Raw genomic sequence first — 72,089 nt, 5'->3', positions numbered from 1 at the left:
TTACTATTAAAAAAACCTAATTTAAAATGTTATCACGCAATATTTGTTCCGAGCATACAGATAATTCATTAGACAAAGATAATATGTGCAACACAAAGAATAAGTATATACATTCAAAGGATAAAAAAATTGGAGATGTGTCGGAAAAAAATACAAAAATAAAATTAGTATCATCACCTATTCCTTTGTCGTTATCATTTCCAATGACATTTAAATATCTACAGCTTCAACACGCAGCAACAAAAATGCAAACACCCTTGAAACTTGAGAGCAAGAACAATAGCAGGGACAAATCCACTGAAATTACAAAGAAAGAAAAAAGATACTTTACCTGTCGAAAATTCAATTACATTCATACCTTTAACGTATGGAAGGCCATAACAGCCAATATGATGAACCAATTTCCTCGCTGCAACACAAGAAGGAAAGAAACAATCAAGTACTCCATATAAAATGACTCAGACATAACACCAAATACTATATGTCCACAATTCACTTAGAAATCTTAAGCTATAATCTATATTAAAAAGTTTAGGAATCTAAGGTCCACATACCGAATTGTGATCACTTTTAATTATTATAGAACTCAAAAGAATTGAAGAGAACAGAGCAAACAAAAATGATACTTGAAAATAAGAAGAAAAAAGGTAGACACATGTCCAAGAAGAAACAAATCATGGGACTTCAAGTAAAGTGCAATACATGAGTTGCGTTGTTTACTCATTATTGCTGTCTTTTTCTTTTATTTTCAATCAAAATATGCTAGTATCTTTTAAGTATTGCATATTTTTTTTCAAATAAATTTTAATATTTTGAGACTTAAATCAATAGGAAGTGGAAAATACCCAAACATAAATTCTAGTAAGGGATAATGTTGAGCTTATTCACAATCAAATGACATGTTAAAGACTCAACATGGAATTTTCATCACTAAATATCTAACTATGATTAAGCATTTTATTTTAACTTTAAAATGTGTCACTTGAGGTACTGGTCTTTCCGAAGTAGCCTCCCTATTTCAATGAGGTAGGATTAAAGTCTATGTCCACTCAATCCTCCCCAGACCATACAAAATCAAATTAATATAATACAACCAAATCAGCTTCTAGTGAAACTTTCTGGCAATCCTTTTTTTTTTTGACAATGAGGCATATTATCAAACAATTTAGATGCACAATCCGCTTAAAAATTTAAGACACGGGCATTGTTGATATCTTAAATTTTGCGAGACGGTCTAATTTTTGCAGTAAATTAGTTGACTATAAAAAATAAATTTATCAAAACAAAAACAAAAAAAGAAACTCAATTCATGTGCAAATCAAGTTCTTAATTAGTAACATGTATGTAGAAATCTCAGGTAAAAATTATATCCAAAAGAGAGAGAAACTTACACATACTAAATTTTAGTTACTGAATCTCAAAGAATTGAAAGTCGAAAGAACTATCAGAGCAAACATCATAGAGAAAGAATCAGGGAGAAATGAAAAATCTACCCAAATGAATCTGAAAAGTTATACCTCTGTATAATATTGTAGGTAAATGAGACTGACACGTGGTTTGGCCCAAAAAAAGTGTTAGTACACGTGTCTCACCTCAATAAAAATAAATGCCAAATATGCAGTACAATTTACCCAACATCTTGTACAATTAAATAATGCATTGTTCGTCCACTCAAACTCCCTTTTCTAAATAAGGGAGATTATGGGTAACAGAGATATACGTTTCATTATCAACGGTAGGATTTTTTTTTTCGGTATTCACTCACCAAAGATTTAGATAGTGAAAGCTTTCGATTCAAAATTTGATCTCAAATAAGCTTGTTAATATTCTATTTATATTCGTATATGTCAAAGAAAACATATAATTTTTGGATGACACTAAATAGCCAGAAATTTGTCCAGAAAATTAAAAAAAATTATAATATCTGTTATAAGCAATTTGTATTATAGTGAATGTCTAATTATGTGGAGTCCTTTTAGGATATGGTTAAGAATCCTACTTGGGGACCAAGTAAGGTTTTCCCTATAAATAAAGGGTTTTCCTTAATTGTAAATAAGATTTGTAAAAGATCTATGAATCCTAAATATACTTCAAGAGAAATAAGAAGTCTTTTCTCTTCTCCCTACTTTCTTCTTCTTCTCAATTTATATAATTTCATAACACGTTATCAGCACGATTGTTCTATTCTTAAAGAATTGTGATAGAAGACGAGAAAAGTGCAAAAGAGATCTTGCATTATGCAAAAAGGTTGAAATAAGGTTCTTATATATTCAAGGTATGATTTATCTTTATGTTATAATTATTTATATAACAAATCTGGAGGTACCATCTAAAGTAAGTATTTAAAGAGACTTGTCGACTTTCTATACGTTTAATTTAAACCGGTTGGGAAGAGAATTCCTTAATTTATTTTAATAATTAAATAAGCACAATTTAGTGAAAGATATGTTTCAATCTCTACATGAGGTACGTGATGTATTAAACTATATCTATTAACTGCTAGTGTTGATTATAATAAATCTTTAGTCTCAATTTTATGTGTAATTATAATATATAATCATATTAATGATCATCAAAAGTGATAAAATTGTAATTATCTTCAAAAACTTGCGGTTGAGCCTCATTGTGGGTAAGACAATGAATTTAAGTTATATCGCACCAAAAGAATAAGACGATGGATTTACGTCCAATCGCACCAAGAGGGTAAGACATCAGAAGTCTTGATGCTTTGTGATGAAAGATGTTGGATTCAAGCCCCTCATTGATTTATGGCATAAGACGTTGGGTTTTGAGTCTCAATGCACCATATTGATGATATTATGATGACTAAGGGAAATAATGAGTTTTTGATAAAATTAGTCATGAAATATATCTCGTTGAAGCAGATCTATTCCCTAAAGTGAATGTGGTTGTAGTGCATAATATGTCTGAAAGAAGACAAGTGATTGAATAATGCACATAAATATGGAATGAGGTACTAAAATTTATCATAAAAATTTGATAAGCTCACATGTTTGTGTTCCATTCATGAAGAATGAGAACTTCTGATAAATGCTAAAATATGGATCCATTCTCTAAAGGGAATGAAGTGTAAGCCACCATGCTAGTCATGAGAAAGATTGCGACCTTGGTCAATGATGTGGTATCACCAAGAATGTCTCTAAGAAGACATGTATTATAGAAAAGTCTTACGTTTTATCTTCGGGCTTGTATTGGACAAGAATAAATGCAATTGAGGCACTTCTATGGTAAATAAGAAGTTTACTAATTTCAATACTTTCTTAGTTTGACACGATTGTCTGGGACATCGTTAGTCTATAATGTTTAGACGAATTATGAAAAATTAAAATGGACTTTCATGGAAGAACCTAAAAATTCTTTTAAATGGTGAGTTTTCTTGTAATGATTGTTAGCAAGGCAAGCTAATTGTGAGACCATCATAAACGAAAGTTGAGATTGAATTCTCTGCGTTCTAGGAACATATACAAATATTTGTGGACCTAGTCATCCACCTAGTGGATTGTTTAGACATTTAATGGTCCTAATAAATGTTTCTTTTCTATGGTTTCATGTGTGCCTATTATTATCTTGCAACTTGATGTTTGCAAAAATGTTGGCACAAATAATATGTCAGATGCACAATTTTCTTCAGATTAGTTCATTCAATGATGGGATCATGACTCACCTAAAGGGTGAAGTAATTGAAAAGAAATAAATCTGAAAATCACTCTTGGATTAATAAAATTGAAATTTACTCATATAATAGTAAATCAGAAATTTACTAAAGCAAAAGGCACATGACGTAGTAAACTTGGAGTTTACGAGTACTAATAATTTTATTAGTTGGCATGAATAATTTGGTCATCCCAAAGATATCCATACTGAGTAATGGACATACATTGAAAAACTACAAGATTCTTCAAAAATTATTTTGTTGTTTGTTCTCATGACAAGTTGATTGGATCAACTAATGTTGAGATTAAATCTCTAAATTCTGAAAAGTATAAAAGGTGAATATGGGTCCGTTTACCTATCATGTGATATGATAAAAGGATACATCTATAAGACAATCACATGTATTTTGTTGTCAACATGTAGTTTGACATTCACAAAATTGTTTGTGCAAAAAGAATTGAGTTAAGAGCACAATTTCAGAATGTGTAATCAAGACAATTTATCTTGATAATATTGATAAATACTCAAGATGATGTGACACTAAATGTCTCAAATAGTAAAATCATTGTTTATGAAAATAAAGCTTCATATGTTGGTATGAAATACGATATCGCATACAAAAGTAATTGTATGCATCAAACCAACAAATTATGATAAGATTTTCTTTCTGTTGATTTATGGTCATGGACCAAATATTTTTCATCTGATTATTTTGGTATGTAGTATATAATCAACGAATATACAATGATGCACAAAAATAGATTCTCCAAAAGATTGAGATATATGTTAGTTTGTCTAACATAAGGGAGACTAGAAGCAACACAAGAGTTGTAAATATATCTATTGAATGTCCCTTAAGGATAAAGTCTATGACATGCATGAAGCGTGATGGACTAATCAATTCTAAATAAAATAATCCTTGAAAAAGGGGGAGGATCAAAGAATCAAAATGATCATAATAAGGAGACAATGCACTCTTGGAGAGCCTACGACATAACACTTTATGAAAACCTCATGAGAGGTGTAGCTACCTAACAATAATGAAGTGATGAGATCTCAATAAGTTTAGTCGTATTGTGAATCGATACAAAATGGTATATCGTTGACGATATCTTTGATACAATAACGCGCAATATTGTAAAAGATTATGAGAATATGAATTCTACATCTATTAAAGCATGCTTGTGTAGAAATAATTATCAAGTGAAAAGTGGAATGATGCATCTTGGTAAGCGTAAAGCTTATTTGACTTGCAATCTAGGCACTAAAAGATGTCATACATCTAATATTAAATGTTGTTACTTGACAAAATTGATATGAAAATATCGAATGAGTTCGAAATCTAAAGCATATACAAGTTTTTGAAAAACTTGTTTATCATCCTCATAAGAATTAAATAGATTCAAAATGGATAGAGCATATACAAGTATTATTATGCAAGTTGATGACTAGAATTGAAACTCTTGGCAATAGATTATTTGCTTAAAGAAGTTGAAGTAAGGAACTTACAGAAATCTTTGACCCTAAAGGGGAGATTTATAAAAGCAGATAGAAGAAAACATATTTCTTCAAGGTTTTTCTACACTCATAAGCTCCCAAGAATAGTGATATCAACATGTAAGAGGTCTGTTCAAGTAATACTAGAGTTGATTTATTCACCATGTCTCTACGAACTACAACTTTCAAAAAGATGGTACACAAGCTTGGAAAACGAAGATTCTAGTCTCTGAATTGATGTTGCCATAAGGAGGAGTTAATACGCGATGTACTCTTTTTTCCTCACAAGGTTTTGTCCCACTGGGTTTTCCTTGTAAGGTTTTTAATGAGGCATCCATAATGCGTATTATTATATATGTGTACTTTTTTTCCTTCACTAGATTTTTTCCCACTGGATTTTATCTAGTAAGGTTTTAACGAGGCACATAATCTACTGACATTTAAGGGGGAGTGTTATAAACAATTTGTATTATAGTGAATGTCTAATTATGTGGAGTCCTTTTAGGATATGGTTAGGAATCCTACTTAGGGACCAAGTAAGGTTTTCCCTATAAATAAAGGGTTTTCCTTAATTGTAAATAAGATTTGTGAAAGATCTATGAATCCTAAATATACTTCAAGTGAAATAAGAAGTCTTTTCTCTTCTCCATACTTTCTTCTTCTTCTAAATTTATATAATTTCATAACAATCTTTTTTATTTGAAGTAATGATCTTTTTTCCTTTTTTTAATGAAAATATATTAAAATTAAAAGGATAAAAATATTTAAAAGATAAAATAACATAGATAAAATACCATAGAGGCAAAAAAAAAATTCATAACTTTATCTCAAATTATTGGCAATTTTGAAAAGAAAAAAAAAGTTTTGAAGACTAACCAAAATTCTTAATGAGAAAAGATGTAAACTTTTAAGGAGTATAATCCGTAGGAACACACACAATTTTCTTTATTTTTCGGTTAAAGATGATTTTGAAAAAAATAAAACAAAGACACAAATCAAACCCATTATCCAAAAAATATGAAGTGAATTTCTTACTCCTAGATAAAACAAAGGGATTAATTAGATTGAGGATATTTTAGACTTTTAATAGTGGATTCTTATGCTACGTGTAGCCTTTGATTAGTCACCACTCACCGCCTTCTCATTCTTTTTTTTTATTCTTCAATAAAATTCTTGTCTATCAGTTGTTCCACGATGTTTACCTTCACCGATGTGTGGCTTAGAGTATTTTTTTTTTTTTGGATTTGTCAATGTATCTTCTCTTTTTCAATTATCCTTTTCTCTCTGATTTCTTTCCTTCAACAATGGACAGTTGCTATCAAATTTCTAAATCAAGGGTTGTTTTTCCTTATTTATACTTGCCAGATAGTACTCTGTTTTAGAATTCGATAGATTTTCTAGCAAGTTCATATTATGACTCTCGTTCATAATTGTGTCGACTTCTAGAACAAGAATTGTTTATTTCTTCTCTTGCGTGTTGAGATCTTCTTTTCATATTTTTCATTCTCTTTGCAGGTTTTCAAATTTTGCAGATAGTTGACAAAGTTTTGTATGTTTGTGAGATGATGAAGATATGGATTTAAGCAGCAGTCCATCCATCCATCTACAGCGTTGTTAGGTATAAAATTCGGCTTTAAATTTCAACTTTCGTCAAGTTTTTCCCTTCCAACTATCTTTTCTTATTGCGCTCTATATATTTTTTTATCCAGTTCTGGCCCTTTATTTTTCTTAATTATTTGATTATGACTAACAATCATTGAAGTGAAATATTCATCCAACATGTTTGATGATACGTCCGACTCATTTTATTTGGAGTTAATGTTCAAAAATTTTATTTTGTAACAATGAAATTATACCGTAGATGATTCAAGTGTGACAATATTTGACAGAGGTTTCGACCTTCATGGAATTTGTTGGCACCATGAAAAGAGGTCAGTCAACTCACACTATAAATTGTACTAAATCTCTTACATTCAATCTCTTACCTTCCTTCTCCCGGCAATGTTGGCATGTTTAATATGTTATACAAGTATCTGTTAAGTATTTTTTATATTTTTGTCCAACAATATTTTATTGTCTTGAGAAATAATACAATGTGTCTCTAAGGAGAATGTTTTCCATGAAAATGTTTTTCTGAAACACAAGTGAATTTTGGACTTATTTTATCATGTTTGATGGGTGAGCATTTTGTTGTAAAGAATGAAGCTTTTCAACATGTTTTCTCGACAAATTTTTCTAGCTGCGCCTATGTGCACATTATTATGACATAAACCCGATGCAAACATTCTGAATGCAATAGCTTTTGTTGGCATATGATGTATTAACATTTTCTCACGATTGATGAGCGGACAAGGAAGATGAAGGTGATGTCATGACAGGTTCCCTCCAGCATCTTCGGTTTCTACTCTAGAAAAATGAATCCGCAGAAACTGGTCTTATGATCTGCTCGTGTGAGGCAGCCCTTGTTGGATTTTAAAAAAAGTGTGAATGAGAAATGAAGAGTTGCGACTTTTATGAAATGTTGCAACTTTTATGAAAAGTTGTGACTTTTATGGAAAGTTGTGACTTTTATGGAAAGTTGTGACTTTTATGAAAGGTGACGACCTTTCTGAAAGATTGTGACTTTTCCAAAGATTTGTGACTTTTCCGGTAAGGCACAATAAGAACCTTTTCACACTATCCTTTGTTTTCTATAAATTGAGGGATTTCCTCTCATTTTAAATAGAATTTATGGACTTCTTCTTTAACTACTAAATCTAGTATTCTAAGTGTACTTTACTGCCGTTGAGTGGTTCGCTGACACCGGAGTTTTTGGTATCTATACTCTGGTGATTGAGATCATTTTACCTTGGGAGGTCATATTCCAAATCAAACCTCGGATACTAGAGGGGAATAATTTCCTTAAGGGGACACTGTGAATTCAGTGGACTTGATCTTTTTCCTATTAAAATTTTTCCAGATTCTGGTACGTGTTTTACAAACTTTAGATTTGTGAATTAATTTCAGTTCTTCTATTCTTTTGTTCTTCACTGGTTCATTAAACTTGGTAACTTCGTGTTTCTACAAAATTTGTTGGAATCAGTAAGATTCTTTAGACACATATTAAAAACAATTCTTCTTTAAGAAAAATATTTCGTATATTTTTTTTTTAATTTGTTTCTGATTCTAGTTTCGCTACTAGTTTAATTTTCTAGTTGTGAAAATGTTCTTAAACTTTGTTTTCTCACAAAGTTGTTCAAAGTTTTGTTCTAAGTATGTTTGGAATACAAGACCCTTCTCTAGACTACTCAAGTCTAATTTTACAGTCCACAGTCATAGATCCTATTTTTATTCTTTTAGGAATAGGATCTTGGACTTTGACTAAATACCCCACACTTTGAACAAAACTTTGAACATCTTGTGAATATATNTAATTTTATTATTAATTAAATAATATAATGTCAAAAAATTAAGTTAAGTCATACTAAAGTCAATAAAACGACCTTCCCCTCGGTCAACAAAATTCCTTACCCGAATTTCTAGTTCGCAGACCAATAAAATAGAGTCAAATTTCCTTTTGATTAGGGATTTAAATAAGGTGACTTGGAACACCAAAACTCAATTCCAAGTGGCGACTTTGAATAATAAAGTAATCCCTTTTCAAAACGTCACTTTAATTGGAAACACACTAATCTTTCAAAACAATAAATAAAAATAAATGTTTGAAAAAAAAGGGGCGTGACAGATGGCGACTCCGCTGGGGATCACTAACTAGAATTCGAGCTTTAAATATTGATTTATGTATGACTATGATTTATATATTTACGCTTTTGGATATTGTATTTATTTAACTGAATATGCTAATTGTTTATTTATTTAATGTTTTGATAATATTTGAATTGGATTATAAATGTCTTCTCTCACGAACGATTCTGAGTCTTCTATAATAATAATATGGGAATTGCGACTGCGCACCCCGCTTCTATCAAGATAGCCATTGGATCTTCGGTCCATGGTGAAGGATTTTTAGTCACACATATTTAGAATAGGGAGTACCCATGAACAAAGTCGGATAGCGTTGCTACCGGTACGTTGCTACTCCCTAACTCGAGTTGTCTGCTCGTGTTAAAGCCAGCTAGATACTTAAAACCACGAGTTTAAGCTTGATAATTGAAACCAAATATGATTGTTCCTAGTAGACTTCATTATTTGAATCATTTACATATGATTTAATGAAATACTCTACATATGATCGGATCTATCTAGGATAGCTAACTCAGTTTACCATTTTAAATTAAAATCACAACAATAGAAAAAAAGTTTTTCTTTTTCAATGTGAAGTTCACAAAAAGAAATTGTAAAAGTTTTCTCATATCACTTTAGACGACGAAAAGAGTTGAATTTGTCAACAAATTTCTAACAAAAATTATTGAAGTGTTCAATCTGAACGAACTACGCACACCTGATTCTCACCTTGATGAGATATGTAGGCAACCTTCCTTGGGTTCGGTGATCCTTATTTCAAAATTACAAAATTCAAAAAATACCTTAATTATTATTTAAAAATTAAAAAATGAAATAATATGTGTATATATTAAAAAGGGAATTTGTCCTTAAGAAAACATATTTTTACTTATATTTTGGAACTACGTTAGACCTGATTCTTGTTTTAACAAGATACGTAGGCAACCTTATTGTAAGATTCGGTCCAATCAAGAAAATATCTAAAAATCCTAATCACATAAACTGGGGCAAAAAAATATAGATTTTTTTTTACTTGGTTGGTAACAACATGCTTAGGATTATGCATAAGAAAAAAATAAAGTGTTAAACTATTTGGTAAGACAGATCAACTTTGTTGTGACCTATAGACTTCTATTGACATTTCTCAATATATTTATGTCATACTTGAGAAATTATCTTATTTAAAGTTATGGATAAAATAAAATTGACCTCGTTGTTTCAAATGCATTGTGCGGTGAGCTTTAGACGTAAAATTCAAAGACATGATTTTGCTGATCTATAACTTGGCCCGAATGTTGGTTGAGACGAAATTTTGAGCAATATTTAATTTGAGAAAGGATTATAGGTTTTCTTTGAATTGATTGTGCCTTTCAAGCCTACCGAATGACATGTTATCCACAGAACTTCCATTTCGACCCTGAAAGCTTTTTATTTGAATAATCACATCTTAGCATATACCTTAGTGTATAAATGCACTAATCCCTTTATCTCACCTCCTTGACCGCACTATGAAATATCTACATAACATCAAAGACATAAGTTGGGTAAGAAAGTGAAAAAGATCAAATATGTCCAAAAAAAAGATAGGATGAAAAATGAAAAAAATCTCCAACAAAAAGGAGAGAAAATCAAAAAAATGAAAAAGATTTTACAAGAAAATAAAGGTCAAATGCAAAAATGAAAAAAAAAATATTGAAAGCATTATGCAAATTTTAAGGAGAAAATAGTTATTTTATCTCGAATTAATATATTACCTTTTCCTAAGACTACATTACAAGCCATTGACAAGTCCTATTTGATCTTCATTTTTATGTTCTCACCTTAGTGGATGCTTACATGAGGGTCAAGCATATGGTATCTCAATCTCGTGCATTGATATCTTTCTGAGTGTGAGTGACTTTCAAAAATGTCCTACGATCTAAATTATTATGTTGTGTGAAGTAGGACTTTCATATATTGAGAGTGCATTTGAAACATGAGGATACGAATAATTCTATCCCTTAATTTTGGCAAGATAAATTGATCTTGTAATTACTTAAGCATATTTGAGATACAATTTGAAACTATATAAATTACTCAAAGTTGACCTCAAATTTATTTGAAAGTAGTTGAATGTAGTTCATATGCATAATACTAATTGTTGGTACCAACTAAAGTCAAGGCATTATCAAACATGGACTAATTTTTTTTCCAGTTTTTTATTATATTTCTAAAAATAAATCAAAAAAAAAAGAAAAATATTTTTTTATTGAACTACGTTTGACCTGATTCCTAAAAGGATACGTAGGCAGCCCTTCATTGGGGTTCGGTCTAATCACTCAATAAAAAGATAATCATGTTCTTCAATTCTCTAAAGGTTGAGACATTATGTAGGCGAACTACGAGAGAAAATAAAGAAGAGAGTTTTGTGAGTGAAAATCCTTAAGGGAACTATAAGACGATGGTTAGTTGAGTGACAAAGATTAGAATGTCTTATTGGTGAAAAATCATGAAAGGCGCTACTGATCAAATGATGACATTTTGTCTTGACATGAGCGCAATCATGATAAAAGTCAAGGTTAGGCTGAAAGGTGCAACATTGTTTCCTGAGATTCAGACAACTCGAAAAAGATTAAACGTTCAGTCCAAATGCATGTCATGTTTTAAAGTTGTCACGTACTTTCAGATAAAATTCTTTTCACTCATTTAAACATTTTCTTATTTATCTACTATTTCTAAAGACATAATTTTTCCTTCATAACCCTTTCATTAGTGTCATTTGTGCTTGTGTTTCTTTGAGTTTTTGTTTTTTTTTTTCTTTCTCAGCATCAACTCGTGTCAAATGAGAAAATAAAATTAAATCCGCAAAATTCACTACGGTATTTCAGGTTGAATGTTGGGGACATGCATCATATTGTCTAGGGTTGTGAACCTATCGAGAAAATAAATATCATAAATCGATACCGTGTGAAAATAGATAAAGCAAAAGAGTTGCTTGGGAACGAATGAACCACACAACATGCACAAAATGGTAATGAGTTAAAATGTCCATGAAAAGTGTTTCAAGGAAAGATAAGGACTGTTTTTAAAACATCTTCAAGATATTCGCACAATCATCAATGGGATGAATCTCCCAAGCGGGGTGGATCCAGAAGTCAAGCTTTACAAGATACTCGAAGTCACGAATCAACCATAATTTAGAAAAATGAACAATACATTTCTTTGACTTAAAACAGGTATAAGGCAGAATCATGTAAATAGTTTGCGAGAGACAAACGCCACGATGGTAAATTCTTGAATCTTTATTTTTCATATAATATGCATGATAAAATAATAATAACAATAAAAATAATTTTTAATTGAATCTGGGGCATTTTATTTTATTTTTAGTTTGTTCAATGTAAAAATAAAAATAAAATAAAATAACGATGAATACTAATATTAATAATGATAATAATATAAGTGAAAAGAAGAAATGTATATATATATATATATNATTTTTTATGTCTTCACAGGGCATAATAACCCCTAGTTGCATATAGAGCACAATAACCCCTATCCTATTTTTCATGTCTTCACAGGGCACAACAACCCCTGGTTGCATATATGTCACAATAACCCTTATTTTATGCTTCATGTCCTCACAGGGAACAATAACCTCTGGTTGCATACAGGGTACAATAACTCCTATTTTATTTGATGTCTTTAGAGGGCACAATAACTCCTGGTTGCATATAGGGCACAATAACCCCTATTCTATGTTTTCGTGTCTTCACAGGGCACAATAACCCCTGGTTGCATATAGGGCACAATAACCCCTATTTTATTTTTCATGTCTTGAGAGGGCACAATATCCCCTGGATTACATATAGGGCACAATAACCCCTATCATTTTTTATGTCTTCACAGGGCACAGTAACCCCTGGTTGCATATAGGGCACAATAACCCCTATTTTATTTTTCATGTCTTCAGAGGGCACAATAACCCCTTGATTGCATATAGGGTACAATAACACGTATCATTTTTTTTCTTCACAGGGCACGATAACCCCTGGTTGCATATAGGGCACAATAACCCCTATTTTATTTTTCATATCTTCAGAGGGCACAATAACCCCTGGATTGCATATAGGGCACAATAACCCCTATTTTATTTTTCATGTCTTCACAGGACACAATAACCCCTGGTTGCATATAATATAGAAAATATTATGAAAAAGTATAGAAAAAGAAAAGAGGAGTCCTAAAAATTTCAAATTTGTTTTACCTTATCCTAATTATTCCCAACTTCCTAACTTATTTTCCTAAAAAATCTCATCTCATCTATTTATTTTTTATTTTTTGACTTCTTTTGGACGATTTTTTTTAAACTTTACACAATTTTTTTTCATTTATTTTTGTTTTGTTAATTTGATATTATTATTATTTATTTATTTTATATCCTTATCTCAACCCCAATTTTCTCAACTAATTTTTAAATTAAATCCTAATCCCACTCTATTACGTTCCTTTTAATTAGCACCAGACTCTCAGTCAAAATTCTTAATAAAGACACGTTCAGTTGAATAGAAAAAAAAGAAGAACAGAGATTGAAAGAGGAGAGAAAAAAAAAGCAAGTGCAAAAATCAAGGAGAAGAAAAGTGAGTTATTCTTTTGAAATTTAGGTTAGAGTTAGAATTTTGTTCGTGGTTCCAATTCGTGTCTCATTAAAGTTAATACTTGTTTATTAACTTTGGAAATCAGTAGATCGTAGCAGTTATTTTTGTGGTGAATCAATAATACGAGGTAACTCTAAATTCTTGAATTCTTATATGATTTTAATGAAATGCTTGTAAGAAAGTTTAATTCTAATTATATGAAATTCTTTTAATAGTGTGTTATTATTATTATTATGAAATATCATTTTTGTGATTGATGTTATGAGTTATTTTTAGAATTCGCAAAAGCTTAAGAAAACGTTGTCAGAGATTCTTATTGTCAAAAATAAATAAATAAATAAATAAATAATTTAAATATGCATCATGTATTATTATTATTATTTTTTTATTATTATTATTATTATTATTATTATTATTATTATTATTATTATTATTATTATGCTTGTTAGATACACTTTGTAACTTATATCTCTTCATGATATTGAATTGATAAATTTGAATAGATTTGTATATCTTTCTGTTTAGTTTTCACTTTAGAAGATTTTCTTGAATTTATTGTTGACTTGTTAGATTAGGATATAAATATAATTGGAAAAATTACATAAATTAATACATTTTAAAAAATAATTACTGATTTTAGCAATACTTTTTGTTTATTACCATTTATAGCAATGCTTTGTTAAATCTGTAATATGTATTAAAAGTGAATTATGTATGCAATATATATGAATTATAATTATTTTTTGAAATATATCATCTTTGTTTGGTAAAAAATTGTCACATTGTATTATAAGTGTATTAAAATGTGTGATAAATGTATTATTCATCATTAAAATTTGTATTATATGTAAATAATAAATTGTTCTTTGTAATATGTATTAAACTTATATTATAAATGAATTAAAAGTGATCAAGTGAGATAAAAATATTATTGCTATAAATGGTAAATATTTTTTTATTATAGTATATTTATGTAAGTTTCCCTTTATTATAAGTGATATTTTGTGTTATTCTCCCTAGGCTAACTCAATTAGCATTTATATTGATTATATTAAAGGATTTAATAAAGTGAATAAATTAATTTATTTAGGAGGTGAGAGGTGTTTTTTGTGATTAAAAATTGTGTTATGTGTGGTCCACTAAGTAGGAGTTTCATTATTTTCTGGCATTAGCTATTGTAATTTTATATTTGCGTATTCATTAATAATAAAATGTGTATCCGTACGTGCTTTTTTAATTTTTAGGTATAGCTTGCTTCTGTTTTCCTTTGCTTGAATTTTTTAGCCAGGAGAAGTTACATTCCGCCTTTTACATATTAATTTTCTACACTGCAATCAGTATAATATAATAAAAAAATATATTATTTTTCTTTAATTAACCTAACTTCTTATTTATAACAAGTAATAATAATAATTCTATAATAAGTAGAAATAGAATAGTGTACACAAATCCATCTTACAAGCTTTGAGTTAAAACTTGTCCATGCATGGGATGGAGAACATTGGTGATATATATATAGTCTAAGAGTATCTTGTTTGTTTTCACTCTTATTTATGTTTTGGATATACATACGTACATCGGTTCACGTCAAACTATTAACTCGATCGTTCGCACTTATAATATTCATCAGGTAAGTACCAGTAGAGTTTGTTCATTTCTCCGATCCAATTTGCCAGTCTAAAAGTTTCAACAATGTCCAACGGTACTATATATAGCTGCCATTGCCAATAAATATTATTCCATCCGTTTCAAAAAGATTGACATAGTTTGACTAGGAACGGATTTCAAAAAAAGAAAGAAGACTTTTTAATTTTGTGGTTCTAAATTAAAGTTATGTCAAACATAGCAAAATGCCCTTTAATTTTGTGATGCTAAATATGCCACGTGGAAAGTTAAAGTTAAAGTGTTATAAAAAAAGGAAATGAGTGATTCTTTTTTAAACAAACTAAAAAAGAAATACGAATATTCTTTTTGAAACGGAGAAAGTACTACTTCTTTGGCTCGGAAAAAACGTGCAAATCCAAAAAAGCACTTAGCAAGTTTGCACTGCCTTTAATTTGAAAAGTTGGAACATATTTGAACATAGAATAAATATGGACGATGTTCAATGCCTCAAAAAGGTTTTTAAACTACATTGCAATATCGATATTTTATGACTCGTACCTTATTAGAGTAATAACAATTTCCACATTTGATGACTTCACATTGAATAATTTATAGCAAACAACCACGTTTTTCATCTTGCATTCTCAACAACTATACACACATGACAACTTTTAATACACCATAACATTTTACATTTGTCATTCTCAACGACTTTTAACTTGTACCATTTACTCTATCAGAAGTTAGGTGCCTCAGTTAAATTGAATTTGCAAAATACATCTTTTTGTGCTTTATTAGAAGGAAAATAAAAAGACACGTCTAATTACATATATTTTAACATATTGAAAATTTAAGCTCAAACATGCATATGAGTAAATTAGAGGAATTACTGATATGCACGTACAAAATCTAATAAGAAACAATCCAAAAATATTACTCCCTCTATTTCAAAAAAAATGACCCTATTTTTGGTCTGTTTCAAAATAATGACCCATTTTGTTTTTTGTCAATATTTTAACTTTAACTTTCCACGTGACATGTTTAAGACCATAAGATTAAAGGGTATTTTAATACATTTGGTATAATTTTAATTTAGAACCACAAGATTAAAAAATATTCTTTCTTTTCTTAAACTCCGTTCTAAATCAAACTAGGTCATTCTTTTTTCTTTTCTTAAACTTCGTTCTAAATCAAACTAGATCATTATTTTTTTGAAATGAAGGGAATATTAATAATTACAATCAAAGAAAGTGCACAAATTACGAAAAAAATGCACCCACACAAAAAACACACCTACGCAAACACAATTAGAGAAGGATGAATAACGGAAATGAAAAAAGAGAGGAGGAAATTAATGAGAAAACGATTGATACCTAATAAACAATGACATCAAACAGAAAAACCCAAATGAGTGAAGAAGATTGTTTACTAAAAAAAAGTGGAAAGTAATAATTTGTTTCCAAATATGTGAAGATAAAAGGGGAAAGTTAACAACCTAGGTAGTGAAAAGTTCTCTTTTTCCCTTTCATAATATTAGGTAAAGTATTTCTTTTAAAAAAATAGATCAAATTTACGAAGATAAAAATTTTCATAGAAGTTATCAATGTTTATGTTTAAATTCGAAAAAAGTCACTTAATTTTATTTGTCATGTTTGTGCATTTTAATTTATTTTTTTTGGATAATTTCAGATCTCCTTTCAGATTTCACTCTATAACATTCATCTTCCCTGTAATTTTACAATATTACATATCTTCTTTATTTTTATTTTCTTATAACCATTCTTTAACCTATTTAAAATAAATAAATATAAATTAATTTATATTTGACATTTTTACCTACATGAGAGGTGAGTGTTATAGATTTTCAAAATTATCATTTTCTTTTATTATATATATGTTTATTTTGCGCATTTCCCATATATGTTATTTCAAAAAGAATATCTAAATCGAACCGAATTAATTTAATTCGGTCAACTTGCTGGCATGTATGGTCACTCCTACCTCTATATAATGAACAACACCTTCTGTCTTCTATTACAAAAAAAAAAAAAAAACTTTTCATATTCACCTTCTATCTTCTATTTCAAGCTCTCAACTTTATCAGTTAAGTATCTCTTAATTAGGTTGTAAAGAGACAATAATATGGGTGATCAAATACGCATCATGCAATTTATTTTTGAAATTTTTGGTTAGTTAATTTCACTTTAATTTTATTAAATAATTTTTTGATTAATTAATTTTTGATTGAGTTTCTTCTCAATTTTTTTTTGTGGCTAATTAACAGGAAATATTGCTCCTCTTTTTCTATAAATGATACCAATGTAAGCATAATTTCGACAATACTTCTTAGAATGTAAAAAGAAGACTTCTTGTCAAGAGATTCATGTTCCCCTTTTAATTAATGTGATATTTTTCAAATTTTGGTGTCAAATAATACTTCCTAATAAATTGACATAATAGATTTAACAAAGTGTGTTGAAATTAAAAAAAAACAATTTAATATTTTTTTGGAATTGACACTCTAAATTCAAGCAAATCATAAATTGTAAACTTCAATCTTTTTTGAAATAATTTTTTTTTGACCAATCTTAATCTAAATAAAGAAAACAAACTACTTCATTTACTTTGATCGGTCACATTTTTCTTAATATCATCGTGACATTTTTTTTATAATTATTGTTTTTAAATAATTATGGATTTTTTTTGTATTATTTATCATTTCAATGAAAACCAATTTTTTTGAATATAATTTATAAACCATAAATGATATAATAATTTTAATTCTTTTGTTTGATCGAATATACAAGCATACATTCAAGAAAATTGTGAAAAATAAATCAACAGAATAACATTCAGGAATGTCATATGTATGACATTTCTCAATTACTTTCTTTCTGCATGATGACTAGCTATATCCAAGCAAACTTTACTATTTGACTATCTTAGGGTGAAAGTAAGCATTCACATGTATTAATTTGCCACATTTATTTGTCATCGAACTGGAATATGCTGTTAAAAGAAAATAATGTGTCACTAAGTTATTGACCTTTAATGAATAAACAAGTATGGTTTACCATTTATAACACCAAACAATATGCTCATAACAACAATTAACGGTGTTGGAAATGCAATTGAGTTAATATATGTGCTTATAGTTCTCTTGCATGCACCTATTTTGATTATTGGGCGCATACAAAAGAAATATAAGCATATATATTAACTCAATTGTATTTCCGACACCGTTGATTGTTGTTATGAGAATATTATTTGGTGTTATAAATGACAGACCATACTTGTTCATTCATTAAAAATCGATAACTTAATTGTTAAATATATTGTAAATATCTTGTATTATGATAAATATCTTGTATTATGGTAAATTAGTTAGGAGTATATTTTGTAGCCTTATTTGTTGCTATCTTTGTGTATATAAGGATCAGTAAAATAGAGAGATGTGATGGAGGAAAATATTCTTTCATGGTATCAATTGCTTAGGATGCTTCTTCCCTTTCTTCGTTTTTTTTTCGCCGGCAATCTCACAATGTCGGACAAATTTTTTCATCCAGCTTTGGCCATCTCTAATATCAAGAACCATATTCCCATCACTTCAATACTCTACGTGGTCGGAATTATTCAAAATTCATGCTCGTTCTCACAGAGTACTAGCCCATATTATCCCTCCGAAAGAAGGTACGTCCAAACCACCTTAAACTGATCAAGAGAAGGAACTGTGGACTACTCTGGATGCCACAGTTCTTTCATGGATATATGCCACTATCTTTAATGATCTCCTGCAGACCATCATTGAGCCTATTTCGATTGCTATGGAAGCCTGGGATAGGTTGAGAGACATATTCCAGGACAACCAACATTCCCGTGCCGTTGCTCTTGAACAAGAATTCTCCACCACTTCTATGGAGAATTTTCCCAATGCATCCTCTTACTGTCAGCATCTCAAGTCTCTCGCTGATCAGTTGAAGAATGTCGGAGCACCGGTTTCTGATAGCCGGATTGTATTACAGTTGGTTGGTGGCCTTACCCGAGCCTACCGTGGTGTGGGCACGCTTATTCGTCAAAGAAATCCGATTCCTCCCTTTTACAAGGGTCGCTCCATGCTTGTTCTTGAGGAAATCGGAATGGAAAAGGAGGCGGCAACCGAATCTGCCATGGTTGCAGCCTCGTCAGATGACTCCTCCGGCCATTTGACAAACACGAGTCAATTGAAGAGAAAATATTCCAGTTCGTCAAACAACAAGCGCAGCTCTGGTAGCCGGAAAAATGCTGGTTGTGGCTCCAGTGGTGGCTCCGGCGGTGCCAGAAATAATGGTAATCGGAATTCACCGGCTTCTAGGCGAGGCTCCGGTGAGGTTCAAGCTACGAACATGTCCCCTGCTTTTTGGCAACAAGTGTATCCTTGGGGATATGGCTGGCCCATTCCTCCTTGCCCTTACCCAACTCAAGGATGGACCAGGCCTGGTACTCCAAACCAGCAGGCTGTACTATTGTGCCCAAGGCCACGAAATCAGCAGGCTTACATGGTGTCTGGACAGCAACAACAGTCCGGTTCGATGACTCCTACCGATATTCAGGCTGCAATGCATACTATGTCCGACACCGGGGCTACTTCTCATATGACTTCCTCTTCAGGTAACTTTTCGTATTATTTTAATTTGAGCACTCATCCAAATAATAATATAGTTGTTGGTAATGGTCATAAAATTCATATTCTTGGCTACGGTCACACTTGTTTGCCTTCATCTAGCCCAACCCTTTCTTTAAATAATGTCTTTCATGCTCCTAAAATCATAAAAAATCTCATCTCTGTTAGAAAATTCACTACTGATAATTCCGTAACTGTTGCATTAGATCCTTTTGGTTTTTCTATAAAGGATTTTTAGACGGGGAAGCAAATAATGAGGTGTGATAGTTGGGGCGACCTTTACCCAATTACTACTCCAATCAACAATCAAGCTACCTCTACTTTTGCCGCACTTTCTCCTAAACTTTGACATGATCGGTTGGGTCATCCGGGTGCTCCTATTTTAGATGTTCTTAGGAACAGTAAAAATATTGATTGTAATAGACTTTCACGTTCTAGTATTTGTGGATCATGTGTTTTGGGGAAACATGTGAAGTTGCCATTTTTTTCTTCGATTCTAGTACGACTTTTCCATTTGATATAATACATAGTGATCTTTGGTCATCTCCCATTTTGAGTTCTACAGGACATTGTTACTATGTTTTATTACTTGATGATTTTTCTAATTTTTTGTGGACTTTTCCTTTAGTCCGAAAATCTGATGTATATGACACATTCTTGGTTTTTAGAAATCACATTCTCACCCAATTTGAACGTAATGTTAAAAACATACAATGTGATAATGGGAGGGAGTTTGATAATGGTCCATTTTGGGAATTCTGTAAAAAACATGGCATGTCTTTCCGTCTCTCTTGTCCTCATACTTCTTCACAAAATGGAAAAGCCGAAAGAAAAATTCGTACTATCAATAACATTAGCCGTACTCTTCTTGCCCATGCCTCACTTTCACCTTCTTTTTGGCATCATTCCGTACAAATGGCAACCTACCTTCTAAATATTCTTCCGAGCAAATTGTTGGGTAATAAATCTCCTTTTGAAATTCTTTATAAAAGGGAGCCTTCTTATTCTCATTTACGGGTTTTCGGGTGTTTGTGTTATCCACTATTTCCATCTACAACTATTAATAAATTGCAACCCCGATCTACTCCGTGTGTATTTTTGGATTTCCCCCACCATGGCTACAAATGCTATGATTTATCCTCTCGTAAAATTATCATTTGTAGACATGTTATTTTTGATGAGAATTCCTTCCCCTTGCAAAGTTACATCTTCTTCTCCACAATATAATTTTTTGGACTCTGGACTAAATTCTTATGTTATTTAACATTTTAGAAATTCTAATGTTGTGTCCAACGACCCTCCACATCCTGCGGCCCATTCCCCGGCCAAATCTACTCCACATGGCAGCACCTCTTCCCAGCAAGCCCAACCCGCTTCTCCCCCTACTGACTTTCCCCAACCGCCCTCTGGGCCATCCTCCCTTGACATCCCATCACCTCATTCCTCATACTTCCCCTTTGGACCAAACACATTCTACACCATCAAAAAATTTAGCACCACAACCCACTCAAATTCCTCTCCAGCGGCAAAGAGTTGTGACCCATAGCCAAAATGAGATATTTCAACCAAATAAGAAATATTCTTTTGTTTCTGAGATTACAATGTCACCTTTGCCTCGTAATTCGATTGCAGCTCTCCGTGATCCAAATTAGAAAATGGCCATGGATGATGAATATGATGCTCTTATTAAAAATAAGACGTGGGAATTAGTGGCCAGTCCACCTAATATGAATGTGATTCGGTCTATGTGGATTTTTACTCATAAAGTCAAATCTAATGGTGTTTTTTGAGAGGCATAAATCACGACTTGTAGGTGATGGCAAAACACAGCAGGTTGGAATTGATTGTGGTGAGACATTTAGTCCGGTTGTCAAACCGGCTACAATCCGGACTGTTCTTAGTCTATCTCTGTCCAAAGCATGGCCAATTCATCAATTGGATGTCAAAAATGCTTTTCTTCACGGTGAGCTTCAGGAAACTGTTTATATGCATCAACCCTTGGGGTACAGGGATCGTACTCATCCTGATTATGTTTGTCTGTTAAGTAAGTCTTTGTATGGACTTCAGCAAGCTACCCGGGCTTGGTATAAGCGTTTTGCTGATTATGTTTTGTCCATTGGTTTCACTAATAGCCGGAGTGACAATTCTCTATTCATCTATAACAAGGGTTTGGACATGGCTTACATTTTATTATATGTTGATGATATTATTCTTACTGCTTCTTCTGATGCTCGTCGGTGTTCTATCATAGCTCTTCTCAGTTCTGAATTTGCTATGAAAGATTTGGGTCGTTTAACTTATTTTCTTGGTATTGCTGTCACTAGACATAAGGGTGGTATGTTTCTTTCACAGCGAAAATATGCTGAAGAAATAATTGAACGAGCTGGCAAGTCCTCATGTAAATCGACTCTTATTCCGGTTGACTCCAAAAATGAAAGTTAGTGCTAATTCTAGTGCTCCTTATGCTGATCCCACTCTTTACAGAAGTCTTGCAGGGGCCCTTCAATATCTCACTTTTACCCGTCCGGATATATCTTATGTTGTTCAACAAATTTGTCTCCATATGCATAATCCGCGTATTGATCATTTTAATGCTCTCAAACAGATAATCTGGTATGTTAAGGGTACTTTGGATCATGGACTTCACCTTTATCCCTGTTCTTTCTCCACTCTTGTCTCTTACACTGATGCAGATTGGGGAGGGTGACCGGACACCCGACGGTCTACATCCGGGTATTGTGCGTTTTTGGGAGACAACTTGGTCTCATGGTCATCAAAACGACAACTCACATTGTCTCGTTCTAGTGCCGAGGCCGAATATAGTGGGGTGGCCAATGTCGTCTCCGAATCATGTTGGATTCGTAATCTTCTCTTAGAGTTGCATTGTCCGATTAAGAAATCCACACTTGTATACCGTGACAATGTAAGTGCTATTTATTTATCGGGTAATCGAGTACAACATCAACGTACAAAACATATTGAAATGGATATCCACTTTGTTTGAGAAAAGGTTGCTCGTGGACAGGTTCGTGTTTTACATGTTCCATCCCGTTATCAAATAGCGGACATTTTCACAAAAGGTCTTCCACGTGTCTTGTTTGAAGAATTTTGGGACAATCTTAGCGTCCGCAAACCTCCCGCTTCGATTGTGGGTGTGTGTTAAATATATTATATATATCTTGTATTATGGTAAATATCTTGTATTATGGTAAATTAGTTAAGAGTATATTTTGTAGCCTTATTTGTTGCTATCTTTGTGTATATAAGGATCAGTAAAATAGAGAGATGTGATTGAGGAAAATATTCTTTCATTAATGACACATTATTTTCTTTCAACATCGTATTTCAGTTGGATGACAAATAGAATGTATGACAAACTAGCACATGTGAATGCTCACTTCAACCTAAAATAGTCAAATATTTAAGTTTGTTTTGATATAGATAGTTACCATACAGAAAGCAAGTAATTGAGAAATGTCCAAACATATGGCATTCCTGAACATTGCTCAGTTGATTTGTTTTTCACAATTCTGTTGAATGTATCTATACATTCAATCAAACAAAAAAATTAAAAAGTTAAAATTATTATATTATTTTTGGTTTATAAATTATAATCAAAATATTGATTTTCATTGAAATATACCAAAAAAGTTTCACTAATTATTAAAAGAAAAAGAATAATTAAAAAAAAATATCATGATGATATTAAGAAAAATGTGACCGACAAAAGTAAATGAAGTAGTTAGTTTTCTTTATTTGATTAAGATTGGTCATAAAAGGATTTCTTTTTTTTTTTAAAAAAAATGAATTTACAATGGTTTGTATGAATTTAAAGTGTCAATTCCAATAAAAATATTAATTTTTTTACGGAAAAGAGTCTAAAATACCCTTGAAGTATTGAAAATGATACAAAATTACCCTTCATCCACTTATTGGCTCCAAAATGCCCTTTTTATCCACCTATTGGCTCCAAAATACCCTTGTCATCCACCTTTGAGTCAAAATTGACCACCTATTTAATGATTTTAAATTTAAACTATTTAAATATTTTTAAAATACTTGATGTTCAACTATTGGTTATAATTTAATTTATTTGTATTATTTATAAACTAACCCACTGCCCACCCATTACTAACTAAACCCCACCCAATTAATAATCCAACTATAATATCAAAATCGTCATAAACACTACTTAAACACAATGAAATATAGATTAATGAAGGATGACATCCAAAATTATTCGAGTCCGAATCGAAGCCCCAATTAAATTTATGTTGAGCCGCTTATTTAGGAGTACACTTTCAATTTGATTCTCTTTCAAGATTGAATTAGAAATTTATGATTAAAGGTAAAGAAGTAATACATCCCGAATTAATTCATGCACTTTTTTAAAATATAATTTTATAAATATTTATGATTTGTTTTAAAACTTTTAATATATTATTTTGAAAAAAAGTTACCTATGAAGTAACATCACATAATTGAGACGTAAGAATAATTAAGATGAACATAGTCAGACTTTTAAGTTTATCGGTAATTTTTATTTAGACACTTGAATGTATGATAATTTACTTCTATAGATTTTTTCATCTCAAATTTTTTAAAACGCTCAATTGGCAGTAGCTTTTCTATTGTTGCACTAATAATGTGAGTGATTTATTAGTTTGGAGGGTTTAATTAGTAATGGATGGGTAGTGGATTGATTTATAAATTATACTAATAAGTTAAATTATAACAAATAGTTGAGCGCCACGTATTTTAAAAAATATTTAAATAGTTTAAATATAAAATCGTTAAATAAGTGGTCAATTTTGAACCAAAAGGTGGATGACAAGGGTATTTTGGACCCAATAGGTGGGTGGGAAGGGTATTTTGGAGCCAATAGGTGGGTGGATGATAATTTTGTACCATTTCCAATACTTTGAGGGTATTTTAGACCCTTTTCCATTTTTTTTATTACAACACAACTTGTTATTTGAGGTAAATCTATTATTTCAGTTTATTAAGTATCGTTTGACATCAAAATTTGAAAGATGTCACATTAATTAAAAGGGAAGAGAATGTACAAAATATTGCATTAAGTGAAGTGTCGGGGGAAATGGTGAGGAGAAAAAAAAAAGAAGGTTTTTCTTGGGATGGAAGAAGTTGTACAAGCACAAATTTCATTTTGTAGAACTATGGAGAAGGTCTTAACATATAGAATTGGATGGGACTGGGAGTTGCTCATGTTCATGGAGTTTTGGAGATCCCATCATATATTATATTTCTTTTGCATCTTGATGTACAAAAATAACAATAACATATCGTTTTTGATAGACCATGGATTCAAGAGAACAAAGTAAATGGAAAAACTTACATGAATTTGATGTGTTTTCAGATCAGGTTTTTACCTTGAAAAGTAAAATATAGCTATTTTCACTTGTTGGCAAATTAATCTTAGAATATAGGAGAAACAAATTCTTTCAAAGCTCACTTTAATGTAATTTGATCCAAAACTACACTTGTCAATTTTTATTTATTTATTTTATATATTAATAGAAAAAAATATTTTGTTCAAATTGAAGATGCAATATTATTTTATGTGAACATATATAGTTGAAAACAAAAGAGTGCATCATATTTTGTACTAAAATTAGTTGAAAACAAAAGAGTGTATCATATTTTGTACTAAAATTACAAGATGTTCTAAACATGACAAGTGTATACTAAACATGAGACTCACTATAATTAATTGCGATTTCCAAGTCCTCCATTTTTGGGGGCATTAATATACTCATAACCTTTTTAAATACCAATCATCTACATACATTAAGGTAATTTTACGGCCTCATTTGTTTGCATTTTATGAAGTTCCGAATCTTAATCATTCAGATTCAGCCTATTAAGTACGTTTGGTTTTAGGTCTGAATCTGAATCATTTGGATTCATCCCATTAAGTTCATTTGTTTTATTTTTTAAAATACCTATTCATGGGTCTGAAGAGGTCTGAATGAATCAGATCTGTTGGAGACTCTTAACAACATTCAGACTTATTTAATAAGTTATCAAATAATAAAACATCGTTTCTCTGCTTTAAGCGTGCCTTTTTATCTCATAACTAAAAACTTTCTTTCTCTCTTTTCTCAATCAAACATCATTTTTTCCCTCTTGGACTGGTACATTTTCATAAATCCTTTCAAGTCTTTTTTATATAATAATTTTCTTATATTAACGGTTCAAAAACACTGTTGGTGTATTGGTGTTTATCAAAGTTTTTGAATGAAACAAATTGTACTCCAAATCATGATTATTAATATTTTAATTTTTTTTAAAAATTCAAATTTATACTTGTCATGAATTTAAGGATTAAGGAAAAAGCAGAGAAAATTTAGTCACCAATATTATGGAGACACCTTTCAAGAATCCTATTGGAGGCCATGGCCGAGTGAAGTAAAAAGTTTGTTGGGGGTAGCTTTTCAATTATTGGGTGAATATCAAATGATCCACTTGAAAATACCTACATACCCACTACCCACTCTTTAAGAGAAAGAATTTTGTAGTAACAACTTTGTTGAATATGTTGCTCAACATAAGTTGTGGCTTGATTTGCCAGTGACAACATCACAAGACTTGTGTTGTTGAATTTGAGTTATGGCTCTAGACCCACAAGTCTTCAAAACAACACACACTTTCCCTCATATACAAACAATTGACATGCGAAGACAACAAACCCACATTGTCCGAACCCAAAAAATAAACACGAACAACAAATCAACAGGACATCGTTATTGTCCAAAGCTTTGCAGGAAAAAAGAATCCAAGGCGGCAAAAACAAATATGTACCTGATTCTTCAAACGTACGATACAACCAGTTTTTGACCCACCTTTAACTATATATTCAAGCTAGTTTGGGGTTGGTTCTAGTGTCACGACCCAAATCCTAGAACCCAGATCGCAACCGGCGTCGTTGACCTCTCAGAGGTCCTAGACAAGCCTCATCTTGCATTCATCACATTCATCTAGTTAAACTTGCGGAAAATTCGTTTTTATATGTATGAAGTATACATAGACTTCATATAATTCTTAACTAGATACATCATATACCAAGCTCGACATAAGATAACAACCATCAAACAAAAAGAATCAATTCGAAACTGAAGATGAATACATCATAAATAGTTTGCCAAACATGGCCTTATTACAAAGCTTCGAAATGAAGGTGCGAAAGAAAAGCTAGGGAAAACATCCACTATATATGTATAAAACTAAGGCTAGACTAATCTATAGGATCCTCGAAATCATGAGAACCTACCAAATGGATTGGAGAAACGTTGAAGTCCAAACCGCTGCAAGTGTCGTCAACCTGTCCTCTGACCTGCATCTATAAAAATAATAAATAGTAGGGGGTTAGTACACCACTTGTACTAAGTATGTTTGTATGCACACATACACATAAAGCTATGCATGATCTCTGAAAGCTCTTCCTAAACGACATGATATTTCTTGAAAGTCTAGTCACTAGACTTTCTTAATTCATTGGTTGTGAATTGTGGTATGAATATGATGTGTTTTAATGCATTCAAAGCACACAACTCATTTTCTATATGATTATATTAGTATCATCAACATAATTTTAGAACAACTCGGGCGAATATTTGAGATTTTGATCCTCTTAGGCCGAGAGATCCTCTTTGTACACTTAGATTATTTTTCAGTCTTTTTCTTCTTCTTGTTGTGTAGTTCAATAAATCCTTTGGTCCTATGTTTCACTTACAATTTCAATGATTCATTGTAGTCCTATACCCATAATGAATCGTGTAAGTAATTCAAGGACTAAGGAATGATTTCCCTACCTTATAGCGAGTCATTGTTTACACTATATATTCATCACCTTTCATAAGCAATTCTCTATTGATCATGCCATTTATTTCATTACTTTCATATTTTATATATTATACAGTTCATATGCATGAGACTTTGGAATCGTTAATGTAGCATAACACATCTCAAGTGAGGGCCTAACATATGGGACCTCAACCCGAGGGCCTTCTTTAGCAAACACAGAGTCTGCTTCATTCGTTCATTCGTACTTCACATTATTCATTTCATTCATTTGTAGGCTGATGTAAACAACAACTATACCTAGGATGAAGTTTAAGACTCCCATCGGGATCATGAAGTGGAATGACCAAGAATGACCTAATGTCATTACTTGAATTTGATTTCACCTCCTGATTGTCTTGCACAAACACCTTCAGTATCGTTCATTTCATTATATTTCATACATTGAGGAACTCCAACCTTAACCGACATAGATCATGTGAGCATCATGAAATCCAGATTCTACCCCACATCGAAAAGAGGTGGAATCACCGGCCAAAGTGTCCCAAAACATGCTAGCGTACATGGGAATTAAAACCCGCCGAATCCCTATATTGGCAGTATAGGTTCGAAGACTAGGAGATATAAGAAGACCCATACCCGGAATGCCTGACAGTATAATCTCATGAGAGTTACGTGAACCTTCGCCCTTTCCAAAAGAAGGCATCACCGCTCATAGTTAGCCTATCGCTTCTCAGTATAAAGTTCCATTTCATTCAACTCATACGTCATGAAAGCTGGCTTCTAGTATGAGGACATTATAGCTCAATAGATGATTTCTCATCTCATCATTAATATTAAGTATATATCAGTCTCAATACTTTCATTAGAGTGTACATAGAGACTGGTCTCTTCATCATCTTTACTCTCATATTTGAGTATGTTTTGGTAACACTTACTAAAGACAATTTGAGATTTCTCTCATCTTTCACATTGGCCTCTTATCATGTGTCACCACATTCACCAACATTATCACATTTGCTGTTCATAATTACTCACCCATTTACGTGAATGTTCATTTCTTCTTTATCTTCTAGTATTGACTCAAGCATTATGGAGGCTTGCTTCTAGGTTGAGATTTACTTACTCTATTGATGACTGGTCATCCTTACTTTACATTGATGAAACTGTGAATTTTTCTTACATATCATCCTTTGTTGTTAATGAGACTGGCTTACACCTTCTAACACCTTCATACGTGAGTATTCTTTTAACAAAGTAGTCTAGGTGTAAGTGAGACTTGTATCACTTCCTTTAACACCCCATTCTGGTCACTTACTTACTTTAGACCCCTTTAATTATGTTATAACTAACGTTACTTACTTACTTTAGTGTAGTAGATTCATATTATCGTTTATGGACGATGAGCACTTCATTCAATGAGTTTCATGAGTTCATATGTCATTCTTTAGAGCATGTTGGGAGTTGTCCCAATGAGTGGCATGCCCTTGATTATGGGTTCATTGAATTAGTTTAGAAGTGATTATATTATCATGTGATACTCTAACCACAATATTGGCGTATGATTAGTATTGGCCTCAACCTTTGAATATTAAACTACATAACCATTTTTGTTGGCATGTGCCAATTCTACATATGTTCATGTTTAAATTTAATATGTATGAACCATTAACCAATCTTTTAATTATTTAACATAATATTATAGCCATCTACATACATAACTTTTAGACAATGCCTTGTTAGCCATTTTATTGGCATACGATTAGTATTGGCATAAACAATCGGGCATAGATTTCATAACCATATTTGTTGGCATAAGCCAATTTCATGTGCAACATGCTTAAGTTTTTATACATTATACATTAGCCAATCTTTTACTTATTTAGAGATAAAATTATATGCAATTCACATTTAAATTTTGAACAATGTTTTTCTTAGCCGTTTTATTCACATAAGGCAAACATTCACTCAAATTATGATTTCACGGAGATCCTTTTTAGCTAACCTTATATCATAACTTTAGGCATAACATTTTTTAAACATCTTGGACAACATCATATTAGCATTTGATGAATATATCGTCTTTACAACGTCATATTAACAGCGAGTATGCACAACATACCGTAACATTTTCATACATAACATTTTCGGACATATCTTTAACATAATATAATTCTTTTAATTCACATTATAACAATTAGCATCAAACGAGTCCAATTAATAGATTCATTCAATTATTATTTAATCAAATACACATTAAGATCAGCCAGCACCACATACCAACAACATGATTTCTAACCTATTCAATATTGAAATCGTAACAAGGATACTAGGGAAAGGAGTTCGACAAGAATGACGGGACACAACCCTAGTTTTCAAAATCTCTGAATCATTCGAAAGAAGGTTCTCTTCGAGAAAGAAGTTCAAGAGAGAAAACCCATACCTTAAGTAGAACTTAATCTACGAAGACCACCTTGAACGAACCTTGAAGAAACCTTGAAAATCGTCTAAGAAATTTTCTGTTTTTTTTCTTGCGTTTTGTTCACTGTTATTCTCACGCTTGTTTTCTGGTTTTAGTCGTGTATTTGTTTGAGTTTGAACGTGGTTTTTAGGTTTAGGAACTATCCTTGAATTACTCAACTTAGGTTTTAATAAGTTAATCAAATAATTAATTAACTAATTAGTAAAAAACGCCTCCTAAGTTTACTAAACATAGGAGAATGTTGACTTGACCGAAAATCTGAATTTTTGGTGTTGACTATGGTTTTGGTCAACATTTTGACTTTATATTAATTAATTAAATCCTTAATTTAATTAATTTAGGAACCTAGGGTAAGTAATAAATTACCCCTAAGTCATTGGAACCATAATCAACCCTTTAGGACCATCCTAGGTTAAGTACTAGGATGTTGCTTGCATTATACTAAGTTAGCATAAGAATTTTGGTTTGAACCCATTAATTTAATTAATTAAATGTATAATTTAGTTACTTTAGTAACCTAGGGGAATTAATAAAGTACCCTTAAGTCATTATAACCATAAGTAATCCTTTGGACCATCCTAGGTTAAGTACTAGGATGTTGCTTGCATTATACTAAGTTAGCATAAGAATTTTGGTTTGAACCCATTAATTTAATTAATTAAATGTATAATTTAGTTACTTTAGTAACCTAGGGGAATTAATAAAGTACCCTTAAGTCATTATAACCATAAGTAATCCTTTGGACCATCCTAGGTTAAGTACTAGGATGTTGCTTGCATTATACTAAGTTAGCATAAGAATTTTGGTTTGAACCCATTAATTTAATTAATTAAATGTATAATTTAGTTACTTTAGTAACCTAGGGGAATTAATAAAGTACCCTTAAGTCATTATAACCATAAGTAATCCTTTGGACCATCCTAGGTTAAGTACTAGGATGTTGCTTGCATTATACTAAGTTAGCATAAGAATTTTGGTTTGAACCCATTAATTTAATTAATTAAATGTATAATTTAGTTACTTTAGTAACCTAGGGGAATTAATAAAGTACCCTTAAGTCATTATAACCATAAGTAATCCTTTGGACCATCCTAGGTTAAGTACTAGGATGTTGCTTGCATTATACTAAGTTAGCATAAGAATTTTGGTTTGAACCCATTAATTTAATTAATTAAATGTATAATTTAGTTACTTTAGTAACCTAGGGGAATTAATAAAGTACCCTTAAGTCATTATAACCATAAGTAATCCTTTGGACCATCCTAGGTTAAGTACTAGGATGTTGCTTGCATTATACTAAGTTAGCATAAGAATTTTGGTTTGAACCCATTAATTTAATTAATTAAATGTATAATTTAGTTACTTTAGTAACCTAGGGGAATTAATAAAGTACCCTTAAGTCATTATAACCATAAGTAATCCTTTGGACCATCCTAGGTTAAGTACTAGGATGTTGCTTGCATTATACTAAGTTAGCATAAGAATTTTGGTTTGAACCCATTAATTTAATTAATTAAATGTATAATTTAGTTACTTTAGTAACCTAGGGGAATTAATAAAGTACCCTTAAGTCATTATAACCATAAGTAATCCTTTGGACCATCCTAGGTTAAGTACTAGGATGTTGCTTGCATTATACTAAGTTAGCATAAGAATTTTGGTTTGAACCCATTAATTTAATTAATTAAATGTATAATTTAGTTACTTTAGTAACCTAGGGGAATTAATAAAGTACCCTTAAGTCATTATAACCATAAGTAATCCTTTGGACCATCCTAGGTTAAGTACTAGGATGTTGCTTGCATTATACTAAGTTAGCATAAGAATTTTGGTTTGAACCCATTAATTTAATTAATTAAATGTATAATTTAGTTACTTTAGTAACCTAGGGGAATTAATAAAGTACCCTTAAGTCATTATAACCATAAGTAATCCTTTGGACCATCCTAGGTTAAGTACTAGGATGTTGCTTGCATTATACTAAGTTAGCATAAGAATTTTGGTTTGAACCCATTAATTTAATTAATTAAATGTATAATTTAGTTACTTTAGTAACCTAGGGGAATTAATAAAGTACCCTTAAGTCATTATAACCATAAGTAATCCTTTGGACCATCCTAGGTTAAGTACTAGGATGTTGCTTGCATTATACTAAGTTAGCATAAGAATTTTGGTTTGAACCCATTAATTTAATTAATTTAGGAACCTAGGGTAAGTAATAAATTACCCCTAAGTCATTGGAACCATAATCAACCCTTTAGGACCATCCTAGGTTAAGTACTAGGATGTTGCTTGCATTATACTAAGTTAGCATAAGAATTTTGGTTTGAACCCATTAATTTAATTAATTAAATGTATAATTTAGTTACTTTAGTAACCTAGGGTAATTAATAAAGTACCCTTAAGTCATTATAACCATAAGTAATCCTTTGGACCATCCTAGGTTAAATACTAGGTTGTCTTTTTCTTGTCTCAACCGAAATCTTGAATTTTCTTTGTGATTTCGGTTTTGACCCTCTAAATTAATTAATTAAGATGCTAAATTTATTAATTAAGTATCCTAGGATACGTACTAAAGTATCCCTAAGTTATTAGGACCTTAACTAACTCTTTGGACCATCCTAGGTTAGGTACTAGGTTGTCCCTTTCTTGTCTTAACAAAAATCTGAAAATTTCCTTTGTAGTTTTGGTTTTAGCACTTTTAAATTTATTAATTAATTTGATAAATAAATTAATTAGGTAACCTAGAGGAATTACTAAAGTACCCCTTAGTTAATAGGACCATAACTAACCTTTTGGACCATCCTAGGTTAGGTACTATATTGTCTCTTTAACTAGTACTAGGTTAGTGTCAACCCGGTTTTGGTCCTAGGTTGTCGGGTGCACTAGTGGGTCCATTTCGGTTAGTCCTAGGTTTGTTAGCTATTTGGGACAGTAGGTTAGAGTCTAAAATTTGTTAGGAAGTTAGGCCCCAAACGGAGTGGTTCCTTATGCACTTTTTTGTCCTTTTAACTACCCTAACCGAATTCGGTTAAGGTGGTCCCCTCCTTTGGTGCTTCTTCACATGTCTTTCACATGTGCTTGCACATGGGTTGGTTGTTATTTCCTAACTAACTATTATTTATGGTTCCTTTGTGAATGTTTACTTATTGTCCCAATGATCCTTACCATGTCCTTGGGCACTGCTTACTCTACATGCCATTCTAATTGATCATGTGACATGGTATCTAGGCTTAATGCTTGGATGCCTCATACCTTTTTGTGAGTTAAAGGAAAAGCATTTTAGTTTAGGATCTTCATTGCAGGTACATTTATTGAACAACAATCTTGGATTGGGGTATGACAACCCAAAAAGTATATTTCTTATTCGTATATAGAAAATTGGCTAATATCCCTTAGCCAATTTTTCTATACTATGCCCAATATTTTTCAATATTGGGCATTGGAGTGCCTTTGTACCCCTAATAGGCTATCCTGAGGGCATAGCGACTCTTTATTAGACGTATGATTTTCCAGAATGTTACATTATCCCCCCTTAGGAACGTTCGTCCCCGAATGACGCTTATATATCATTTAAACAAAGAGGGTGACTTTCGAAAACACTTTAACATGCTTGAAACTTTACTCTTTGTGAATATCTGAATCACACTTATCTGGATGATGCATTACATTCAAGCTTATCTGAAACTTCGTATTTATTATCGAGGAACTCCCTTCTCATCACACTTAACTTAATGCACATCAAAAGTCATGCAACACAGAAAACATGTCTATGCTACAATAAAACAACAACATAAAATGCAACATAACTTCGTTATAACTCACATGGTTCAATTATAAGACATACGATTAGGGACTTACCACAACAAATCCACTAAAACACTTAAACTCAGAGTTTCTTACAGATAAAACAGAATGAGGAAGAGTATATATAACCTCTTAAATAACATTTGGTTGGCTTTAAGATTTGAACCTAATGACACCCAACTTAATTTCAAAGGGACTTGCCACTATGCCATCAACTTCCATACGTACCCCTTCGGCCATAACACTATCTTCTATGGGAGTACTAACTATAAACGGTTCATGTAAGATTTCAGGAATTAAGTCAAATTGATTAGCCAACAAAGGAGTAACCATAGACATAGTAGATCATGGATCTAATAATGCATAAACATGAAAGGATAAGACGAGCAAGTTACCGTTATCCACATACACAGAATTCTCTTGTTCCTCTCTTCCATTCAAGGCATAGAACTGGTTTCTTTTGGGGGGTTAGGCTATAGAATTTGGCCGAGGTTGAGCATCTGCCTTGTCCTGTTGGATTTGAACCACGCCCTTCTAGTTTTAGCCCAACTTATTTGGAAACTGAAGCCTTACTACCATGTATCTATAGTCTAATATAGCATAACACTTATGAAGCAAATCCATGTCTAAGCCATATTCTTGAGTTTATTTGCAGCCAACTTAGCCTTCTCCTCCTCAACAATACTTATAGCAGGCTTTTAGACATTACCAACATTCATCTCCATGCGAACAAGCACACTCACCACATATCTTTCATCCACGTTGGGCATTTCCATTACGGCCCCTTCCTGGGAAGGCCAAATCTTGAGCCTGACACCTTAGACCACTTAGCCATCCTAATTATTGTGTTTATTCTTTTACGCATTCACACAATAAGGAAGTTCGATAGTTATATTGACAAAAAGTGTCAAAGCTCTAGATAGCACGATAAAGAGTAGAAGAAGGGAGAAATTCCTATCATCGCATAGTCTCTAAGTCATGATTGTGGAGCGCTTCACAACCATAAGCTAGAAACTACGTAACGTGGTTGTGTTGAGCTTTAGATCCTAGGTAATTTAACCTCATGCTCTGATACGAAGTTTGTGAGGACCCAGATTCTGTAATCTGGATCGCAACCGGCATCGTTGACCTCTCAGAGGTCCCAGACAAGCCTCATCTTGCATTCATCACATTCATCTAGTTAAACTTGCGGAAAATTTAAAAGTTTTTATATGTATGAAGTATACATAGACTTCATATAATTATTAACTAGATACATCATATACCAAGATCGACATAAGATAACAACCATCAAACAAACGAAACTGAAGATGAATACATCATAAATAGTTTGCCAAACATGGCCTTATTACAAAGCTTCGAAATGAAGGTGCGAAATAAAAGATAGGGACAACATCCACTATATATGTATAAAACTAAGGCTAGACTAATCTGTAGCATCCTCGAAATCATGAGGACCTACCAAATGGTTTGGAGAAACGTTGAAGTCCAAACCGCTGCAAGTGTCGTCAACCTGTCCTCTGACCTGCATCTATAAAAATAATAAATAGTAGGGTGTTAGTACACCACTTGTACTAAGTATGTTTGTATGCACACATACACATAAAGCTATGCATGATCTATGAAAGCTCTTCCTAAACGACATGATATTTCTTGAAAGTCTAGTCACTAGACTTTCTTAATTCATTGGTTGTGAATTGTGGTATGAATATGATGTGTTTTAATGCATTCAAAGCACACAACTCATTTTATATATGATTATATTAGTATCATCAACATAATTTTAGAACAACTCGGGCGAATATTTGAGATTTTGATCCTCTTAAGCCGAGAGATCCTCTTTTTACACTTAGGTTATTTTTCAGTCTTTTTCTTCTTGTTGTTGTGTAGTTCAATAAATACTTTGGTCCTATGTTTTACATACAATTTCAATGATTTTCAAGGACTAAGGAATGATTTCCCTACCTTAGAGCGAGTCATTGTTTACACTATATATTCATCACCTTTCATAAGCAATTCTCTATTGATCATGCCACAAATTTCATTACTTTCATATTTTATATATTATATATTTCATATGCATGAGACTTTGGAATCGTTAATGTAGCATAACACATCTCAAGTGAGGGACTAACATATGGGACCTCAACCCGAGGGCCTTCTTTAGCGAACACAGAGTCTGCTTCATTCGTTCATTCGTACTTCACATTATTCATTTCATTCATTTGTAGGCTGATGTAAAAAACAACTATACCTAGAATGAAGTTTAAGACTCCCATCAGGATCATGAAGTGGAATGACCAAGAATGACCTAATGTCATTACTTGAATCTAATTTCACCTCCTGATTGTCTTGCACAAACACCTTCAGTATCGTTCATTTCATTATATTTCATAAATTGAGGAACTCCAACCTCAACCGACATAGATCATGTGAGCATCATGAAATCCAGATTCTACCCCACATCGAAAAGAGGTGGAATCACCGGCCAAAGTGACCCAAAACATGCTAGCGTACATGGGAATTAAACCCCGCCAAATCCCTATATTGGTAGTATAGTTTCAAAGACTAGGAGATATAAGAAGACCCATACCCGGCATGCCAGACAGTATAATCTCATGAGAGTTACGTGAACCTTCGCCCTTTCCAAAAGAAGGCATCACCGCTCATAGTTAGCCTATCGCTGCTCAGTATAAAGTTCCATTTCATTCAACTCATACGTCATGGAAGCTGGCTTCTAGTATGAGGACATTATAGCTCAATAGATGATTTCTCATATCATCATTAATATTAAGTATATATCAGTCTCAATACTTTCATTAGAGTGTACATAGAGACTGGTGTCTTCATTATCTTTACACTCTCATATGTGAGTATGTTTTGGTAACATTTACTTAAGACAATTTGAGATTTCTCTCATCTTTCACATTGGCCTCTTATCATGTTGTCACCACATTCACTAACATTATCACATTTGCTGTTCATAATTACTCACCCATTTACGTGAATGTTCATTTCTTCTTTATCTTCTAGTATTGACTCAAGCATTATGGAGGCTTGCTTCTAGGTTGAGATTTACTTACTCTATTGATGACTGGTCATCCTTACTTTACATTGATGAAACTGTGAATTTTCTTACATATCATCCTTTATTGTTAATGAGACTGGCTCACACCTTCTAACACCTTCATACGTGAGTATTCTTTTAACAAAGTAGTCTAGGTGTAAGTGAGACTTGTATCACTTCCTTTAACACCCCATTCTGGTCACTTACTTACTTTAGACCCTTTTAATTATGTTATATCTCACGTTACTTACTTACTTTAGTGTAGTAGATTCATATCATCGTTTGTGGACGATGAGCACTTCATTCAATGAGTTTCATGAGTTCATATGTCATTCTTTAGAGCATGTTGGGAGTTGTCCCAATGAGTGGCATGCCCTTGATTATGGGTTCATTGAATTAGTTTAGAAGTTATTATATTATCATTTGATACTCTAACCACAATATTGGCGTTTGATTAGTATTCGCCTCAACCTTTGAATATTAAACTACATAACCATTTTTGTTGGCATGTGCCAATTCTACATATGTTCATGTTTAAATTTAATATGTATGAACCATTAACCAATCTTTTAATTATTTAACATAATATTATAGCCATCTACATACATCACTTTTAGACAATGCCTTGTTAGCCATTTTATTGGCATACAATTAGTATTGGCATAAACAATTGGGCATAGATTTCATAACCATATTTGTTGGCATAAGCCAATTTCATGTGCAACATGCTTAAGTTTTTATACATTATACATTAGCCAATCTTTTGCTTATTTAGAGATAAAATTATAGGCAATTCACATTTAAATTTTGAACAAAGTTTTTCTTAGCCGTTTTATTCACATTAGGCAAACATTCACTCAAATTAGGATTTCACGGAGATCCTTTTTAGCTAACCTTATAATATAACTTCAGGCATAACGTTTTTTAAACATCTTGGACAACATCATATTATCATTTGATGAATATATCATCTTTATAACGTCATATTAACAGAAAGTATGCACAACAGACCGTAACATCTTCGTACATAACATTTTCGGACATATTTTTAACATAGTATCATTCTTTTAATTCACATAATAACACTTAGCATCAAACGATTCCAATTAATAGATTCATTCAATCATTATTTAATCAAATACACATTAACATCAGCCAGCACCACATACCAACAACATGATTTCTAACCTATTCAACATTGAAATCGTAACAAGGATACTAGGGAAAAGAGTTCGACAAGAATGATGGGTAACAACCCTAGTTTTCAAGATCTTTGAATCATTCGAAAGAAAGTTCTCTTCGAGAAAGAAGTCCATAAGAGAAAACCCATACCTTAATTAGAACTTAATGAATGAAGACCACCTTGAACGAACCTTGAAAATACCTTGAAAATAGTCTAAGAAATTTTCTGTTTTTTTCTTCTTGCGTTTTGTTCACTGTTTTTCTCAGGCTTGTTTTCTGGTTTTAGTCGTGTATTTATTTCAGTTTGAACGTAGTTTTTAGGTTTAGGAACTGACCTTGATGTATGCAACTTAGGGTTTAATAAGTTAATTAAATAAATCAATTAACTAATTACTAAAAAAACCCTCCTAAGTTGACTAAACATAGGAGAATGTTGACTTGACCGAAAATCTGAATTTTTGGTGTTGACTATGGTTTAGGTCAACATATTGACTTTATATTAATTGATTAAATCCTTAATTTAATTAATTTAGAAACCTAGGGTAAGTACTAAAGTACCCTTAGTCATTGGAACCATAATCAACGCTTTAGGACCATCCTAGGTTAAGTACTAGGATGTTTCTTGCGTTATACTAGGTTAACATAAGAATTTCGGTTTGACCCCTTTAATTAGTTAATTAAATGTATAATTTAGTTAATTTAGTAACCTAGGGTAATTAATAAAGTACCCTTAAGCCGTTATAACCATAAGTAATGCTTTGGACCATCCTAGGTTAAATACTAGATTGTCTTTTTCTTGTCTCAACCGAAATCTTGAAACTTCTTTGTGATTTCGGTTTTTAACCTTTTAATTAATTAATTCATCTGCTAAATTAATTAATTAAGTACTCTAGGGTACTTACTAAAGTATCCCTAAGTTTTTAGGACCTTAACCAACTCTTTGGATCATCCTAGGTTAGGTACTAGGTTGTCCCTTTCCTGTCTTAACAAAAATCTAAAAATTTCCTTTGTAGTTTTTGTTTTAGACCTTTAAAATTAATTAATTAATTTTATAAATAAATTAATTAGGTAACCTAGGGGAATTACTAAAGTACCCCTTAGTTGATAGGACCATAACTAACCTTTTGGACCATCCTAGGTTAGGTACTATGTTGTCTCTTTATCTAGTACTAGGTTAGTTCAACCCGGTTTTGGTCCTAGGTTGTCGGGTGCACTAGTGGGTCAATTTCGGTTAGTCCTAGGTTATTTAGCTATTTGGGACAGTATTTTAGAGTCTAAAATTGGTTAGGAAGTTAGGCCCCACATGGAGTGGTCCCTTATGCACATTTTTGTCGCTTTAACTACCCTAACCGAATTCGGTTAGGGTGGTACCCTTCTTTGGTGCTTCTTCACATGTCGTGCTCATATGCTTGAACATGGGTTGGTTGTAATTTCCTAACTAACTATTATTTATGGTTCCTTTGGGAATGTTTACTTATTGTCCCAAGGATCCTCACTATGTCCTTGGGCACTGCTTACTCTACATGATCATTTTAATTGATCATGTGACATGGAATCTAGGCTTGACACTTGGATGCCTCATACCTTTTTGTGAGTTAAAGGAAAAAGCATTTTAGTTTAGGGTCTTCATTGCAGGTACATTTATTGAACAACAATCTTGGATTGGGGTATGACAACCCAAAAAATATATTTCTTATTCGTATATAGAAAATTGGCTAATACCACTTGGCCAATTTTTCTATACTATGCCTAATATTTCTCAATTTCGGGCATTGGGGTTCCTATGTATCCCTAATAGGCTATCCTAAGGGCATACTGTCTCTTCATTAGACATATTATTTTCCGGAATGTTACATATATTATTTGCAGGTTAGACCTTTTGAGGAGATTTTAAACTTGAATGAAACTGTGTGAATCTCAGTTCACCATTGATGAACCTTTCTGGAAGAGGAAACAGAGCTTTAAGAGAAATTGAATAATTTGGAAAAATGAATGAATACATCTGATGAGTCTTTACAATATATATAGACTAAGAAGAATTTGATTCAACCAACTATTCTAACTAAAAAATCAGTAACTACTCTAAAACAATGTTAACTAACTACTAACAAGTAATGAACAATGTTAACTAACCACTAATTAATTTGTCGACTAATCAATAGTTAGTAAATCCTAACACCCCCCCTCAAGTTGGAGGTGAGTAGTTCACAGCCAACTTGTGTAAAATGATAGAATGTTTTGAGCTTGGTAAAGACTTGGTTAGAACATCAGCTAGTTGTTCCTCAGTAGGTTTGTGGTGAAGTTGGATGAGGCCTTTTTACAGCTACCCCTAACGAAATGGCAGTTAACTTCAATATGCTTTGTCCTCTCATGAATCACAGGGTTTCTTGCAATATGGACAACTGCCTTGATGTCACAAAATACAAAAATAGGTAGATTGCATGGTACATGTAATTCAGTCATCAATATTTCCAACCACACCAATTCTCCAACTACATTCCGGACTGCTCTATATTCAGCTTCTGCTGAAGATAAAGAGATGGTTGTTTGCTTCTTAGATTTCCAACAAATAATACTGTCTCCCATCAATACAATGTAACCACTGACTGACCTTCTAGAGTCCAGGCATGCAGCCCAATCTGAATCACTGTAGGCAGTTATAATGCAGCTCTTATTATTGGATAGGAAAATCCGTGGACGAGGATCACTCATGAGATATCTTAAAACATGATATGCAGGTTAAAGATATGGTTTCCTAGGAGATTGAAGAAACTGGCTAAGATGTTGGAAAGTGAATGTTATAGCTATCCTGGTATGTATCAAGAAATCCAGCTTTCCCACTAACTTTCTGTAGTATGTGGGATCCTTCAGTAGCACCACATCATTGGCCTTTAGTTTAACTGCGGACTCAAGATGAGACATGACTGGTCCACCTGAGGAACAATTAAACTCTTTCAACAAATCAATAATAAACTTCCTTTGTGAAATCAAAACTCCAGTTTCCTTGTAAAGTATCTCTAATCCCAAAAATTAGTGAAGCTTCCCTAGATCCTTTATCTTGAATTTATCATGAAGAAAACATCTCAGGGAATTTATCTCACCAACATCATTTCCTGTCAATACTATATCATTAATATAGACAACTTCAAATACAAGGGAAGTACCGGTCTTTTTGAAAAATAAGGAATAATCACTGTCTGAGTGAGTGTACCCTCTTGAAAAAAGGGCTTGAGCTAGTTTAACATACCCTTGTCTACTTTCTTGTTTTAGACCATATAAAGACTTTTTGAGCTTGCAACACATGCCTGAATAATTTACTAGACCTCTGGTATGGTCATATAAACTTCTTCAGATAAATCTCCATGAATAAAAGCATTGTTGACATCCAACTGATACATGTCCCAACCCTTCTTCACAACTGTGCTGATTAAGGCCCATACTATGGTCATTTTCACCACTAGGGAGAATGTTTCATTGTAATCAACACCTGCCTGTTGAGTGTAACCTTTCACCACAATTCTAGCCTTGTACCTTTCCACTGAACCATCAGCTTTGTGTTTGATTTTGTACACCCATTTTACATCCTATTGCTTTCTTTCCTACAGGTAACTTAACAAGATCCCAAGTATTGTTAGCATATAAAGTTTCAAACTGCTTGCCAAGCAGGATCTACCACTTCTTCTTCATATGAAGAAGGTTCAGTGTCATGCGAAATGTTATTAATCAGATGTTGACTGTCTGGATTAAAACTAGTGAGGAATGTGTGATGAGTAAAATAAGAGGGTGGTAATGATGATGATGTGGAAGCTTTAGATGTAGGTAGTGAATAATGGTATTTCTTAAGGTAGGCAGGAATGGTATGTGATCTTGTAGATATTCTAAGACTCTGGTGTTGATCTTGATGTGTATTGTTGTTTGGTAAGTCTGTTTCATTTTGAGGAAGTAGACTTGGTGATGGTATGAAAGGATCACAAACAGGTTGTGAGACATCATTGTGAAAAAATGAATTTGGTGATGGCATAGTAGTGTCAGTGACATTATTGATGGTATCATCATCCAACACATTAACTTTGTTAAAAGAACTGTTATCAAAATTCAGCATGTTTGAATTTGAGGTTAATTTTCTTAATATTGTGGCAAAACTAGAATTTGCCCCAAAATTAGAACAAGGAAAAAGATTTTCACAAAATGACACATCTCTGGAAATATGTATTCTTTTGGTGCTCAAGTCTAAAACCTTGTACCCCTTTGTGTTGAAAGGATATCCCACAAAGATGTGTGGTGTGGATCTTGGGTCAAACTTGCCTTTATGAACTGTAATTATAGGGAAACAAAGGCATCCAAAATATCTAAGGTGAGAATACAAGGGTTGTTTATTGTATAATATCTCAAAATGGGTTTATGGATTGTTGAGTTGAGAAGTCTGTTAATAAGGTAAGTTGCTGTGAGGATACACTCTTCCCAATATTTGTTAGGAAGTTTTGACTGATACAACAATGCCCGAGCAACTTCTAAAAGGTGTTTATATTTTCTTTCCACTACACCATTTTGTTGTGGTGTGTATGGACCAGTTTTCTGGTGCATTATGCCTGTATCTTGAAGATAAACAGTTGTTTCAGTATTGAGGGATTCTGATCCATTGTCAGTTCTAGTAGTCTTGACAGTGGTTTGGAATTGATTTTCCACAAGAGAAACAAAAGTTTTTATGGTTTGGAGTGTATTGCTTTTGCAGGTAAGGAGTTGAGTCTAGGTTGACCTGCTGAAATCATCTACAATGGGCATGGAATATTTATAACCATTATGTTTAGCTTCATGGTAAGGTCCCTATAGGTCTAGGTGAAGGAGGTCAAAAGGTTTATTACTAGATGAAGTGGTCTTTGTTGGGAAAGGAGATCTTGTTTGTCTAGCCATGGGACGGATTGAACATACAAAAGGTTGTTTATGTGAAAATAATATGGGAATAGAAGATATTCCTTTCATTTTCATAAAGGGTACATGGCCCAGCCTATTATGCCATAGAAGATCAACATTATTACCATGAGATGTGTATGATGTGGGAGGATAAACAGTAGTACTACAAGATGAGCCAGGAGTGCCATTCAAAGAGTTACATGATGTAGAACTTGAATCATTACATAAAGAATTACATGTTTCAGTACTTAAGTTTTTTGAAATAACAGACAGTGAAGAATTATGTGATCCATTTGCTTGAATACCAAGACTAGAACAAGAACTATGACATTTTGAGCATAAGAAATAGAGTCCACTTTGTGCTCTACCAATCACCAGAGGGCTCTTCATTCAAGGGCCTTGCATCAAACAAGAAGATGGATTGAAACTAATGACACCTTTAATATGAGAGACTAAACAATGTACAGAAATTAAGTTGAATTTTAAACTTGGAATATATAGAACTTTATACAAAGTTAAAGAAGGTTTCAAACAAACATCACCAAAATTCTGTCACCTTTACTCTATAACCATTAGGTAGATTTACTAGGAAAGGGTGAGGCAATGGTCTGATATCGGTTAACAAGTTTTTATTGAAAGTCATGTGATTTGAGGCACCAGAGTCTATTATCTAGGAGTCATAAGAGGGATTGGAACATTTGCATGACAATGTACCAACATCAGTAATTGAAGAGGAATAGGTTAGAATACCTGCAAAATTCGCAGCTCCACCAAAAATGTTGTTTGCATTATTTCTAGATGTGTTTGCATTGTTGTTTCCTCCTTGGACCTGAATGTTTTCTAATAGATTCACCAGCTGCTCAAGGTGTTGCTTAGTTAAAACTGGAGATTTATTTTCATGATATTTACTTCCTTCATAACTTTTTGCTTACATCATTCTTACCTTCAGTGAACTTAAAGCCCTCAGGGAAACCATGGAGTCTGAAACACTTATCTCTTATGTGCCCAGATTTTTTTTACAGCAATCACAAAACAAATGAGACTTATTTGAAGGTCTACCCCCTCCACTGCTACTCCCTCCACTGTTATTCCCCCAATTTCCTCCATTGCTTCAACCACTGTAACTTTCCCAATTATTTTTAGATGGACCATAATTTGTCTTAGAACTTGTACTGGCACTGGCAGCATTCGCATGTAAAGAGATGGATTCTAGGTTGAACTTACCATGAGGATTAAGTTCCCTCTGCTTTTCCTCTTGTACTAAAATAGAGAAAGCTTGGGCCATGGTAGGCAAGGGATTCATCATTAAGATGCTGCCTCGAATGACTGTGTATAATTCATTCAATCACATAAGAAAATGAGCTGCCTATCCTGCTCAGCTTTGTATATCTTTGTTTTTCCTCCACAAGTACATAAACATGTACACTGGCAACTAGTGTCTAACGTATTAAGTTCTTCCCATAGCCTTCTCATTTTGGTATAGTAACTAGTAACATCAAGGTTTTCCTGAGTTAATTCAACTATCCGCGTTGTAATTGATATAATTTTGCTCTATTTGCTTGATCGTACCTATCAGTTAACTCATCCCACAACTCCTTTGCATTGTTAACATATTGTAAGCTATTGGCGAGATCCTTTGAGAGTGAATTGAGAATCCATGAAGTAACCAAATCATCACATCGTTCCCATTGGGAAAAATTAACTGAATTTGGATCTGGCTTCACAATTTTTCCACTGATAAATATTGTTTTATTCTTCACTGATAATTCTCTGAGAACTCCTCGTCTCCAGGAGCGATAACATGATCCATCAAAAAGAACTAGAACAATTGAAGATCCAACATTCCCAGATGGATGCATATAAAATGTATTAGTAGATAAGACTGGTACATCCTGAACTTTAAAAGGTGGAGCATTTTCCTGATCTAGATCGAGATATGAAGCCATGCCTACGGAAGATCGACAATAACAGATTCAAGATGAAGACTGTGAATGCGAAAAGAAGAACCTTTACGGATCTGATACCATGTTAAACTTGAATCAAACTTTGTGAATCTCAGTTCACCATTGATGAACCTTCTGTAAGAGAAAGCACATCTTTGAGAGAAATTGAATAATTAGGAAAAATGAATAAATACATCTGATGAGTCTTTAAGATATACATAGACAAAGAAGAATTAGCTTCAACCAACTATTCTAACTAAAGAATCAGTAACTAACTCTAAAACAATGTTAACTAACTACTAACAAGTAATGAACTATGATAAATAACTACTAATTAATTTGTCGACTAATCAATAACTAGTAAATACTAACAGGAGGCGGGACGGGTATGTGGGTTAGTTTTTTTCCTGTTGAAGCTTAAACTAAAGGGTAAATGTGTTAAGAATTTCTGTACGTTATTGGAATAGGAAAAGCCCTTTGAATATATAAAAATTATTATATGCAGCATGGGCAAAATGGGTTGGGGAAAGGAAGTGAACCAAAGTGTTGTTCAAAGTAAGTTATTGGTTTCCTTATAGGAGTCAACACGGGCCACTTGTGCATAATTATTAATTTCAATCCGCTCTAGTTCAACAAACTTAATGACTCTTGTATAATTAATACATAAATCTTATGTATAAAAGGAAAGGCAAAGATGGAAAATGACTTAAAACTTATTCTATAAATATTCAACAAATTGGCTTTCAAATGAAGATGTATTATTATTTCAACGTTAGCAGTAAGATTGGTAACTGATACATTTCATTTAATTAAGAAAATTAGTAAATTATGTGGGGTGAGGTGATGTGGAGGAGAAGGCCATAGTCTTTGCTGGTTCATCATGCTACTTTTACCATCACTAGTTCAAGTTCTCAGACTGTAGTTCATTACATAATCACTAACAATTAAATTTATAATGTGCTAGAGCCCCGACTTGGATTTTATGGCCTTGTAAGCTGAATATTCTATAAAAAAAAATTATCATTGTTGTCGAACCATTTTGTCACATTACTTGGACTATGTTTGGTGCAACATAGTATTAGTGAATGGGAAGTCCCTGATCTTACTTTCACTATGTGATGTTGTAACATTGACCTCTAATAGTTTTCTTAACATGAGACAACAAACAACTACTAAGCCTCAATCTCAAGCTAGTTGGGGTTGGTTGTAACACCCCGTATTCTATGTGAACTAGTTCTATGTATATGTCGCTTAAAAATTTCCTTGTGGTATAGTTATGGACTCGGTTTTACTGTGCGACTGGTGACAATAGAATATGTTTGATGTTGTAACACTCCGTGCCTTCCAACACATATACGAATAATTGAACTAAAAAAAACAATTCAAACTCGGGATAGTAAAAGGTGGTATTCGATATAGAAGTCAAAGTGGTCAAGTGTGTATTTAGTGCTACAGTCTTGTAAACAATTTAAGATAGGGAAAATGGTGTAAATTAATTGAGGTACTTGCTTGACAAAACTATGCTAGTAGGTGACAAGTAGGTGATGCACCTACTTAGAGTTAGTGGACTGAATTTTAAGTTAAAAGGAGCAAGTAGGTGATGCACCTACTTAGAATTAATTGTCTGAATTATAAAGGAGCAAGTAGCTGATGCACCTACTTAGAATAAGTGGACAGAATTTAAGTGAAAAGAGCAAGTAGCTGATGCAACTACTTAAAAACATGTGGCAGAAACTAAGAAGGTGATGCACCTTCTTGCTTAAAAGTAAAGGACCATATTATTTCCCAATTAATTAAAGGAAAACGTCCAAAATTGCCTCTAAAGCATCAAGCTTATCATATCTCCTTCATATTACTTGTTCTCCAGAAATCACTCCAAAGGAAAGCCATGGAAGCTCCAAGAGTTCTGTTCTACGGCTTCACCATTAGAATATGAAGGAAATAGGTGTTTTTAAAGTACAAACTGGTAGAACATCTCCCATCTTTAGGAATTAAAGTGAATAATCTGTTTTAACATCAAGATAAGTTAGAAAGGACAACCTAAACCCTAAAAAATCCAAGTCTTATCAATTAAGGTTTCTATCTAACAAGGTAAGCTGTGGAAATTTTCATCCTCTCTTGTTCTTACATTATTTTTTAAAGTTTGTATGTGTTAATGAACTGTTGAGTGTCGCCTCTGTATGGTGTGAGATTGGTTAATGTTCTGGAAGGAGGTGCTTGTTGGGACATACATGGAGTGGAGTCCCCTTAAATTTATATTGTGAGCTTGTTTTGAGAATTTAAATGTTAGTTGGAGTTCACAGGATGTTGATCGGAAGTCATGAGTTCATATTGATATTTCCATATTGTGAGACTTAGGGACTGTTTTGTGTATCATAGGAATAAGAGGGTGTGGCTGGATATGTAGAGAAGTTATGAAAACTAGTTAGAGGATAGAGCATTGAAAGTGTAGTGGTACACCACTTAATTGAGTGTTGCATGAGCTTACTTCCTTCCATTCCTTTAATACTGTTTTCTAGACGTGATTCGGAGGACCTTATAAAAATAATTTGGGGAAAATGGATGGAAGAACTTTGGATGGGATCACTTATAGATATACTATCAATTACTAATTTGGTCTGACCAAATAGTCCAAATTTGTTTAGAAACTAATAATAGTTTTTACTATTTACTCGATTGTAGATAAATAATCTGAAAGGAAGATGGTTAACTCATTGTGATATCCATTGTTGTGCAGCAAGGTATGTAAGGCTATTCGATTTCCTATTTTCTTGGCATGAATCCGACACTTGTAAGCTTTCTAAGTGCTCTTGGTAGTGACTGATCCATAAATGCAGTTCGTACTCCCTAGAGAATTAAGGTGAGCACTCTACTATGAGTTTGTTATTAAGTGTGTGTTTTTTTATCTACCAAGTGTTGGCATGCAAGGTTTAAACTTGTTTCATTGTCAAATTACCCCTGGCACGATCTGCCCATATCTTGCCAACTTGCTTCAATAGTGTTTTCCATCATATATGTTATCTTTTCACATGTTCATGTGTTCCCTTTATTGGTTATTACTCCCATTGTGTTAGACTATTATGTTGCCTCACAAGATGTCTACTTGCTCTATTGTATATTTATATGTATGTATTTACTTGGAATATGTATCGGTCCTTAAGTTGAATTTTTCCACATTCTTCCTTGGTTCCGCATTCATGTATACCTTGTCTTTGATATTAGTTGGTGAGCATTTGGCTATCATATAGAGTTCAAATCTATTGGCTGAAAGTTATATTTCTTCACTTCGTATGAGCTTCAATATTAGATGTTAAAAATGTGTACTGAGTCATCGAAGAAGTATTATGTTGGTGTCACATTTGCTTCCCACGTCATTGTCATTATCGTTAGTCCATATTCGTATGTCTTCTACTACTGGTTCATAGTTCAAACTATAAACAATGATTATGACCACCAAAGCATCAATCCCAAATGAGTTATTATCAACAAAATAACAATCTCAAAAGAGTTATGACTATCCAAAGTACAAAGTCTCAGAAGAGTTATGAACATCAAAGCAACAATCTCAAAGATAAAAAAAATCTAAGTGAAGAAATTTGTATAATTATAGGTGGCATCCCAGGTCAAAGCCTAGCATGGGTCGATCCCAATTGGTATAGAAGGGTGGCAGCTCAGGGGCGAAAGCCTAGCATGGGCCGATCCCGATTGGTGTAAGAGGGTGGCAGCTCAGGGGCGAAATCCTAGCATGAACCGATCCCAATTGGTATGGAAGGGTGGCAGCTCAGGGGCGAAAGCCTAGCATGGGCCGATGCCAATTTGACGAATTATGAGTAAAACATCCTAGGGGTTAAAATGCCTAGCATGGGTCATCCTCTCCTACCACTGATCAGCTGGTCATTTCTATCATATGATCTACAAAAATTATGCCTCATAGAAAAAAGTAGAGAAAAGAATGTAACATACACAATTCCACAAGTATAAGCAAAGGTGGTCTCTAATCCTTATCTATATATGGTTTTATTATGCCTTACATATTCAATACATTCTTTCGTAATGACGTACCTTATTGGGGCACTGCATTTCATGCTATGCATACAAGTATTGAAAAGTAGATCTTCCCAATAGAAGTACATGATACTCAGCTGTTGTTGGTGGGATCCACATTGATTCGGCGCTTTGCCGAGCCTTTACTATGCGTATTTTCAAAGCATAGATTCCAATAGAGGCTTTGTAGACATTGTAAAGCTATCATATGAATTCATATATTTTACTTGTCACATGTATTGGTTTAACTAGTCAACATGTGTTGTATATAAAGTTTTTCATCGATAATCTTCATAATATTTTACTTTCTCATCATAGGTTACTTGTAAAGCATGTATTCATAGGGTACTTGTCCGCCTCACCTAGGGTTGGGGTGTGACATTGGTCATATGAATGAATCATCACTATCCGCCCGTTTTGCTCCGATTAGATCCATATTTTTCCAACATAAAAGGTTTGGTTCTCTAAGCTTAGAAGTTCTCCACATATCTACTGACATACTAAGTTCCCAACAAAAGTACATTCACTCCTTGCAAATATAGGATTAATGCAAGTGTTAACAAGACTAAGCATTGATCTCAGCTTGTGTTGTTGCCTAAATGGATCATTTCTCTTCCATTGTTCTCTTTTTTACACAATAAGGAAAATTTGCTTCCTTCTTCCCCTTCAAATTTGGGAGGGTTGCATATCTCTTGACTTTTACCTTTTTATTTTATAAAAAAATTTCAGCACTCACTACCATTCTTGTGATCAAGCCAACCAAAAGTGTGTCAAATGTTTTTATAATTTTGCTCCTCAAGCTTGTAGTTTCTTATATCCTTCAAGTGGCAGTGTACCTCTTGATGTTGGTATTGTGAAATTTACAGATCCAAGAATCGACCATGTTAGAATTCTAAAAGTGAAGAGGTTGATCTAGAATCGATAAAGAGAATCTAAGGGCTAACTACAACCTAATCATCATTATAAGAAAAAAAAATCTAACTCAACTAAGTTGAAAACCATTATTAATTGCACTCAATCTTTCTTTGGAGTAAATCGTGAAACATATAGTGAGCATGAAATTGGCAAATCAAATACCTATATTTTATTTTTTAAACAACTTATAAAATATCAATTATCCACTCCATCATATAGGGAGGTAAACATGGGAAACCAATAGAATCATAAAGCAGATAGCAATCACTACTCAAGTTAGAGATTCAATGGTCGGCTGAATCTGTTAAAAAGTAAAGAGATGTTTCAGGTGAGAAAATGACAAAAATAGTCCATTAACTATAAGAGTAGGCCTAAAATGGTTCCTTAACTATACACTTGATGGATATGGTCCTTTAACTATTCAAAATTTTGTCAGCTTTGGTTCCTTAACTATATACTTATCGGTTTTAGTCCCTTAACTGTAAAATTACCAATTTTAATCCTTTAAGTATTCAAAAACTTATCATGTTTGAACTTTTTCCATTTTTTATATAAATAACTTAGATTTATACTAACAAAATATATTTCTTGAGAATAGAATCTTTTAACAATTTTTAATGTTGTTTCTCTCTCTCTGCTTCATTTTCTTCAAATTAATCTTATGACAAGAATCTTTACCTTAATGGTCAAAATAAAATTCACGAGCAAAGAAAATATAAGTCATAATTTTATTCAACAGAGAGTAAAATGAAGCATATATATTGCTACTAATGACTTGAATATGCTAAACTTTAATATAAAAAGAAAAAATTTATTCCCCATTAAATTTAAAGTTTGTACTCCAACGACTTCGTTGAACAGAATTTGTTTAATTTTTTCAGAAATTGAAATTTATAAAATGGTACATTTTTAATTTTCTAAAATTATTTTTGAATAAATCAATTTATCATTCTATTCATTTTATTTTATGTAAAGAATTTGAGTAAATTAAACAAAATTCACACTAATTAAAATATTCAACTTCAAGTCGTTAACAACAATTATATGTTTAATTTTTATCCTCAATTGAATAAAATTAGAAATTATATCTTGTTTCCTCGTTAATTTTATTTTGAAACGTAGACGTTATTGTTTTTTTTTATAACAGTAGTTTGAAGAAAAAAGGGCGAATATAGAGAAACAACTTTAAAAATGGGTTAAAAACTTTATGTCAAGAATATTTCTGTTAATATAAACCTAAGTTATTTGTACTAAAGAAATGGACAAAGACCAAATTTGATATGTTTTTGAATACTTAAAGACTAAAATCGATAACTTTATAGTTAAGGGACTAAAATCGGTAAGTGTATAGTTAAGAAACCAAAGCTGGTAAGTTTTTTAATAGTTAAGGGACTATATATGTTAAGTATATATTTAAGGGACCATTTTAAACCTACTCCTATAGTTAAGGAACTATTTATGTCATTTTCTCTATTTCAGATGCTGGGTTTATTTATTTTTTTACAAATTTGGAAACGTGTGGAGCGGAATTCATTTTTTCCAATCAATGTATAAAATGGAGACTCAAATATACAAAATTAGAATAACAAACACATATGGAAAAGAAATGATCCCCAAATGAGAGGACAAATATATAACCGGGGGGGGNGACTCACCCAGCAAATGGATTGATAGAAGAAACATAAAAAAATTTCTGCAGGTATTTTTCATAGAGTATAAAGGTAATACGCAGATAGAAAAATCTGAGGATTTATGGATGTTGAAACAAACAGCAACCAAAAACGACTTCAACAAGGAAAATAGTAGCACCCAAGATACATATGCATTGAAAAGATGGAAATTGCAATTGCGCCTGCGTGGCTTACTAAATAAAAAAGCATCTACAAATTTAATGATTAAAGTTACGAAACTACCTTGATTTTCCAAAGAAACTCCCACTTATTTACAATTATTACTAGTTATTGGAACATGCATTTGTGTGTGTATATATATATATATATATATATATATATATATGTATATATATACGTATATGTGTGTATATATATATATATATATATATATATATATATATATATAATATAAGATAAGATCACCCTCACTTCCTTAAGATTTCTCTAGGTAAGACATGAAGAGACCATCCTTCATGCCCCCTTCACACCTTAACTAGGCAACCCTTAAAATACTCTAGATAAGTACTTATTCTTTTATATAATCTCTAACTTAAGTTACCATCTTCATTAATTCGCTTAAGAGACATTCAACATATAAGGACATTCAAGTAATGGTTCAGAGAAGACCTAGGGACTCACTTACTAATATTTTTAAAGCCTAATCGTGCAATCCTTAGGTAGCGTCCCATACCACTACCTAAATATCATACAACTTCTGCAATACTAATAGGTATCCCATATGATAAGAATAGGCAATAACCGATATAGACCAGACTAGCTACCCATGGAATCCGGAGTCATAAATCTACTCCGATGGAGGGTGTTCTACTTGCACATGGTAGAACTATGACACATCCCATGTAGTGTCATATTATATAGAGAAACTTCCCATAAATTACTCACTCGGTGCTAGACTTTGTTTTCATAGAATATTTCACATAAAGGATCACATGAAGAGGTTCCATATCTAGTTCATAACCCAATCACCTTTCACCTTACAAACGAGGGTCCACTAAGGCTACCTACAATGTCTAAGGGGATGGATCAATGACTTTCGTCAGGATGATTTCATATCGTTCCAGCCAACCAACCTTAAGTCCACCATTCACACAAGAAGGATACCACTACGACTTTTAACTTCAAGGATATCATAACTCTCAACTAGGTTGAAGGTTCCACATAACTTGACATTCTCACTATGTTCAAGGCCACATGCCCATTACATATTCAAGACTAAGGAGCTTTAGCATACTAAGCCAAGGATCTCACATTTACATTCAATAGGTATCAAGTAAGGGACACAAGTTCACCAAAACAAGACACATCATTACTTCACTTTATCACATATATCATATCACATAAAGAAACACATAGGCACAACCAAGTCAACTACACAAACCATCAAAATATATCAAGTAATTGCCGCCAAGGCTATGTTCATCATAATATATAAAGTAACGCCGACTAAGCCACATAATTCACAAGTAAAGCACATAACACCGCCACCAAAAGTGGATCATACCAATCACAACATAATTCAAGACCTACATTGCATAATATAAAGAGAATTCGGGGAACATATCACTAATCCATTTTCAACACCTTAATCATAGCTAAATTATCCAACACAATGCCCAAAGGCCCTTACCCATGACCATGATCACTAATTCAATTCAACACTTACAATTGACAATGAATCAAAGGTATTCAATATAGATTTATGAATTTATGTCAGCATACTAACAATTTTAACATGATTCTAGCATATATCCCTACTCAAACTACATAAGAATTCAATAGTATAGTGACGTGATCACTTCACCCATAAAATAGTCAAACCTAGGATTGCATGGTTTTCATGTGTTCATAGAGTTTTTAGGTTAAAGTCATCAAATTAACATCAATTCAATCATAATACAATGATTCAAAACGTTTTATGCCAGAACCCTTGGCTAGATTACAAAATTGGAGACTTCATGGTTTGATCATCTTTGAAAAATCATTCAAATTGACTCCTTGAAGAAAAAGATTTCAAGGATGAAGAACCATAACTTAATTGTGATGAAAACCCCACAAGATTGATAGAGAAAAACTTGAGAAATCTATCTTCTTCCTTGGAGCTTCCAAGCTTCAACAATGGAGGTTTTGGAGAGAAGAATGAAGAGGTTTTGTTTTGAGTTGAGGGTTTATATTTGATTGGTGAGTTTAAGGGTATATAAAGACTCAATAAATGTCAATAATTAATCCCCAAATTACCCAAAATACCCCTGCACTTGTTGGACAATTTAACCAATTCAAATTTGACTTAAAAAACAACGCGGCTAAATCTGAGATTTAACTGCTCGCGGAGGAACTTTCAAATATCGTTTCTTGAAAATTTTGATAAATAATGGTTTGTGACATCCCCGCATCGCAGGGCAAGAATATTTGCCCACTGCGTGTTAGCTACGCGACGCGCAACCACCACCATATTCTGGCTGGCGCGAGTCTGTCCCATGTTTGGGTCTTCTTTGGGGACCCTTTGGCTGGTCCCCGGGGCATCGTTCTCAGAAGTTTCGACCCCTTACATGTCAGGATACGCATAGGAACCATCGATATTCAATTTCATCCTCAAACGATCCCCCAAAACATAACTACAAAACACTACGACACACTAGTTCAACTTCAACTAGTTTCCGAACGTCTAGGACGTTTGACCTCCAAATACTTCCTAAATTTATATACAACCTAAGAACACTATTATTAACTATTTTATGACTTTAATACATCATGAAACCCATGTTAGCTTCTGTTTCAACCTAGCTCATTTTGAGGGTGTAAAAATACTCCCTCACTTGGAAGCATTCGTCCTCGAATGACACTTGATTTATTTTAGACACTATCAATAGTTACGAAACTCAAAACTAGAAGCATATAACCATCCCATACAATATACAATACACACCTATAGGAGAAACATCAATTTAATATAATCAAGAGACTCACAACTCAACAAGAAGCTAAAAACAAATCTATGACTCATCATGTCATAATACTCACATTCTTCATTTCAAATGGCATGAACTCCTTTTACATTCATTATCATGATGATATACATATATTCTATACACATTACAACAATTTTCAACCAAGGAACAATTTAGTCAATTTCCAAAACATTTACAGTAAGCTGCCAGCGAACATGCTTCAAAATTTCAAAAATGCAACTTTTAGACAATTGATGATAAAAATATGATAGTATGATAAACCATATAAACTCAATTTACAACATAATCATAAATTCATGAAATGCACAATCCAAGGAATCAATGATATTCAATTCCAAAAAGACTCATACACATAATGCAACATGCTACTATGACCATCTAGCTCCTCTACTAACCATACTCCCCCACTAAGAAGGAACTCATAAAACAAAAGAGAGAATACTATAACTTACCATCATCATCATCATCATCAACCGACTTTGATCCTCTAGCCTGAAGTGCATAGAAGCATTCCTCTTTGGAATATCATCACCCGGAACACTTGGAGGAACTTGCTTACGTTCCTTTCCTCTAGCCGAAATAGTAGGACAATCCCTCACCTTATGTACTCCTTACCACATCCAAAATAATTACCGGTGCCACTAGACATTTCACATAGTGCCTTTTTAAACAAGTGACACAAGTAGACTTATCATTTTGAGAACCACTACCCTTCTCAAGTTTGACCTTTAGAGTACTAGGTCCATCTTGAATTGGAGCTCTCTTCTTGAACCTATGTTGGTTTTGCTCAGCTTTTGCACCGCTCTTCAAGTTTCTAGCAATTCTACCAAGTTTAAAATTCTCAATGGATTTAGCATACACCATGAGTCTAGACAAATTCATGTCATTGTGGAGCATGGTCCTACGACACTCTACTTTCACAAGGTCGGCAACACCGGTCACAAACCTACTCATCTCATCCCTAGGGTTAGACACCAAGGATGGAGCATACCCGGACAACATAGTGAAATTCAAGGAATACTCCTTAACACTCATATTGCCTGGCTTGAGGTTAATGAACTCTTCAACCTTCACCTCCCTCTTCTCACGGGAAAGTACTTTCCTAAGAAAGCCTCCTTAAACTCCTCCACTCTATAGGACCCGACTCAACCAAACTATTATCTTTCCATTGAGTTTACCACACTTGACCAACCTCCCTCAATTGGTACGAAGCTAAATCTTCCTTCTCCCTAGAAGTCACCCTCATGGCAGTCAAAACCTTATAGACACAATCTAGGAACTCTTGGGGATCTTTTCCCACCTTAGAACCAAGAAAGATAGGAGGATTCATCCTCACAAAATCTCTCAATCTAGATGTCTTAGTACTCTCCACTGCATTCACTCTAGGCTCAAAACCCCTATTCACATGAGTAGTCATGGCTCGGGATAAAACAAGTATAGCCTCTCTAATCTCCCCATTAGTCATTTCTAGGAAAACCACCGAAACATCATTACCTCCTTCCACAATAGGGACTTGATCACCTTGATCGCCTTGAGCACATTGAAGAACTTTCTTAACTTGTGTCACTTTCCCACCTCGGGGAGCAAGTCCCTCATTCACATCATTCTCTTCAACTCTCTTAGCTGGTGTTCTCCTCGTATTCATCTCCTATAACACACGGAAAACCATAAAAAATAACACTCATAAATTTTAATCTCTACGACACGACATAGGAGTAGAAAAGAAGAGAAACTATATTGTTCTATAGCCTCTCGCCCATACATGTGTCGCGACTTACACCGATGAACGAGAGTCTACTAGACGTGACTTGATGAGACTTTTGCATTCCTAAGACCTCTTTCATAACCTATGTTGTGATACCAAATTTGTAACCACCCGAGAGTACCCCATAGAAGTTAGGTCAATCTTCGAGTCGATACACGGCGTACTTGACCTCTCGGATGTCTTGTACAAGCCTTTTCGTAGCATTCATTGCATAAATATATATATGAAAAGTAGTGCAAAATTAGAACTTTTCATAACATTCGAATAGTCTTTCAAAATCTCTTTCATATGAAACCAAAGAAAATACTAAGTCTCATATCATCAAATCTTCGACTCAAAATTGACTTGGGACACGACCCATACAATCGAAATATAGTACTACTAAGTCTATTACAATGCTTTAACGAAAGAACTCTAAGATAGTGATGCCCTCGAGTCAAATGAGGACATACTTCAACCTTGCTTGAAAGATTGTATAATCCAAGCTTTGCTCCCAAAAGCACCTTTACCTATGAGTAACTTTAGAGATAAACAAAATCATGGAATTAGTATAAACACATGTACAAAGTATGACTGAATGCATAAAATCATGATAACGAACATTTAATGGAAACATACTCTTTTTGATTAAAACTTCTTATCATGAACATAAACACAACATTTAACACCTTAGAAACATATAAGATATCACATAAGCATTTTATCAAACTTTAAGAAATGTTATAGTGAACAAAACTCAACTTCACAGTGAACTCTTTTCGCATACAACCCTCTCACTAAAGGCTATCCTAAGACTCACTTAAATAAGACAAAGAGACACCGCCCATACACTCTTTCTAAGCACACCTAAATGATCTTTAGGGCTACCTATAATAAGACAAATAAACTTACAGTACACCAAAACACATAACATGAGATCCTCCTACCAAAAGTGAATCTAAGGCTCACTTCATTATCAACCTTCCAATCTAGAGTTATCCTTAAGATTTCTCTAAGTAAGACATGAAGAGACCATATTTCATGCCCCCTTCACACCTTAACTAGGTGACCGTTAAACTACTCTAGATAAGTACTTATTCATTTACATAGTCTATAACTTAAGTCACCATCTTCATTAATTCTCTTAAGAGATATTAAACATATAAGGACATTCAAGTAATGGTCTTGGAAAAAATCTTGGGAATCACTTAATAATATCTTCAAAACCTAATCGTGCAATGCTTAGATAGTGTCTCCTACCACTACCAAAACTTCATAGAACTTCTCCAATACTAATAACTATCCCACATTATGAGAATAGGCAATAACAGACATAGACCATACAAGATACGCATGTAATACGGAGTCATAAACCTACTCCGATGGAGGGTGTTCTACTTGACAATGGTAGAATTAGGACACATCCCATGTAGGTACATGGTTAAGGAATATGAAGGATTTCTTGTTCTAAAATGTAATATTATATAGAGCAACTTCCCAAACCATATTCACTCGGTGCTAGCCTTTGTTCTGATAAGTTATTTCACATAAAGGATCACATGAAGAGGTTCCATATCTAGTTCTTAACCTAATGACATTTCACCATACCAAAGCGAGTCCACTAACCCTACGTACAACGGCTAAGAGGATAGCTCAATGACTTTCCTTATGATGATTTCATGCTGTTCCAACCAACCTACACTAAGTCCACCAATTACACAAGAAGGATACCGTTACGACTTTCAACTTCAAGGATATCATAACATCTCAAATAGGTTGAGGGTTCCACATAACTTGACCTTCTTACTATGTTCAAGGCCACATGCCCATTACATATTCAAGACTAAGGAGCTTTAGCATACTAAGTCAAGGATCTCACATTTACATTCAATAGGTATCAAGTAAGGGACACAAGTCCACCAAAATAAGACACATCATTACTTCACTTTATCACATATATCATATCACATAAAGAAACACATAGGAAAAACCAAGTCAACAACACAAACCATCATAATACATCAAGTAAATACCGACAAGGCCATGTTCATCATAATACATAAACTAACGCCGACGAGGCCACATAATTCACAAGTAAAGCACACAATACTGCCACCAAAAGTGGACCCTACCAGTAACAACATAATTGAAGAACTACATTTAATAATATAAAGAGAATTAGGGCAACGTACTACCAATCCATTTTCACCACCTCAATCCATAGCTAAATTATCCAACACAATGCCCAAAGGCCCTTACCCATGACCATGATCACCAATTCAATTCAACACTTACAATAGACAATGAATTAAAGGTAATTTAACATAGATTTATGAATTTAGGCAGCATACTAACAATTCTAACATGATTCTAGAATAATTCAATAGGCCTACTCAAACTACATAAGAATTCAATAGTATAGAGACATGATCACTTCACCCATAAAATAGTCAAAGCTAGGATTGCATGATTTGCATGTGTTCATACAGTTTCTAGGTTAAAATCATCAAACTAACATCAATTCAATCATAATACAATGATAAAAAAACGTTTTATGTAAGAACCCATGGTTAGATCACAAAATTAGAGAATTCATGTTCTTATCATCTTTGAAAATCATTTGAATTGACTCATTGAAGAAAGAGATTTCAAGGATGAAGAACCAAACCTTAATTGTGATGAAAAGCCCACAATATTTATGGATAAAAACTTGAGATATCTATTTTCTTTCTTGAAGCTCCCAAGCTTCAACAATGGAGGTTTTGGAGAGAAAAATGGAGAGGTTTTTTTTTTGAGTTGAGGGTTTAGCTTTGATTGGTGAGTTTAGGGGTATAAAAAGACTCAATAACCAATAATAAGCTATTCGCAAATTACCCAAAATACCCATGCACTTATTGGACAACTTAACCAATTCAAATTTGACATAAAACTAACGCGGCCAAAACAAGGAGTAAATTGCGCGTCGCGGAGGCACTTTTAAATCTTGTTTCTGGAAAATTTCAAGACATAATGGTTGGTGGCTGTCCCTCTTCACAGGGAAAGAATTTTTCCCACTGCGTGACGCACAGCCACCACCATATTCTGGCTGGCGCGGAAACTTGGCTATCCCATGTTTGGGTCCTTTTTGGGGACCCTTTGGCTGGTCCTGGGGCGTCGTTCTTGGATGTTTTGACCCTTTATATGGTAGTCTAAGCATAGGAATCATATATACTCAATTTCACCCTCAAACCATCTCCCAAAATAACACTACAAAACACTACAACACACTAGTTCATCTTCGACTAGTTTCAGAACGTCTTGGACATTCTTGGACGTTTGACCTCCAAACACTTACAAACTTTATATACTATCTAAGAGCACTATTTTTAAATATTTTATGACTTTAAAACATCATAACACCCATCTTGGGATCTAGTTCAACCTAGCTCATTTTGAGGGTGTAACAAGCGCTGAAAATCGTTCTGCAAGCAAAATAAAGAAAAGAAAAATGTGATTTTACTAACGAATCGTTGTGATTACGATTCCGTTGTTCTCTTGATTCTCTCTCCTAAGTTTCCCTGTGATTTGAGGGCCTTCAACAGTGTATTTCTTGAATTGTTGGATGAAGTATACCTCCTTGAGATGTTGTCGATCTCCGGGACGTCGTAAAGCTCTTCGTCGTTTCAAGTCGATCTCCAGGAAGAAGTCTGTTGACCACTCATTTGAAGAGCTTTGAGGTTGATGTTGTAGCTTTCTCCAATTTATTGAATGCTTGTCGAAGAATTTTATTTATCCCCTAGGATGTCATGAACATCCCCTATTTATAGTTGTAGGGGATAGACATGGTTGCATATGATTGGCCCAAAGATGTCATTTTGACACTTGGCATGTTGTGATTGGTTCTTGTACTTGACTATACCAATACCTCATTTGGACATGTGGCGTCACCTTGTTGGTCTTGGATGCCTAATCCTGTGACACGAGGCATGCATTTGGGCTTCAAGGTGAAATGAACCTTGGATTTGAATTTAATAAGATGGATTTTTTTGTATATCCAAAAATAATTATTCATACCGAATGAACATGGATTTAATTCAAATTTTATATGAATTTTATCCAATACAATTTATGTTTCTATAAATGCCTGTTTTTTTGAACATGGATTTAATTCAAATCAGTCTTGCCGAATTTGACGACGAGAGTTAAAGTCTTCATGAATGTGTATTCATTTTTTTGAGACTGCTATGCATATAGGATTTTCGAATTTGACGACCAGATTTGGAGTCCATGAATGCAATGTTGAGACTTCAAGAGTATTTGTTTCTTGTCATCGTATTCTTACTAGGCCACCAAAAATGATTTTCTTGTATTGATCTAAATCTCATATTTTTTAAAAACCCTTCTTGCTCGACAACAATATGGACCCTCTATATCAATTTCAAATAGATAGGTCTAGTGGGTAGTAACGTTATCTTTTGTGTGTGTGGTGTTCCTTGCAAGGTGGGGAAAAATAAACAAAATTTATTGGATTTTGTTACAAATAAAAATAATATCAACTTTACTTTATCCAAGTCAATGAAGATAATCTTTTTCCTTAAATCTTTGGTTCATCCTTCCATATTGCCGTGGCTTCAAAATGGACATGAAATATCTCAATCCAAATTAGATTTTGATTTTCCAAATTCACCTTATTATGGCTTGTGGAAGAATTATAAAGCTTTCACAAGAATCCCTATATAATCCCCTCGAATGCATAAAGAATTTCATCACACAAAATTCTAGATGCTACAAACAAGTTTTAAGGACCCCAAAATGCATTAGGTCAAAATAGAGCCTATCATGTGTATAATGACGTTATGAGGTCTTAAAATGACTAAAACTAGTGTTAAGATGCAGTATATAGAGTTTGGAAAATTTTAGAGGTGAAACGTTCGAGAACGTCCGATGATGTAAGGTGTATTTCATGGCATAGCTTGAGATAGGTTTCTCATGGTAGCTTAGGGTTGAGGATACGTGCTCCCCTATGGTATATATTGCATCTACATGATTGGTTGTGAGGTGGCTTGGATGGTTCTATCCTTAGTTTGCTTGGTTAGTATGATTAGATGCTTTCCATTATAGTACGTCTATTTTGATAGTATGTTGAGCTTAATAGACAAGTCTTAAAGATAAGTTAGCTTGGATTAGGTTAGTCTATAGGATTACTTAGTATGGATGGTAGTATGGGATGCAATTCATACATGACACAAGTATGACTTAAAGCTACCTATGACATGAACCCTATGTGGTGTATGTTTAGCTTGTGTAGTGTCTATGGTTTCTTTCCATGACATGATTGACTTAAGACGATATTTCCTTGTCAATAATAAGTAGGTCTAATAGTTACATCAAATATTGATGAAAGTGAATAGGGTGACCTCAAGATATGCTTAGTGTGTGAGGTAGAATGGGATGTTTCACATGCATTGCACATGTATGCTTTAAGGTGGCCTAAAGGAATATTTATCATATGATTATGGTGAAACCTAAGTCTTAATTATGAATCTTGATTATGATCAAGAATGACCAAATAGAGGAACTTAGCTTTGGTAGTAATATGAGATGCTACCTTAGCCTTGCACAAGTATAGTTGGAGGTGGCTTGTGAAGTAATTTATTTGAGTAAGAAAGACAATGAGTTAAGTATGAAATTCTTTATGATGCTTTAGTATGCTTATGGTATTCATGTTATGCTTATGCCTTTTATCTCTTACGATTATGTCTATTATTGACTAACCCTTTGAGATATCTTATGTTTGGTATGACAGTTTCATACTTAGTACATTTCGTAGTAACTCATATTTTGCCTAAATTCTAATCCAATATAGGGTCTTGGGGAGATCGAGTTGCTTTGAAGATTTTCCAAGGCTTCTGAGAAGTGAAGATTGGTGAGTCCTCATAGCATTAGAGGACACCACCCATATGTTCTTTAATATGTTAGACTTTTGTGGGATGTGTGATGTCCCACCACAATTTCAGTCTGGTTCTGCGTCCAAATAGGGGCAGATCGTTCTAGAGTTATGTGGAGAACTCTAGAACATTTTGGAAGCCTCAAGAAGGCTACAGAAGGTCCCAAAGTAGTGTAGAATTCTCTAGAAAGGAGACCAAATTGTAAATATTTTAGAGACTTGTAAAGTAAATATTAATTGCACTTTAGTCCCTAGGAAGTAGTATAAATAGAGTTGCCCCTCATTTGCAAAGGCACCAAGCAACTTGTTAGCATTCTCCTAGCATAATACAAAGCCTTCTTCCAAAGTTCTCTTTTGTTCTTTCTAAGTTCTTTTTTCAAGCATTCTCTTAGCGATCTAAGTCTTAAAGTCTTCTTTGAGCTTACAACACCTTGAAAGATTAATGAGTAAGTTGTCGAGGGCCACACAGAACTTTAGCAAATACTCTAAGCCTATGAAAACGTGGTACCAGAGCTAGGTTTGATACTAAGGTAATGACTACTAAAGGAGACGAAAACGACGCTAGCACAACCAATGTCCGTATGGATGGTGGTAAGAAGAACCGAAAGGGCAAGAAACATCAAAAGGGTAGTGAGGAGGTGCTTCCCGAACTAATGCCTAGCGAGGCGCTAACATTTCATCCACCCTCGACTGCCGAAACAAGTGACGATGAATTGGGAGAAGACGCCATAGAAGTCACCGCTGGAGAAGAATGGGTCGCAAGGATGAAAGTGGCAAGGTAGGCCGTAGAGATATTAGGCTGGTGCATGAACGTGGCAGACGATAAAGTCAAGACCCTTGAGGACTTCACCCTTTAGGAGACCGAGAACATCCGTAAGGAGTTGGAGGGTCATCAGTGGGCCGAGTTCGAGATGAAGGAGGCCGTCACTTCCTTAGAGTGTCGGCTTATGGACGCGCTTAGAATGATCGAGACGCTGAAGGCCGAATTGAAAACACTCAAGGAATATGTGGAGGTTGGAGGATCTACATCGCCCGACCGTGATAGGGAGGCCAGGGTCGAGGATCCCAAGCCACCTATATTCAAAGGCGTCCGTGACACTCAAGAGATGGAAAAGGTTCTATGGCACTTGAAGAATTACTTCAAGTGTAGTCGGATGAGAAGCAATGAGAATAAGATCAACAATTCTGTGTTGTATTTGTCCGAGATGGCGATGCTATTGTGGAGACGCAAAGAGGTTGAGATCGGGAAGGGGACGTGCACCATTTACACGTGGGAGCAATTCCACGAATAATTCAAGAAAGCCTTCTTCCATAATAACGTCGTGTACGATATTAAGTGCATGTTTCGGGAACTGAAGCAAACGGGAAGAATTTGGGCGTATGTGAAGGAGTTCACAACTCTAACACTTCAAATTCCCTACCTCACAGACGAGTTGGAGCGGTGATAGGTCAAGACCATAGACGAAGCCATCACACAAGCCAAGTCCTTGACGAACTTCAAGCATGAACGACATGACAAAATGATGGGCAGGGACGCAAGAAGTATTCATGCCAAAGGTGTGGGAGACCGTAGCCGAGGCAAGGAGCAGCAGGCACACCCCAAGCAGCACGACCCCCACAAGCCGGACAACAAGCAGTTTGGGCGCCAGAATTACACGAATAAGCGGGCACAGACCAACAAAGAAGATGGCTTCTACATATGTGATGGACCGCACGGGTATGATAGGTTCCCGAGATAAAGAACCTTGGTGCCTTCCTACGTGAACAGAAGGAGAATGACGCACAAGAGCAAGGGCAGGATGCAGGAACGACGCAGTTGGGCATGGTTGGATTGTACGGTGCTATAGCCAAGCATACTGAGAATCCAGGAGACTTCAACATGCAGTATGTAGACATCTCCATAAATGGACGTCTAGCTCGGGCCATGGTAGAATCCAGGACCGAAGCAAACATCATTACCAAGACGGCAACAGAGAGGTTAGGGATGAACTATGTGCCAAGCAACACCTGCCTCAAGACTATCAACGTCCCACAGACTCCCATGTGTGGGGTCGCTCAAGGAGTAAGCATCATACTGGGAAAGTGGCAGGGAAAGACAAACTTTACCGTAGCTCCTCTAGATATATTTGATATCATCCTCGGGCAAGAGTTCTTCCATCACTTCTACATAATGATTGACCCGTACCTCTAACGACTTATGGTCATGGAGAGGGAAAGGTCATGCATGATACCTTTTGTTAAGGTGCCGAATAAGGAAGGACACACCCACTTATCGGCCATGCATATTGTGAAGGGCCGAAATAAAGGAGAACCAATGTTCCTGGCTACCATTGCAAGTTTGGGAGAAAACAATGGTACTGTGGAGTCCTTGCCACCGCTTATAGAGAAAGTCCTTGAGGATAACAAGGATGTGATGTCGAACGAGCTGCCGAAGACTTTACTCCAAGGCGCGAAACAGATCACAAGATAGAGTTGGAGGTTGGATCTATTCCACCCACACATGCACTTTACCGTATGACTCCACCCGAGTTAGAGGAGCTAAGGAAGCAGTTGAAGGAGCTCCTCGAGACCGGTCACATCCGTCCATCCAAGGCACCTTATGGGGCACCAGTGCTGCTCAAGAAGAAGAGAGACGGATCGTTGCGCTTATGCATCGACTATCGGGTGCTTAATAAGGTCACAATTAAGAACAAATATCCTATCCTGCATTGTATATTTGTTCGATAGACTTGGGTAGGCCAAGTACTTCACCAACATGGATCTCCGGAAAGGCTACTACCAAGTGCGCATCGCAGAGGGGAATGAGCCAAAGACAACGTGCGTGACTAGATACGGAGCATGCGAGTGGTTGTGATGCCTTTCGGCTTAACCAACGCACCTGCCACCTTTAGCATGCTGATGAACTAAATATTCCATCCCTACTAGGACCAGTTTGTGGTGGTATACTTGGATGACATAGTCATCTATAGCAACACCTTAGAGGAGCACGTGGAGCACTTGATGAAAGTCTTCCATGTCTTACGAGAGAACCAATTCTATTTCAAGCGGGAGAAGTGTCATAGTGCTCATATGATTATGGTGAAACCTAAGTCTAAATTATGAAGGTGGATTATGATCAAGAATGACCAAAGATACTTCAGATAACATCAAGACTTATGATGCTATCTTTGCTTCAATGTTCACATATGACCACAATGAAAATGTTCTCCAAACCTTTTGCGAGAATTGGTGTTCATCCACCATTACGGTCTCTACATTCGTCAGAGAGTTTTCTATTTCTTTATGGGATTTGATAACCATTGGAGGTCTTCCTGTTCATGGTTCTTTTTATGATGAAGTTATTAAGCTAAGGATTTTACACATGTAGTATCAAGGGAAGTCTTTTCTCTTAATAAGTTGTTCCTTCTTGTTTTCAGCGTTCAACCGACTTACCAATGGTGCCATCAACAAAGTCTCTTTTCGAGAATGGACAAAGTTTTGGTTAGGAGGCCGAGAAAATATTCCAATCCTTCACCAAGGATGTCTAAGAATCGTACAAAACCAAGGATGAATCATGAATCTTATGGAAATATTGACATGAGCTTTTTGCCTCGAACCCGAGAAGAGAATGCTCCTTTTGTCAAGCTAGGCGTAGAAGCATCATTCAGAGATGAGACTTATCTGGCGGCTTTTCTCGCATGTTAGTTTTGCAAGTTTGTTCTTTCTAACAAGAAAGTTGATTGTATTTGTGCTAGTGTCTTCAAAGTCGCAAGCTTCATGGCACATCGAGAAATATTTTCTTTGGCAGTGTCGGTCCTACCAAACGTCTATCATTCCCTCATCAATATATCCACTTCTTCAAACTTGGGTGCTTGTAATATATTATTGCCACTCTATTATGTATATGGATGGATAAGTGAGTATTTTGAGACCTACTTCTATGTTACTCATCCTCAACGAGGTGTGCATATATGGAAGATTAAATTTTGGGGGAAAGATAGCAAAATATTTTGACCTTGTTGACGCTCGCAAGTTATTTTAACAAGTGAATCTGCATGACCTCCACAATCTGGCCATGTTATAAGGAAAGGAGCTGCATATTGATGATAGTGGAAAATTATCCACTTACTGGAGCGATTTTATTATAGGTTTTCGTTCAAGTTTTGTCACCTTGAAGTTGAATAATGAAATGATTGTGGAGCCTTATAGTCCTCACCGATTCAGTCGACAATTTTGATATTGTCAAGACGTTCCTAGCGCACTCATAGAGCATCATTATGATGGTTCACTACTTGCTTTGGTGCAACTATGAGATTCATGTATTCATCTTAGGCTATCTTTGAAGATCATCATACCAATGCGTCCATCCAATAAGAGGTCTTTAATGACTCGTGAGTATTCAAATTAGTGGCCATCCCATCGAGATATTCTACTAAGACAAAGTACCCACAAAATTTTGAGAGGCCCAAAAAAAAGATGATGTCTTCTTACCAACCAAAGGATAACAATTTCAAGAAAAGCTTCGTCTGTATTTAAAGTCCAAGGCGACACAAAACACCCCTCCGTAATTTTTTAGAGTTTTTTTCCAAGTCTAAAAGTTTAAAGAGCAAGGCTATACATGTGGATAATGGAGCTAAGGGTCATTTATTGACTCCAAAGGTTTCCAAACTCACTGATAAAGAGGTGGTCGACGTAACTCTCAGGAGGAACAAACCTTCCAGCTCATCGAACAAAGGTGTTGTAAAGTTACTTGGCATTGCACCATCTTGCAGAAACACGTCAAAAACGTCCATTTCACTCCAAGAGATTGACATTAGCACTAGTGCACCTCTAGCTCCGATGAGAGCAATGTAAGCCAAGAGCTACATTGGAAGCGTTTGAAGAAAAAGCGTAAGGACTTGAACACTCAACAATGCGAGTTCGTTGAATTGGATTCCGTTAGTATTGATACTGCGATCTTGGAAGATGGTGCTGCTAGTTCTACAATGCCCTTGACAGAATTGGAACAACAGGTAAAAGTCACCTTTTGAATATTTCTCTAAACTTTCCTGCCATTCGTTTTTTTGATAGTTGGATATTAATTCTATTTTTTTTAATTATCCAGTTGGATCTTGGGGACATCCCTAGCGATATAAATGTATTTAAAGATTGTATCACATGTTCAGACTACCTCAATGTGGTGAAGATTTCTCACCTCCCTCTTGTTGAAGTTAAAAGTCAAGTCGCGAATGAGGTTCAACCAACAAAGCGGATGGTCCCTTTCCTTAAGAAGGTTGGAACTTTTAAAACATCTAAACTACTAATGTGGAGGTGTTTGAAACTTCACAAATTGGATGTTCAAATGTTTTCAAGGATTTGGTTCGCCCTTTGCTGGGAACTGCCTCTAATTTTGAATCACAAAGGACTATTTCTAGCTTCAAATTGTCTTATGTTTCTGGAATGTGACGCACCTTATCTGAGTGCATCACCCAATTCTCTGTTGAATCATCAGAGAACCTCAAAGGGTTGGAGGCAGGTGTTGCCTTGATTCTTAATTGGCTTTGAGAAGTTAAGATCATCAACCTTAATCCTTTAGAGGTTCTTCTTGAAGATTTTTTTAACAAACATAGAATTATGTGTTGCAAGGATGTCCACTTCTAAAATGATAACAAGGGATTCTCATCAAGAGTAGTTTTATGTTGCCCAACAAAGTGTTGATACCGCAAATGAGGAGAGAAATAATATGGAGAAACACTTGGAAGAGCTTCAAAAATTCCTTGCAAGAGATGAAAGGAGTCAAAAGTGTGGGCTTTAAAGAAGAAGAAAACCATCTCACTTATTAAGGATCATCAAAAGAGGTTGTCTGAAAATCAGGAGACTATCAATAACCGGGAAGATGAAATTCATGCCATTGAGAAAATCATTCCCTTGTTGAAATAGAAATAAAAGAACTAGATAAGATAAAGGAAGATGCCGAGAAGAGTCGTCACCAAATCCTTAGCGATAAGTTTTTTGCTTAGTCTTTTATCCCGCATAAGGACGTTCTTTCTCAATTTCATGTTCTATTGTGTGTGTTTTTCTTGCCTTTTTTTTTTTGGAACTTTATTATGATGTAATGATCATCCTTCTTGAATAAATAGAAGTAATGGTTTATTCTTCTTCTTAAGTTTTTCTTTTAATTCTCTATTTTGAGTGCCTTTCGTGTACTTTGTAACTTACTCCACATGCGCCGGACAACTTTCTCCAAAATTTCAGCTTTGAGCTCTTATGTTTAAAATTTGGTAACTCGTAGTAGGAACACTCAAATGACGAGTGTGTCATTTCATTAGAAAGATAACTCATACAAATACAATATATGTGAAATTCATGACTGAAAGATTTCCGCCTACTATTCCAAATGTTTTATCGGAAAAAATAATTTCGAAAAGAGTTCGTTTTATTTTTAGAGGTATTTTCGACTTTTAGGAGTCGCCTTTTTGAGAAAATTAAGAAAACTCATTCTCGAAACAACTTAAACAGAAAAATCGTTTTGAAAATATTTTAAGGGTTCGAGATTCCTATTAGCGTCTTAGGAAGGTTTCAAAAGAAAGTACCTAAGACGCTCCGCTAACTACGGTTTTCCGGCGATTAACTACTTGACTATTTTTATTCTAAAATTTGCGAATTTTTGAATTTCTCAAGATTTTTATCTAGGCAAACTTCACAAGTTTTTGAAATATTTATTGTTTAGAAGTTAGTTTTAAGTTTGACAAAATTGAAAGGCGTTTCGACGGGGTTGGAGTTATTCTAACCCTAAGTTAACGGCATTCGAGTAAAGAACGTAAGCAAATAACAAAGAGAGAGGGAGAGAGAGAGAGATTTTGGGTCCAGATTCGGGTTCTGTTCGCCTTGACCGAATCTTGGACCCAGCTGCTTTTGGGTATTTGACCCATTTTTGTACCTGTCCTAATCTAAACATACAAAATATATAGGAGAGTAAAAAAACAACAAGGGCTTATGCCCATTACAAAAATAATAATAATACGAAATATAAAATGAAGAAGTCTTCTAGTCCGTTTTGGATTTCTTCAAACTTCAGTCCTTGGAACTTCGAATCTATGCTCCGGATTTGGGTGGGAGACTCGATAAAAATTTGAGCCTTTACGGCTCAAAGAGTGTGTGCAAAAGATGGAAATGAAGTCCGTGGGACTCGCCGATAATTTCACATGCAAATAAAATGACAATAGATTAGCATCTGGAACAACGGACTAATAGCAAGCATTTCGAGCAAAATCGGGATAAGGATGAACCACTTAGAGACATGAATTAGAGGGGAAATAAATGACTAAAAAAACAAATCCGCATGATACTAAGAAAACAATTTCACCACAAATGAGATAAGAAAAGAAAACAAACAATGCATATACACATATGGATAAATCTGTCCAAAGCACATGAGGGTATACATCACTGCCATTATTAAACACAAGGTAGACATGCCATACTTAATCATATTGGAAACCCAGCGGGAAAAACGGGAGCATGTCATTATGCCAAGCCAAGTCCCAAGTTCGCAGGCCGAATTCGTACCAATGGCGAATTAAATGAAAACAAAACAAAACGGAACAAAGTATATAAAACAGAACGCAGTCCTATCCATGTATTTTCGCACGGGAATACAACATCCAAGATAGACTTTATTAAGAGATTCAAGTCATGGATATGATGCTTAACTTCTCAAATAAATAACAACATGCTTATCGCAGATGGGTCTTCGCAAAGGCATGAGACAGTGAAATAAGAAAACACGAGCATGGTAGAACAAGAAAGACTCATTACAAAGACAAGAGGACAGCAACGACTAGAACAGAACACTAGCTGACTTCATTAACACCAAACTCGAACCGGGCATGTAACGACCAACATGTAAACTAAAGCAACTTCCAATGTTCAAAAAAATGTACCCATAACCAACATGGTCGAGGGAGTTTAGCAGCAGGGAAAGAAGTAGAAATGGAATCGATGAATCACACAACTTAAACACACTACTGGTCATGATTTAAAGCATTTAGCAAAAATAAAACGAACTCAAACGAGGCAATCAACGAAAACCCATGAATCTTCAACAGTTTCTCCACTACACAGATCATCAGCAACCAAAACGACCCTAAGTACTAATACATAAGCAAATCACGCCATGACAAACTCGTAACCCACATATAAGCGGCACAGACGAGCAAACACAACAGAAACAAAATAACCGACGAAAGAAAAACAAACAGAAACATTACGCGAGACCTCGCAGATTAAGCCGGCAAACATGGGTGTAACATCTCATTATCACGGCAACTCAAACCGCACACTCGAACTCCATAAAGAAAATTAAATAGAAAAAGAAAGCTAGAAAGGGTACCTTCTTCGGAGCAGCGACAGGGACTGGTGAGCAGGGGAGCGACGACTTCACACGCCACTCGAACTCGAACGATGCTCGAACACAATGGAGTTTCTACCTTGGGCAACAATCTGTTGGATATAAGTGGATATAGGTGCTGGAACGAATGTAAAACCTCCCTATAACCGAGTCTAAACGAAACTTCTTCCAACCCAAAATACCTCTGTTCTTCTACACGGACAGAAAACAAACACAAAAATTTCTTCAAAATTTTCCCACCCAAGAATTTCTAACCACGAAATCTCTCTAGTTTAAGTGACAATAACAAAAGAGCTTCGGCCAACAATTTCTCAATCCTCAAAAATTCTAACCCTCAGAACCGATAGAACAACCAAAATTTTTCAACAAAAATCTCTAACCCCTTTTCTGGAGGAGGAAAGGGGTTTAAATAGAAGGAAAAATTAGGGTTTCGTTAGCAGGTCCGGGGGGGATTTCAGGCCCATTCAAATTTGAAATTCGAAAATCCTCTCCAAAAGCTGAAGAATCGCACGGAAAAGGGGAAGTGGAGGGTCGAGATGAATTGGGCGTCCTTGCGAGGCGACGTGTCTTCATCTCCCAACGAGCAAGGACGGACAAGGACGATTTGTGTCGTCTTGCGCGCAACAGGGGTCGTACGGCTGCAGGTATCCGTTGCTTCTCGCTTCGTCCACGCGCGATGGAGAGAGGTGGAGAGAGAGACGGCTGTTTGTGCGTGACAGAGATGCGTGAAGGAGACGAGGGAGAGAGGGGAGGGAGTTTTTGGGGGATTTTGGCGTTTTCTCAGAACCTCTGCGTTTCTGGGGATTCGGGGTCGCATCTGGGTGGGTTTTTCATTTTCTCTGGGTTCGTTTTTGCTGGGGCGGGATCGCGTGGGGGAAGCATGGAAGGGGAAGAAGAAAAGGGGAAACGGGTTGGGTCGGAGCGGGTCAAAAGGGATTGGGCGGGTTTAGAATATTAATATGGAATTGGGTTGGGTTGGATGTTTAAAAGAAATGAAGTGGGCCGTTAAAAGTTTGGGCGTGGAAATTAATTTGTTGTCTGAAATTTGGGAGTGGGCCGGACAGTGTTGGAATTAATTTAGCAAACAACCAATTAAAATGACGAATTTGTATTAACTAATTAACGAGCTTCTTTTTTTTTGTTTTAGTAATATAATTATAAAATAGTGCTTCAAAGTATAATTATAATTTAAACTTAAGATAAAATGCTTACTAAAATTAAAATATTTTTGAGATGGTTTTTTTTGAATAATCATGAAAATATACTAATTATATACACAACTAGTTAAACATGCATATTACTTAAAAATTATGGCAAAGTATCCGAAGTAACATGAAGTTTCGTGCATTATAGTATTATATTCGTAAAATTTATAAAACTAATTAATTTAAATTATTTGGAAAATTTAGGAAGCTCGATAAT

General features: G+C 34.2%; 1 protein-coding gene and 1 long non-coding RNA gene across 2 annotated transcripts in view; one reads left to right on the top strand and one right to left on the bottom strand.

The window, feature by feature from the left end:
- The window catches only part of LOC114076094, a 2,699-nt gene extending 1,207 nt beyond the window's left edge, over window positions 1-1,492 (bottom strand). The window contains exons 1-2 of the long non-coding RNA XR_003576709.1: window positions 1,392-1,492; window positions 1-409 (exon numbers count right to left, since the gene is read on the bottom strand). The exon at window positions 1-409 is cut by the window's left edge and continues 1,207 nt beyond it. This is a non-coding gene — a long non-coding RNA (uncharacterized LOC114076094). The remainder of the gene's footprint in view (window positions 410-1,391) is intronic.
- Window positions 1,493-18,362: 16,870 nt separating this feature from the next.
- LOC114076087 lies at window positions 18,363-20,702 on the top strand. The gene is made up of 2 exons (XM_027914538.1): window positions 18,363-19,784; window positions 20,027-20,702. The coding sequence occupies exons 1-2, from the start codon at window positions 18,962-18,964 to the stop codon at window positions 20,059-20,061; spliced, it is 858 nt and encodes a 285-aa protein (XP_027770339.1). The 5' UTR covers window positions 18,363-18,961; the 3' UTR covers window positions 20,062-20,702.
- The last annotated feature ends 51,387 nt before the right edge of the window (window positions 20,703-72,089 follow it).

This window comes from Solanum pennellii, chromosome 2 (assembly GCF_001406875.1).
Source record: "Solanum pennellii chromosome 2, SPENNV200".
Classification (NCBI taxonomy): Eukaryota; Viridiplantae; Streptophyta; class Magnoliopsida; order Solanales; family Solanaceae; genus Solanum; species Solanum pennellii.
The sequence above is the reverse complement of the archived record's forward strand: the minus strand, read 5'-3'. Positions and strand labels throughout refer to the sequence as shown.

What these genes read in the sequence shown, in the direction of transcription:
- LOC114076087 (XM_027914538.1), top strand. Translation starts at nt 18,962, where the DNA reads ATGGAAGCCTGGGATAGGTTGAGAGACATATTCCAGGACAACCAACAT. An exon ending in TCATATGACTTCCTCTTCAG is followed by an intron (nt 19,785 to 20,026) that starts GTAACTTTTCGT and finishes TTTTCTATAAAG; the next exon opens with GATTTTTAGACGGGGAAGCA.